General features: G+C 38.9%; 1 protein-coding gene across 2 annotated transcripts; it reads left to right on the plus strand.

Annotated features, from left to right (window-relative positions):
- The first annotated feature begins 17,734 nt into the window (after positions 1-17,734).
- Positions 17,735-58,153, plus strand: LOC113536516 (ephrin type-B receptor 3). 2 transcript variants are annotated; one of them, XM_026930494.3, is made up of 16 exons: positions 17,735-18,547; positions 39,610-39,674; positions 39,945-40,617; positions 43,955-44,110; positions 45,050-45,385; positions 47,042-47,166; positions 47,323-47,485; positions 47,632-47,740; positions 48,495-48,547; positions 48,951-49,085; positions 49,956-50,203; positions 50,604-50,819; positions 50,907-51,056; positions 51,202-51,395; positions 53,500-53,655; positions 56,032-58,153. In XM_026930494.3, exons 1-16 carry the CDS (start codon positions 18,490-18,492, stop codon positions 56,138-56,140), a joined length of 2,946 nt encoding a protein of 981 aa, XP_026786295.1. In that variant the 5' UTR covers positions 17,735-18,489; the 3' UTR covers positions 56,141-58,153. The 2 variants fall into 2 exon arrangements, with proteins under 2 accessions (XP_026786295.1, XP_026786296.1); XM_026930495.3 differs by having other exon boundaries at positions 48,963-49,085.
- Positions 58,154-72,089: the final 13,936 nt, after the last annotated feature.

The raw sequence follows: 72,089 nt of genomic DNA on the forward strand, positions 1-72,089 counted from the left end.
ATTTGGTCCTGCCCACACACACACACACACACACACACACACACACACACACACACAGCTGGATCAGCAGACATTGTGTTTTCTCAGTAAAATTGTGTTCATGTGTAAGTGGATTATGATGATGAATTCTAACACACAAATAAAGAGCTGGAAACCACACACACACAGACACACACACACAGAGTTTACATTCCCACTCATACACTCACTCTTTTCCCGTAACTCCTCTTTGAAAAAAAAAAAAAAGAGAAAAAATGCAAGGTTTGAGAAATGAGTTCCACTGTAAACGCAGATTGTGAAATGAAACAGAACTGGAGAACCGGAGAACCGGAGAGCTCTCTGCAGAACACAAATAAACTCTACACATTCACATTCTGCTCACACGCTCAGAAAAATGGGAAATGTGTTTCATGCAAATCAAAACAATTTCCATTCTTTAGAACTGATTTAAAGTCCTTATTTTAAGGATAGATTATAGATAGATAGATAGATAGATCAAAATGCTTAAATCTGTGAAATAAAATTATTTCTCTGAATTTCACTCTACACCTTCGTCTACTTCCCATCATGATATTATAGTGCACTTAAAGCACAGAGGGAGGATTACTGTTTTTCTCCACACTATAAATCACATACACACACACACATACACACTGTGTGCGTGTGTGTGTGAATAAATCAGCGTGAACACTGAGTGAAATACGTTTAAAAATGTTTCACTCAACATTTCTCAAACGCAGTTATTCATTTCATGCAACATTTAATATTTTTGGATAATTTGCTTTTTCGTTCAGATAAACAAAGGAGAAAAACACACACACAGACACACACACAAGCTTCTAATGTTACAGATGGCAGAGTCTGTGCTGAGTGAAGAAACTCTTTGAGAAATTTCCAGAAACAGCAAAAGCATAATTAATAATGTAAACTGGAAAATATTTTAAAGATAAAAACAGTATAGACTCCTCACTGAGGAATTATTATTATTATTATTATTATTATTATTATTATTATTATTATTATTATTATGATGATGACTGCACCAATGCTGTCTTACACACACTGATTATTTTATTTTTATTCTCTGTCTTTTCAGTAGTGTATACCTGTATTAAGTACACTGCCCTTGGTTATTTGCATAAACTCCGCCCATTGTTAATCAGAAGCTTTGATGATTGCTTGTAGCCTGTGACATCAACAGACTCATGAAAAAGAGAAGGCGGAGCTTGTAATAATCATTCATTATTTGAATTAACTGAACAGTTTACAGTGAGCATCCCTGTTTATACAAAACACAATTTCAGCACTTCAGAAAAAATTTAAGTGTTTTCTTTTAATAATAAAAACATTTTTAAAATAATTGAGATTTGTTGTACCTGTCTGTGCTGTTATCATGTGCATTACTGTTTGATGCTACTAGAACAAAAGAACAAAAATGACATTTTATATTTAAACATTTGTTCTGAATCATTTCATTCTGCATATACTGAATGACAGTTTTACACGTTAGAACTTTAGAATTACTGTTAATACATATTTCTTCGGCAGACACTTATTAAAAATTGATGTAAAAGGGAATTATATTAATTTTTTGTAAAATATGCAGAATGAGTGAAGGAGTGAATGACACGTGACATGTCGCACATGTGACAGGAAGTGAAATGGTGGGAAAACTGTTCTCACCTCCACGCTCACACTCCTGAGGTGTTGTTGCGATGTGAGACAGTTTAAATGGACATCGTCTCACTCAGCGTTCAATATGTCCTGCGATGAGGTGAGCATGATTACACCCTGCTTTCAGAACAATAAACATGACCGTGTGTATGTGATATGTGTTGGAATTTACCAGACGTGTATTATGTTACGTTGTGTCTGATCAGAACATAATGTAACACACATCTGTTATTATGTTATGTTCTGATCAGACACAACATAACATAATACATGTCTGTTATGTTATGTTGTGTATTATGTTAAGTTGTGTCTGATCAGAACTGAATTCCACCTGTGTGTATTCATAAACTCACCACCATTTTTAATTTCAGAATAAAAACCCTGCAGAGCGACAGGTCCATCATTCACTCCTTCTGTAAATGTGCTTAAATGGAGAAATCATCACTTCTGTTAGGAACAACACTGCAGGTGGTTGCCGTGCTACATGCTTTCAAACAGGAAGTGCTGTGTCCTTCATTTACAGAATCCATGTTAATCAGATAACTTAAGAAAAACAGATTTTGGTAATAAATCAGCAGCGTGGTGAGACCCACATCAGTTAAAAAAAAAAAAAAAAAAAAAAAAGCAGTCACTTTTGTTCTGACAATAATCCACTAATGATGAAGGATGAAGGCAAGATGAAGTGTATGCTTGGCATGGTCTTTCATTTCTATGCAGTCATTGTTGTGCTATATGTTGCATTGTGTATCCATAATGTAAACAGCACATGGGTGATATTTCAGTCTGTAGGTCTACTGCAGCAGCGCTACTCTGTTGTTGGTTAAAATCTAAACTTTTTAATGGCCACAGAGCATAGAAGTGAAAATCTCACTGGATTAACTGACTTTATTTTATCATACTATGTACAGCACTAATGCATGTTTATAATATTTACACATATTTACACGTTATTTTAACTAAACCAGTGCACAGAAATGAACGCTCCAAGTCCTGACATGCAACAGCTGCCATGCTTTTTGTGTTAAATGGACTTGAAATTCTCATGAAAATATTAAACAATACATGAACCCAACTAAACCAAATTTATGTGATGCAGGATTGTGATTTTGATATGCTGTTGTTGATTTTGATACGCAGTGTGATGCACAAGCGCAGTCCTCTCATTAGAGTGCAGAGCGCCTGCGTATACACACTCTTACACACAGTTAGGCCTGTAATTTCTACTAATTACTGGGGGTGGTGTGAGAATTCTGGACCTTTAAAATGGGGTCACTGGCTAAAAAAATTTTGAGAAGCCCTGTTGTAGTCTCTTAAGTCTGTTCTTCACAAAGAAGCTGTAAGTGAATTTGTCGTCATTTCAGATGGAGATTAACTTCTCAAATAAGTGAAAGCACTGAGATGAAACGCAGAAAATGAAGTCATTTGGAAATTAAATGAATTAAGAGGAAAGTAAACACACTGACTAATTCCATTTCCCTCTATAGTGTCCTTAAGGAGCCAATTGCTTCCTTTAATTAACAACTGGAATGAAAGGAGAGCTCTCTGTGTGTGTGTGTCTGTGTCTGTGTGTGTGTGTGTGTGTGTGTGTGTGTATGTATGAGCTGTCACATTTGGCCCGTTTTCTCCTCATTCTTGTGTAATGTGTCTTCGTCGTCCCTCACAGGGACAAACATAGACGGTGTTTAATGCAGGAAGTGCAACTGAGAGGTGTTACATGTCACTTCCTGTGTGTAAAGGTTCAAAGAGAAGCCGTAGTGTGTCGTCACGCATCAATGCCCCGTCAGTCCACACACACACACACACACACAGTTATATTCATCTTATGCTTCTCAGTTTAAACTGTATTGGAAACACAGCCGGCCATCTCCGAGGCAACTGAATGGACAGGATGTGTTCAAAAAACATCACTATGATGAATCACTCCATCAGTCACAACCCTGCAACACACACACACAGACAAGACACACACACTCCAGACTTTTTAACCCTCCTGTAGTGTGTACTTCTTAGTGTTGGTTTAGATTTTACAGAAATACTGATAATAATGGAGCCCCGAAAACCACTATGTAGGGCACAGGGAATATGAAATAGGGAATTTCTTTCTTAACTCATTATTTTTGGATCTCTCTCTCTGACCTGAGCAGGAGCTGAAGGGTTAATTGTCAGACACTGAGCCCTAAGGAGAGAGAGACACAAAGAGAAAGGCAGAGAGAGAGAGAGAGAGTGAAGCAGACAGAGAGTGAGACAGAGACAAAGGAAGAGACAAGATAGACAAGAGAGAGAGAGAGAGAGAGAGAAGATGAGCTGAGAGAGGAAGCAGCTGAGATGTTGCCAATAGGGTGTGAAATTCCAGCAGAGACCTCAATCTGGCCGGAGATGCGTCAGTGTGTCTGCGTGCGTATACACACACGCACGTGCACACACACACACACACATGCACACACACACACACACACACTGTGTGTGTTCCTGCTGTGCATCTGAGAAAGTCAGACGCCTGTGATCTGTGAGATACACTCTGTATTAGTTTGATGCTGTAGAGAATCTCTTTCAATTCTTTCTGTGTAAAGACCCAATACCACACACACACTCCACACTGCACACACATGACACCACACACACCCCGGCCCACACACACATGACACCATACACACCCACACTGCATACACACGGCACCGCACACACACCACACTCCACAAACATGAAACCGTGCACACACATGACACCACACACATCACCTGCCACACACACACAACACGCCCCACTCTGCACACCCATGACACTGCGCACAGATATTTTCCTGTTCCAGAGCTGGTATTTTTTGTAGCTCAGGAACTATTAGAGGTGGAGCTTGTTGTAAAGAACACCTCTGATTGGTCAAACACAGTCTTCACAGAATGATTGACAGTCTGCCAGCCATACTGCTAGTATTAAAGATCTGTGTTTAACTAACAAGTGTGTTTTATACCAAAAGCACACACACACACACACACTCGCACACAGGCAGGTTATTATTGGATCAGTGTGTGTAATAAACTCAGTGTATTATGTTTAAAAATGAAATGAATCACATTGAGTTTTTATTAAAGTCCATCTCTGGTGGATTAACACACCATTACAGAGAGGAAGTGTGTGTGCGGTGTGGGTGTGTTATAAACCTCTGCTCATGCTCAAAATAGCTTTCTTTCTTTCTTTCTTTCTTTCTGTTTCTAACCACAGTGTCTTTTATTTTTTCCATTTTTTCCCTTATTTTTGTTTTAAATTTCCTTGTCTTCGTAATTCTGTCCTTCTCGTTTTCTTTTACTGTTCTTTTTTATTTTTATATTACGTTATTATTTCCTTCTTTCTCTCTGTGTCTTTATCTCTGTATCTCTTTATCTCTCTCTCTCTCTTAGACAGTGATAATAAACATTAATAATAATTCAGGGTTATTGTGTGATGTATTTGCTGTAGAGATTACACTCCTGGAGGGTGAAGAGCTTGAGCATCTCTCATTCATTTAAAGTCAAATAAATATCGATTAATTAGTTTTATTATCAGAGTTTAGCCTCGAGCTGGACACACACACACACACACACACACACACACACACACATACACAGAGAGAGAGAGAGACACATGTTGGATGAAAGAAGCGATTTGTTTCAACGAGTGTGAATTTAATTTGCAGATGATTATTGTGTAAGAGAGAAACACCTCTCTGCCCCAAGCACAAAGCCCCTCCCACTTTCATTTATCAGAGAGAGTGAGACAGGGAGTGAGACAGATGGGAGAGAGAGAGAGAGGAAGTGACCTTGATAACTCCGTTTTTAACCCTCAGCTCTCTTCGCTTGCACACAGGAGACAGAAACGTGCACTCCAGAGAGAGGAATTTAAAGTAGATCACTTGTTCTACTTCAGATGTGATGATGTAGATAAGGTGGGAAAGGGGGCGGGGTCATAATCCTCACTGTAGCTGATCAGGATGTACTTTTATTTTATATAACCCTAACCCTGCCCCTCAACTATAACCCCGCCCCATATATTAACCAACACTGGTGTCATTAAGACTTGGAATTAATGATTATATATACAAAAAAAAAATCTTTATTATCATCTGAATCCCTGCTAATACACAAGTTAACATTTTTCCTTTCCAGTAAAATGTAAAAAAAAAATAAAAACCTATATATACATATATATACATACAGTATCATACATATGTTTCATATCACTAACACACACCAGGATGAACCATGAGTCTCTATCTCTCTCTCTCTCTCACACACATACATACACACAACTGAGCTAAAACAAGCACAATTCAAAGGGTTATTGTTCCAATAAAACTGTACATCTGTAAATGTGTAAATCTGTGTGTGGTGTGTGTGTGTGTGAGTGTGTGTGTGTGTGTGTGTGTGTGTGTGTGTGTGTGTGCGTGCGCGTGTGTGTGTTCAGCACCTGTGTGTTACAGTAAACACAGCCGGCCATGTTAGCAACTGCACCATGATATCATTTGTTGATGTTTTCTGTTGGTGCCTTGGGACATATGGTATGTTTTAGTGTGTGTGCATGTGTGTGTGTGTGTGTGTGTGTGTTTGTGTGTGTGTAAGACAGTTACCTCCTCTGGATGGAATCTTGCTCTCCCTGTGGCTCCGTGTTAAAACTTGCATGAGTGAGAGTTACAAGGGACATACACACACACACACACACACACACACACATATTCATACATATACATATTCTTCCACTGAGATGAACTGCATTACAGTAAGGGCCAACAGTCAAGAGTGCACTGTGAAGAAGTGTGTTTATTTCCACAACTATTAAAAACTGGCCTATATGTAACTTCCTGTCTATCTCTCTGTCTGTCTCTATTACTTTTTCTCTCTGTCTGTCTGTCTCTTTTTCTGTCTATCTGTATAAGACTGATTAAAATATAAACACTTGCTTAGTCCAAATTCTCTGCAATGCTGAGCGTTCATTAACTCAATCATTTTAGAATTTTTCAGAATATTAATTCATTTGGCTGCTACATTTTATAAACTTTGGCATTTTAATGATTTGGTGTTTGGCCTGCACTGTTCCCTAGTTCTCTTGTGGAATCTGTTTTGTTCCATCAGAATGATTCTCTAATGAACATGAAACTACAGTGTGTTCATTTCCTGGGCTGTGTTCAAATCTCTCCCTATTCCCTACACCAAAGAATCATGTACACTATGTAGTGCACTAATACAGAGTAAACTAGATCAGAGAGATGTTCAATCTGACCTGTTTAGAATTTAGAGCTGTAACACTGTAGTGAGCAATATTAAATAAAGGCAATATTAAATACATAAAAATGACACTATTGGTTAATTAATAATATCATCCCTTTAAGTCCATGAAAAGTTTTTTTTTTTTTTTTTTCACGTGGAGGACATCAGAGGAGACTCAGCTAATGTCCGTTACATAGCTTATCTCAAGGAGTGAATTTTTTATGGATAAAATTATGAATGTATTTACAGTGAGTTTTAAGATGATCATTTGCTACCTTTTGCCCTTCAAAGCGCAGGCACATTTTCTTTACAGGAGTTAACAGCAACATGGAAATTATTTTATGATTTCAACAACTCAAAATAGAGAACTAAAAGTATGATAAAATCTCCTACACCTCACACACACACATTAGGATTTATTTCATGGCTTCATTAAGTTGTGATCACATGTAACTGTTGGAGCATGATATAAAAGTACACTATCAAATAACAGGATGTGCTGCATCAAGTGCTGAATAATGAGTGTGGAAGCCATACTGTTCATTTAAAGCAGTGATTAATGTGATAATTACAACTAGGACTATACATGCAGCAATATATTGGCAATACACCAGACTCCTATTAGATTTATTTCAATGCTTGCCATCTTCTCATTCATATATCATCATATCAATCTTTTTATTTTTCATTTTTAAATTGTTTCTTTGTTTTATGTTACATCGTATTACATTTGACAGGTTGAGTTGTCTCTGTCAGAATCATTTATATTGATCAGCGCTGATGATGAAGTGATGATACATCAGGGATTTATGTCAGAGCTGTTCTGGCATAGCATGTGACGGACAAAACACCGCTACACAGGAAATAGGAGACACATTCGGGATGACCAGATATCACTGGAGATTCTGGTTCCTATTACACGCTCCTGCATGGTCTGGGAATTGTGGGTGGTTTGATCACACACACACACACACACACACACACACTTAGGAGTTTGTGTTAGAAGTAGCTCAAACAAATTTAAACCAGGTGCATTTGTGGTTAGCGGTAAAAAAGGAGCCAAGGTGATTGAACATTAAACAGAGCCAATCGGGGTTTGGAGTCATCAGAGGGACGAAGCCATTAGAGGAACAGAGCCATCAGAGGGGCTGAGTCATTGGAGTGTTGGAGCCATAAGATGGGAGGAATCATCAGAGTTCAAGGGGTGGTGCCATCAGAGGAGTGGACCCCTAAGATAGGCGGAGCTACCAGAGATCAGAGAGGCGGTGCCATGAGAGGGGTGGTGGCATCAGAGAGGTGGAACCATTAGATGGATGGAGCCATCAGAGGTGTGGTGCCAGTAGAAGGGTGGAGTGATCAGAGGTGCAGAGATATCAGATTGGAGGAGTCAGCAGATGGGCATTGTTATCAGAGATGCATTGCCATTGTTCAGCACAGATGAAAAAGAAAAAGAAAGGAAATTGGTATTGAGGCTCCATGGCATTTGTTTCCATGTGCTGATCTGTCATTTCTAATTAGTGCACAAAAAAAATCACATGGAGGAAAAAGTGTAAGAGTATAGGTAGTATGTAGTGTAAGAGTACAGATAGTATATAGTGTCAGTACAGATAGTGTGTAGTGTGTGAGTATAAATAGTATATAGTGTCAGTACAGGTAGTGTATAGATTAAGAGTATAGACAGTGTAAGAATACAGATAGTGCATAGTGTAAGAGTATAGACAGTGTAAGAATACAGACATGTGTGGTGTAAGAGTATAGATAGTATGTAGTGTAAGAATACAGATAGTTTATAGTGCAAGAGTATAGATAGTATGTAGTGTATAGTTTAAGAGTGTAGACAGTTAAGAATACAGATAGTGTATAGTGGAAGAGTACAGATAGTGTGTAGTGTAAGAGTACAGATAGTGTATAGTGTAAGAGTATAGATAGTATGTAGTGTAAGAGTACAGATAGCGTATAGTGTAAGAATACAGATAGTGTATAGTGTAAGAGTACAGGTAGTGTATAGATTAAGAGTATAGACAGTGTAAGAATACAGATAGTGTATAGTGTAAGAGTACAGATAGCGTATAGTGTAAGAGTACAGATAGTGTGTAGTGTGTGAGTATAAATAGTGTATAGTGTCAGTACAGGTAGTGTATAGATTAAGAGTATAGACAGTGTAAGAATACAGATAGTGTGTAGTGTAAGAATACAGATAGTGTGTAGTGTAAGAGTATAGATAGTATGTAGTGTAAGAATACAGATAGTGTATAGTGTAAGAGTACAGGTAGTGTATAGATTAAGAGTATAGACAGTGTAAGAATACAGATAGTGTATAGTGTAAGAGTACAGATAGCGTATAGTGTAAGAGTACAGATAGTGTGTAGTGTGTGAGTATAAATAGTGTATAGTGTCAGTACAGGTAGTGTATAGATTAAGAGTATAGACAGTGTAAGAATACAGATAGTGTGTAGTGTAAGAGTATAGATAGTATGTAGTGTAAGAATACAAATAGTGTGCAGTGTAAAAATACAGATAGTGTGCAGTGTAAGAGTACAGATAGTGTGTAGTGTAAGAATACAGATAGTGTATAGTGTAAGAGTACAGATAGTGTGTAGTGTGTGAGTATAAATAGTGTATAGTGTCAGTACAGGTAGTGTATAGATTAAGAGTATAAACAGTGTAAGAGTACAGATAGTGTGTAGTGTAAGAATACAGATAGTGTATAGTGTAAGAGTACAGATAGCGTGTAGTGTATGAGTATAAATAGTGTATAGTGTCAGCAGAGGGAGTGTATAGATTACGAGTATAGACAGTGTAAGAATACAGACAGTGTAGAGTGTAAGAGTATAGATAGTGTGTAGTGTAAGCGTATAGATAGTAGGTAGAGTAAGAATACAGATCATGTATAATGTAAGAGTATGGATAATGTATAGTGTAAGAGTGTAGATAGTATGTAGTGTAAGAATACAGATCGTGTATTATGTAAGAGTATAGTTTGTGTACAGTGTAAGAGTAGAGTTTGTGTGTAGTTTAAGAGTACACACAGTGTGTAGTTTAGGAGTATAGTTAGTGTATAATGTAAGAATATATTTAAGAGTGTGTGACTGAGCCCTGGTATTAACACTGTACATGTGGTAGTGATTGAAACAGCTGGCTAAAATGAAGCGAGCAGGAAGTTCAGTTTTATTCTGATTTTATTTCTGACACACTCAGTTAAATCCTTTCTCAGTAATGCAGATCGACTGAGAGAGATGTTGGATCAGATCAGTGTTCGATAGTAGATGAAATGAAATGTAAAGTAATATCCTGTTTCTGTGAGGCACATGAACGCAGTGTGTGTTTGCAGCTGGACGCTCAGGAGGAGCACAAGGTCGAGATGAAACACAGAAGACGACACGTTCATGTTTATTTTGTGTTTAGTCTCTTATCCAAATATTGATTCATACCAGGAACTATTAATCATCCTGACGGCGGCCATTCATCATTACATACACTGTGTGTGTGTGTGTGTGTGTGTGTGCGTGTGTGTAAGAGATTAAACCCATGTCTTCTTGTTTTTAATTTCTTTATAATGTCCTAACACCAGAGTTTGTATCTTAGGGTTCTTTGTAGAACGGCAAATGTTTTTTGGAGAGAATTTAAAAGTTTTGGGCTGTAAAAGTTAAAAGTCGCCCCAGTGGTTATAGTTCTGTTTGTGCAGCTGATTCATTATTCAGACATTTAGACATGTGAGCAGTTGCTTTAACCTGGATTAACACTGTGTGATTTTCAGCCTGATTTTGCTGTTGTAGACAAAAATCCCACATCATAAAGGAATTCTGTGAGATGAGATCAGTGGGGTTTTTAAAATGCGTAATATGATGCTCACTCAGTGGCTGATTTAGTGCCACTGCAACCAAAAACAGCCAACGGCACAGTTCTGAATAAAGTGTGAGATCTGATAAAAATCTAGTCTAAAAGCCACCAATAAGAGGACATATAGGTAAAGCTGTAACTTTTTTCTGACATCTTCAGGACAGAGGGGTTTAGGCTTTGTGGTCTGTAAGTAACATATCAAGCTGTGTTTTTTGTCTTATTAACTTCATGAGAGGCTGATGAGGGAACTGTTTATAGCTGCTATAACATAAGAGAGAACAGGAACTAACTTGTTTCACTGACGTTCCACAACATTAAATGTAACTGTAATCGGATAAAAAGTGTGATGTGTTGTTCTTTAATAAATGTAAAAATTGTAACCATTGGTATATTGCTGTGGTATACGAGGAATAAAACACTAGGGGTCATGCTGTTATAGGAACAGACAGACAGACAGACAGACAGAGAGACTCAGCTCCTCCGTCCCTGTGAAATTTAAAAACACACAAAATACTTTCATATCCGTACTCTGATCTGAAACCTCAGAGACACACCACATCCAAGCAGCACACTGAAGGTCTCTACACACACACACACACACACACACACACACGTGCACACAGGGTTTATTACGTTAACAAATACTTACTAAATATCTCAGAGCCGTCAGTTAATATATACAGATTAGAAAATTTTTCTTAAAGTTCATAAAGTTCCTTTCCTTTTTTTTTTGCCTCTAATGAATAAAACTGCCATAAAACAGAGAAAAAACGTCCAAGTATTTAAATACTTTTGGCTGCCAGTGTTAAAAAGAAAACATTTTTATTCATTACAGGAATGTATAAAACAATAAACACACCTATTATACAAATCTGACACATTTTAGACAGGAGATACAGGAGAGGAGTGAGAGAAGGAATGTCTTGTGAAGGACAGGAACTCTCAGATGGAAAAAAATGCACAGTGTATGAAAGAAAAAGACAGAAAAGCAGACAGACAGACTCAGCTCCTCCGTCCTTGTGAAATATAAACACACACAAGACACTTTCATATCCATACTCTGATCTGAAACCTCAGAGGCACAACGCTTCCAAACAGTACACGTCTACCTTGGTGAAGGTCCGTACACACACACAGACACACACACATACACAATTGCTGTGTTTACACTGTACTGTCTGTGGTTCACAGTAGAGACGTCTCTGATGTCTCCAGGTTTGTCGTTTGTGGGCGTGTCTGCTCCCTCGGTTTTAAAGAAGCAGTTGGCTGGATATGGTTTAATTTTATTTGGTGTGTAGATTTACTTTTCATTGCATCTTACTGAAGATGATTATAATGCAAACAAAATAACAAACTTTCTTTTTACTGCTAAACTGTGAAGCTAAGAGAGAGTTTGCAGTATAATCCAGCACCATGCAAAGGTTTTGTGTTTTTATTTATTTGCTGTTTGATTCTCAATATGTTAGTTAGTTGTACTTTAAACAACAGCCCACAACTTACTAATTTACTAACTTACTAACAAGACAATTTCACCAAGCCTCATTTTGTTATTCAGTCCTTACATCAATCTGAAGCTTTTGGCAACATGACAGAACTAGAATGTTATTTTCCCCTGTGTGAAAGTCAACAAAACTATTCTTAATTTTTTTTTATTGACGACGATACAGTCACCTAATACAACAGAATACAATAAAATTACAACACATTGCTCTGTGCTGAAACACTAACAATATAAAACATCACATATATCTACTGATAATATTCAGATTTTTATTGCCTCTTAAATCTAGGTAGCAAAAAATGGGCAAAAAAGGAATAGAGCTCTGAGGGTTCAAATGCAGTTTAATTCTTTAATAAACTCAGGAGGTAAAGCGGTGATTATCAGTCTGTCCTCCATGTTTAAGCAAATCACAGAGAGGAACTGTGATTCTTTCTTTGTCTTAACTTTATTCTTTAAAGTAAAGCACTTTGAAATTTTGAGACAAAAGAAAGATTTGATTTGTCACTTTACTGCATTGTAAGTATAACTCTATTATAATTACATAAAATTATGCCGTCATTGTTGTTATTTATAAAATCTCCTAAGTGCTCGACTGCAGGGGGAATTCTGGAGGATCTGACTCTCACCACGTCTCCATCCATCTCACATTCTACACATCCTTCCCACAATTCCTGCATCTCTACATTTCTACCCACAGTCCCCTGTGTCTCCACATCATTCCCACAATCCCCTGCATTTGCAAATCATTCCCACAATCCCCCACGTTGGTACATCTTTCCCACAATCCCCTGCATCCGCAAGTCATTCCCACAATCCCCTGCGTCTGCACGTCATTCCCACAATCCCCTGCATCTGCATGTCATGCCCACAATCCCCTGCGTCTGCATACCATTCCCACAATCCCCTGCATCTCCACATCCTTCTGACAATACCCTGTGTCTGCACATCATTCCCACAATTCCCTGCATCTGCACACCATTCCCACAATCCCTTGCATCTCCACATCATTCCCACAATCCCTTGCATCTCCACATCATTCCCACAATCCACTGTATCTTATATTTTCCCCACAATCCATTTCGTTTCTACTTGCCACATCCACATGATTGAGATAAAAGTCATTTTTAACTACATGTTTAGCCCCGCCCCTTCACACCAATAATTGATTGTTAAATATTTTAAATAAATCTATAAATCTTCAGAAACATTAAACATTAATCACTTCATAATGAACCCCTTTATTTTATTGTTTGGTTCAGTCTGCAGATATTTCCCATAATCCTCTGTCTCGTTGAATGATATTAAAAGAATTCATTGCTTACAAAAGAAAACAATTTTATAAACTATATCAGAAATATTTTACAAATTAATATATTATAATAATAGAAAAAGAAATTTGCACAATAATAATAATAATAATAATAATTATTATTATTATTATTATTATTATTATTATTATTATTATTATTATACACTTGCACCACTGCTATTTATTTATTTGTTTGTTTGTTTGGTGGTTTTTATTTTTTGTCTGTGATAAACTGCTGTCTCATCCAGAGTGTATTCCCTCCTCATGCTCAGTGTTCCCAGGATAGACTCCGGATCCACCTCTACCCTGGATAAAACACTTACTAAAAAATGGGCCAAAAAGGCAAAATATTAAGCTTTTAATGATCTTAACAGCAGCTCAGTGATTAGGAAATTAGCAAGAATTAAACCAATAGATAAAGGAAGTTAGTATGGGAAGCTTTTCCGTGTCTTTTCTTTAAATATTTAAGCCTCGTGGCCCTTGATGGCTGCATCTGGTGTGGAAGATCACCAAATAATGACTAATCTTGAACAAAAAAAATAAAAATCCCAGAAGATATTTTTGGAAAATTTTGTACACCCAGACATGTGTTAGTTTGAATTTTACATCAAATATTTTTGAATTTATATCTAGCTTTCCCCAAACAAACAGTTCACTGCAGCGAAAGTAAACGAGCAAATGGAGACACAGGAGCTCTCAGGAGTGCATTCGTTTAATTCTTGCTCATTTTCTGACCAATGATTCATTGTTAAGACCATTAAAACTTAATATTTCCTTTTTTTTGCCCAGGAGTGTTATATATTTTTGGATAATTGTGCAGTTGTTCAGTTATTTTTTTTATTAATATATTTATTATTAATAATATTTGGCAACTCCATCACTGAACAAACATTCCAATAAAGCACAAGTTGAACTTGAAATTGGGGGGCAAGTAGCATGTGTGTGTGTGTGTGTGTGTGTAAGTTTGTGAAATTTCCATATGGCAATAAAACGTCTGCCACTTTAGTTATTGAGTTTCTAATGCATGCCAGGTGTGTGTGTGTGTGTGTGTGTGTGTGTGTGTGCTTCTATAAAACTCTCCGTAGCCTGATTTTTTTTCTTCAGTGGGCGTTTTAGTGAAACAATCTGACCACGTTACAGAAACCAGAACCACAACGACACAACAGCCGTCTCAGTTTCCGTTTCATAAAATCCAATAATAATCACATAAATTCACTCAAATCTAATCTCAATAACTAAATAAATCCCCTGGAAAGGAGAATAAAAGGTTTTGTTGAGTATTACACTTCACTGGATCATTTCTGAAGTGTACTTTGTTATTTATTTGAATTATGTGAGCGGTGATGGTGTGTGTGAAGCTGTTTCAGAATGTTAACATCATTTCTGTCCAAATAAAACCAAAATACAGAATTTCAATCAAAATTAATAAACACTATCAATGCAGCTGGTGACATCTTTATGTCCACATCTTTCCACTAATCCTCTGGGACGTGTATTTATTCATTTATTTATTCATTTAAATTATCTTTGACGAAATATCTGTATCATTTTATTTATTAAAATCTCAAGAAATCATGTTGAATGAAATCAGTCAACAACTCACAAGATGGAAATCATGAAAAATGAAGAAGAAGAAGAAGAATACATTATTAAATTGTCATTTTTTTTTTAAATTATCATATCATTAAAATTATCATATCACATCATATCATTATTTAACCCTAAAAAATGTTGCTGTCTGTCGAGCAGAAATGGTTAGAATTAATTTGACCCTAATTTACAATAAAATAAATACATAATATACATACTGTACAGTATATACACTATAACATATATTAATATATATATTAATTTTTAATAACTGTAACATATAACGTCATTTTATTTAGTATTTTGTTCTATGTAATATATCAATAGTCGCCACTAATGGTGTGTGTGTGTGTGTGAAAGGAAGTGAAATAGACATGAGAAAAACTGAATTTCACCCTGGAGTGTCAACCAAAACACAAAGGGATGTAAAGTTGGAGGCTGTTACGCTTCCGTCCTCACCTCAGGAGAAGCACGAGAGAGCGAACTCACACTTATCTAAAAGTTTTGGCACCCCTCTGTCATTGGGGAAAAAGACCACAACGGCGCAGATCTGATGTGGATGGATGGAGGTTTATTCTAATTCTATGTATTAACAGCAGGTACAAATTAAACATTAAACTCCAGCTGATTGTTAACTTCACACATTATTACAAGTTAAAAGTCATTTTAAATATAAAATTCACAGTATGATTAAAATTCTACGTTTGCATCATGATGGTTTGTTTTATGATTTTAAAATCCAGGAGAAATTCACTTAAAATCACCTTTTAATAACTTACAGCCTGTTGCATCTGCACGTCTTTCCCACAATCCTCTGCTGCAGTGGCAGTTGTTAACAATATTTTATTTATTATGGGGTTCATGATTTTATTTAGTCACAGAAGTGGAAATCACAACACACTATTATCAAAATTATTGTGTTTATGATTGTGTTCCTGTTACTATGTTGGATTTTTCATTGTATTTACATTTACAGTGTTTAGCAGATGTTCTTATCCAGAGTGATTTACAGGAGTTCTGTATAATCTCTATCAGAAACATCCTCATTCTAGTACACATAGTTCAGGGGCTTAGAGTACTATTGAGCTACATCCCTATTAGAGATGAGTTAGTGGCGTTTGTCTTGTCACTTGATTGTGGTTTAATTCAAACCACAGGTAGATCTGTTGGTAGAAATTTCAGGAATAAACCTCTTCCTCGCTCTAATAAATAATCAAAATATTACAGTACACATTTAAATAATGAGTCCAATATTTGATTAATTGAATTATGTTCATAAAATAAATTTCTTTTAAGGTCTGTGAAATTTAGTTTACAGTTAAAGGTGTCCTGGATTGCAAACTGTTTGAGAACCTCTGATATAAATTATATATTGATTTGATTTTAAATCATATTGAAGACAAGAGCTAACTGGGAAAAAATGAATAATTAAACATTCAACAAATAAAACAAAAGATGTACATGATACAATAAAAAAACCTACATAATACAGAAATCAATAAACAGAAATATTTTAAACATGTTTATATAAAACATTACATTCTGCCCCCTGAAATGTTCACATTTATCCAAAAGGGTGACATTATGAATACATGAATACATAAATCATCTAAATTAATAACACAATAATACTAAATAATAATAACATACTTTTACATGTGTAAAATCTATTTACATTTCTTCATCCAGTTTCTTCATACAGTTTATATTTACTTACATGCTATTGATGAGTTCAGTTTAAATCCATTTTGTTTTCTCTGTCTCTCTAAAATGGAGTTTATTTCTCCTCCAGCTGTGTCTCTGTCTCTGTATGAACACATCTGTCCTCAGTGTGAGGGGAAAAAGTTCACTTTAATCCACAAACACGAAAACAAAGAGGCACTTCACAGAATCGCGAGTCTCCGGGTTGCCAAAGTGGATATTTTTACACAGAAAAAATTAAATACATTTATTTAAATAAACTATATTGAATTAAAAATAAGAATGCAAAAGTGTTAGATATATAAATGGATTTTAGTATAATGTGTATATATAGTGGGAGGTTTTGTTGTAATTTTTTTATTTGATAATGGCAACGAAGTAAAAATAAACAGTTAAATTGAAGTCTGTGTTGTGTATAGCCCAATCTGGCAACCCGCCGGTGTTGTTTCCGCTAGGAGGCGCTGTGACACTACAGACAGGAAAAGCTGTAGGGTTGCCAGATTGCGTCAAGTTTAAAATAACTCTAGATTTGGGGAAAATGAGAAGGTTCTAATTCTCTGAAGTGTTATTAGATTGCTCCTCCAGGAGAACCTTTAAAGATTTGAGTAGAACCCGGGAACAGATGGGGTCTCTTTCAGCAAAGATTACAAACAGAGCTGGTTTATAACGATAGAACTGTTGACCATACGAACAACCCTTGAGGATCCATTTTCCCTAAATATATTTTTCCAAGAAAAAAGTGCAGTGCACGGTCAGTGCACTTTTTAAAATAAAAATCAAGATAGAGGTTAAAAAGATCAATCTGGCAACTCAGAGGGGGGCAGTATTAGCACCTCTCTCTGTCTCTCTCTCTCTCTCTCTCTCTCTCTCAGTATTCTCAGTCTGGCTCGCGCAAGGTTCAGTTCAGTCAGATGAGCGCGCGCAGTGGAGAGAGAGCACCGCACCACACCGCACCGCTCACGCGCTTCAGGGGATTTTTAACACAGTGTGTGTGTGACTGCGGGTGTATGTGTGAGACTTGTGCCATGATGTGTGTGCATGCGCGTGCGTGCTTCTGTACCGAGAGAGAGCGTGTGTGTGAAGAGCGCGAGCACTTATTCCGATCCTGACCCAGCCGCGCACACACTCACTCACGCACGCACGCATACACGCACCGGACCGGAGACACGGAGATAACTCACACACACTTACACACACACAGAGGCTCCCAGATTTTTCCCTGACCCACGGACACGGGGCAGAGAGCGCGCGACAGGAAGAGTGGAGGAATCATTCCCGGGATGAGTTCCTCGCGCTAGAGCGCTCCGGGAATTCTACTGGATTGAATGAGGAGTGAATGAGGAAGATCCCAGAGCGCGCGCACAGGAGTCCAAACTGGTGTTCTGGCATTTTCACACGGTTAAATTTTGGGAATTAATAGCAGAGCGCTCGCGCTGCTTCCTGTATGAACTATAACAGATAATAACTATTTATAACTCCTTATAACTCATCTGCGCGAGACTTTTGGATTACAGGATCATTTCAGATTTGCCTTATTTCATTTTTTTTGTCCCGGTTTATGGAGGTTTTGTCCCGGGCTAAAGCTGCAGGACTGTAGGTTCGCCTGTTCCCCCGCTGCTCTTCTCCACCAGTCATAAATGGATTATTGGCTGATTTTGTGCGGCTTTTTGCTGCGCGTGACTTCCGCTGTGGAAGGTAAAAACTCTCACTGTATTTCTGCTTTAGATTTCATTTCTGAATCCAGTGAATTATTCCACTGTTATTTCTATTTGTGTGTTTGTGTGTGTGTGTGTGAGTGTGTGTGTGTGTGTGTGAGAGATATGAGCTGTGAGGATTTCATGCGAGCACACCTCTGAGTACTAGTTATTATTATTACTATTATTATTATTATTATTATTATTTAAATGTTTATAATTTAACATGTATACATTGCATGTGTTATATAGATGATGATTTATTTAAATAATGCAAAACAAACAAACACACACACACACACACACAACACACACACAAACAGGTCTGTGTATTACTCCTCTTTTTTGCATACATCATCTTATCTTATCTTTTAATTCTAATGAAGGGGAAATGAGTGTCTCCTTTCCAAACACACACACACACACACACACACACACAATCACTCACACACACACACACACACACACACACACACAAACACACACAGATGGGGGGTGGGGGGCTGCATTTACCATTAATTTCTGTGAAACTTATTTACTCTTGATAATACATTTTGTAGTTTGACCCTGTAACGCAGTGTTATGTCGCTCTTATGCGGTGTGTGTGTGTGTGTGTGTGTGTGTGTGTGTGTGTGATTAGTGTAAAGACCTACAGTAACACACTCTGTACACGAAAAATCACTAGGATCCACTAAAACCCTTTTGAAGAGATTTCTATAGAGATCAGAGGCTTTATATTTGATCAGATTTTTCATTCAGGTTTTAGTGACGCTCTCGTTCAAGTTTCTCAGTGAGAATTCTTACAAACTGAAAGATTTTACAGAAAGATTTTCTTTTCTTCTCTACGTCACACTTTCTCCTCCAGTGCCACCTCGCTCAGGCCTTTTCCCCTGTAATTTATTCCAGTTTAATCTGCGATGATTGTTGTATTTCAGATAAATACGTCATCTCTAAGTGTGTGTGTGTATTAACTCTAACATCATCACACTTTCTCCACTTTCACACGAACACACACACACACACACACGTCTTTATTTATCATTTATTCCTGTTCAAATCATTTCTTTTGGAAAAATACTTGCTGTGAGCGTGAGTATAATATGATAACACTGTAGCACATGTCTCCCTGTCATACATTTTTCATTTCCAGTCCTGTGTGAGTCTCTTAAAATCGGCTCCTCTTTAATTCAGGCTTGTATTTTTTATGTAAAAATATATTTTAATATATTTTACATACAACCAATTCTTGTTTTATTATTGATTGATTGATTGATTTTTAAAATATATTTTTACATTTATTTTTTTAAATTGAAAATAGGGTCATAATAGATCAGCACAGTAACACACTCCATAGGTCGCACTTTCTCTGCTTTAATCCCGAGCTCAGTGTTTATAGATTTATTTTCGACAGGTAAATCCATAAAAGGCAGGATTATTATAGTTCCTGTATGAATGATGTGAGATTAGTTATCTTTTGATAAATACATCCTGTATAATTCAGTAGTACATGGTGATGTGTTTTATTCCACTTTTTACTCTTTATCTTATCTTTTCATGCTGATTAAGGGGAAATGGGTTCAGTCCCAAATCACTCACACACTTTTTTTGTTCGTTCAGACTGGCCCAAGCTGATATAGACCTCTTTTTATGACTTATTCCTGTGTGATCGACTTATTTTAGATAAAAAATTCCTGTGTGAGGAGTATAATAGTCTACAATAATGCAGCGATTAACTCTGTGCCGTACTCTCTCCACGTTTTGACCTTTACATTCTCATTCTTGCCCAATTCTATTTTGAATTTTAATAACTACGTTGTGTATAACATGGTAACATTCTACATGATCATGTTTAACTATCTTTTTTTTTTTTGCTTTTTTTGCTCCGTATCTGCATTTTAATCTATGTTAAGATGAAATCAAGGCCTCTCCCAAATACCCAGCTCACGAAACACTCACACACACACATAGACGTGCACACGCACGCACACACACACACTTTCACATTCTGATGTTCAGACCAGAGTGTGCTCCTGTGCTCCTGTGCCTGCTTTATTATCATTTATTATCCTGTGTAATTGATGTTAATTGATTAATTTTGTTAAAGATGCCCTGTATGACACAATGACACACACTTTCTGCTTATTTAATTCTGTTTATTGCTGACTGATACACTCTGCTCTGAGTGATACACTCCACTCTGTCGCCATATTCATTAATATGTTAATTTATTTATCACGCGTTTATATTTTCCCATAAGAGCATTTTCATCAGATTAAACACTGGAGTGCTCAGTCTTAAGTCAGCTATTTATTTATTTATTTATTTATTTATTTACTCGCTCTGGACCTTGGTTGCATTATGAATATTAAAATTCTTCCGTATGTGTATAAAGAGTAGATTGTAATCCACTTTTAGTGCCGTGTTCTTGGTGACCGTCACTACGAGGCCGTACCTGACACACACACACACACACATGCATACACACACACACACACACACACACACACACACACACACACACACACACACACACATGGACTCATTTACACACATCGTATTTCACATTTCACACTCACATCACACTTTAATGCACTTTCAATGATTCTTTTCTACAGAATAATGCTATGGAAGTTTATTTAGAATGATTTTTTGCTGAATTAAAGTTTAATTTATGTAGCTAGTGCATTTCTCAAACTCAAGGTCACTTTATAATTTTGGAAAAAGAAACACAGAGACGAGAAATCGTGATCTTACACAGATAATGAAATCTCCATGAAGCCTCTGGAAAGGATCCAGAGCAGGCAGTTTAGATGAATTCTTTTTTAAGAATTATATTTACATCATTGTTAATAATGAATTCAGACTTTTTTTACTCGTTTATAAGGCTATACAGATCTGAAAGTTGATGATACGCACTAAAATGAGATTTGACTACAGATAAGTCGTCTCACACGCCGTGTGTTTTTATGATACTGATTTTTATTTCCTTATCAGTTATATTTGACTGTAGATCCACTCACACAGAGGTTTATAATGCGGATATCAGATATCAGTTTATTATCATAAATGTGTTAGGGTCAGGAAATTAGAACAGCTAATGTATATGTGTGTGTGGTGTGTTTGTGTGTGTTTCCACAGTAAAATCATATATACTCGTTGATGCTGTTATGGTGTTCATGTAGTGTGTCATTAACACTATTACATTCAGTACAGTCTTGCAGTAAAAGTGAACACAATGCAGGAGATATTTAGACTCTAAATCATCTGATACTTATGAAATGATTGAATGACTATTCCCTGAATATTCCTTATTAGATATAATTTTGTGATTTCATATATATATATATATATATATATATATATATATATATATATATATATATATATATATATATATATATATATATAATAAAATGAAAAGAAGTGAAGTGGGTGTGATTAATTATGTTAATTACACAACAACAGTATGAAGTTTATAAATAGATAGTTTATAGATTATAGTTTATAAATAGTAAATCCAAATTCAGTTTTTTTGTCTCTGTCAAATAAATTTAAACACTAAATCATCAATTTCAGATTTATACCCATATATACCCTCGTGTGTGTGTGTGTGTGTGTGTGTACTACTGCCACGTTACACACAGTAAAAACATATACAGTATACATGGGTATACAAGAGTTGAAACTCTTTCTCTGCGTATATAATCTGAGGTGCGCATATATATATATATATATATATATACATATATATATATATATATATATATATATATATATATATATATATACACACCAAACATGTTCCTTTTATTAAATGTAATTTTGTGATCTAAAAGAGAAATTGTGGATTGTCTCTATCAGGAGAAAGTATGTTAGTTCTGGATTTTTTATACATATCAGTAAATTTAGACTCCAGATTGCTATCAATTTCACATCATATGTGTTTTTTTTTTTTTCACGCGTCTGTGCTGAAGTTAAAAGAGCAGACATTTTTAACGTTCTCTCTGAACTCGTGCTGTACAAAACTCAGAAACTACAAACTTTCACATCACACGGCTCATTTATAAAAGCATGTGTGCAACATTAGAGCTCTTTTACACCAGTCCAGACGTATTTTGTGTCTTTATCAGTAAAGCTGGAGACGAAATTATTATCTGCTCCATTTACTTATCACATTTCACATGGAGCCATCTGCTGCATTTTATTACTGAATTTCTTATTACATGTCATTTCCTGATTTTGGGCATCTGATCCAGTTTAGATGATTAGATAGATTGATTATTAAATTTAAAGGTGGTTTATCCTTTAAATGAAATTTTGAAGTAAATTGAAATGTTTTCTCGTGGGTATTATGTGCCCTTTAAATATTTTAAGTGTTCTGTCTTTAATCCGGCGCTCTATTTATCTGTTCAATTGCACGATTAATAGACAGTCAGAGAGAGAGATAGTTTAGCTAGTGACACAGTTTGGACTTTTAACTTCACGTGTTGTATGTCTCGTTTCTGAACGATGGTCTCTGATGAATCTAATTGCAATATAGATATTTATTTATTAATTATAAGCAGCACTGTATTAAACAATGCCCACAGTAATACATACATTAAGTAGTACATAAACATTGTTTATTATTATTATTATTATTATTATTATTATCATCATCAGATCTTTTATAATTGCGCATATGCACTAGAATTAATTAGAATGCATTTTGTATTGAACGTGTATTTAATTCTAATGTAAATGAGTTAGAGGAGAGTTATTTATCATTCTTTAGCTGAGCTGGTAGAGGAATATTAAGAACTATTACAGTTTATTTATTAAACTACGTTACATCTGCTGTAGTGTGTACGTTACAGAATTTTGAGAGGAGCCGTCAGCAGAGGCCGTACGCTCGAGCAGTGAGATGAAGCCTGTCGTGTTTAGACGGCAGTGTGAAGAAAGCTGTCTGATAAAAGTCCTTATATTGGACACATTATTAAAAATGTTAAAATATTTCCATAATATGATAATTATTTTAGATTTGATCATGGGAATAAGTACTACTGTGATTAAATTATTAAATGATAGAATAATAGGACTGCCTTTATGCATATGAAAGAAGCCGCAGTGCTGCTTTCAGCTGGCTGTGTCCTTATCCCTTATCTAGGAAGGTTTTATTACTTACTCCATGACAGCTTTATTCCTTATCCCGGGACAGAGTTTTATCTCTTATTTGCGAAGGTTTTATCCCTTATTTGGGACAATTTTATCCCTTTGTGCTGGGAAAGTTTTAATCCTTTATCTGGGATAATTTTTTTTTTTTTTTCCAGGACAGTTTTATCTTTTTTCTTGGGAAAATTTTACCCTTATCCTGGGACATATTGTATCTCTTATCCCAGAAAAGGTTTTATATCCCAGGAGAGTTTTATCCCTTATTCTGGGAAAGTTTTATCCCTTATTTGGGGAATTACTATCAAGTATCCAGGACAGTTTTATCCCTATCCTGGGACAGATGTTATCCCTTATCTTGGGACAGTTTTATCCTTGTCCTGGGACAGATGTTATCCCTTATCTTGGGACAGTTTTATCCCTATCCTGGGACAGATGTTATCCCTTATTTTGGGACAGTTTTATCCCTATCCTGGGACAGATGTTATCCCTTATTTTGGGACAGATTTATCCCTATCCTGGGACAGATGTTATTCCTATCCTGGGACAGATGTTATCGCTTATTCCAGGTCAGTTTTATTTCTATCCTGGGACAGATGTTATCCTTTATCCTGGGACAGATGTTATCCTTTATCCCGGGACAGTTTTATCCCTATGTTGGGACAGATGTTATCCCTTATCTCGGGACAGTTTAATCCCTATCCTGGGACAGATGTTATCCCTTATTTTGGGACAGATTTATCCCTATGCTGGGACGGATGTTATCCTTTATCCTGGGGCAGTTTTATCCCTATCCTGGGACAGATGTTATCTCTTATTCCGGGATAGTTTTATCCCTATCCTGGGACAGTTTTATCCCTATCCTTGGACAGTTTTATCCCTATCCTGGGGCAGGTGTTATTCCTTATCCTGGAACAGTTTTATCCCTGATCCTGGGATAGTTCTGATAAAAAAATTAGACTCATTATAATCATGAGAACTCTCTAATATCCACAAATGCCCAGTGAAAATAAGTGATGTGTGTAAAACTTCTAAAAAGAAAGTTTTGTTTAGAAACTTGAGTAAACACACACATGAATTAAAGACAGAAAATAAATATTATCATGATAGTCATTAAAACATTCATTTCACTTATTCAATTATTAAACAGCATAATATGATATGTTTATTATTGTACGTTCTTAAACTCGCTCTCTCTCTCTTTCTCTCTCTCTCTCTCTCTCACACACACACACACACACACACACACACACACACACTTTCTCTATAAACGCAGTCTTTATAAACAGATGATTTGACCTCTTCACTTTTACTGCTGGATAATAAACGAGTGCAGAGACATCACTCACAGTTTACTGCTCTAATTAAACATCACCACTGAGAGACAGGGAGAGAGACAGGGTGAGAGACAGGGAGAGAGAGAAAGACACACGTTTACTCTTCATTTTAATACAGACCCACAGTGTAAATAAAACTGATAACATCACACAATTACATGGACTCTGTGCGTAGGTGTGTGTGTGTGAGTGTGTGAGTGCATGTGAGAGTGAGTGCATGTTGAACAGATGTCCGCTGAGTGCAGTCGGCCATATAGGGGCTACGAGACCCAGTCATGTGACCTCTGACCACACACACACACACACAGACACACACACACACACACACACACACTCCATTTCAGGCTGCTAGCTCAGTACTAACAGGAGCACCAGTGAGTGGTTAGAATGGTGAGTCACTGTACTAGTGCACTAGATAGTATTGTAGCCTACAGTGGTGAAGTACTGCTCTGAGACATTGTTTAGTACATTAGTAGGTATTTGAGACACAGCCACAGGCAGTGAAGCGAATAGAGTTCTAAACGCTGAGAGAGCTAGGTAACATTGCTTGCTAAAGCTGCTACTAGTGTGATACACACTACTGAGTACACTCGTATGGCGGTTTAGAACACAGACGTGACATTCTGTGATTGGCTGGCCTTGTTTTAATGACATCATTTTGATGCTCCAAACAAAATTCACCATTTTATGTGTGAGCACTGTGTGTTAGAAATAAGCAACTCAGCTAATCGTGTGTGTGTGTGTGTGTGTGTGTGTGTGTGTGATCTGAATGCACAACTTGCCTTTTTCAGCTTTTTAACACTCTGAACTGGCAAAAATCCCTGTGCTGTGTGTATGTATGTGTGTGTGTGTGTGTGTGTGAGAGAGAGAGAGAGAGACCACCCGAGCAGAACGACAGAGATGGATAGGGAATAAAGACAGAGAAAGAGAGAAGGAGAGACAGAGAGAGGTGGGTGTCAGAGTGAGACGGATGTTTTTGGCTTTTTTTGGGGGGTGTGAGACGGGAAGTTTAGAGAGTGAGACGGGTAGTTTTGGGTGTGATTAGGATGGTTTGAGGAGTGAGACGGGTGTTTTGGTGTGTGAGACGGGAAGTTTAGAGAGTGAGACGGGTAGTTTTGGGTGTGATTAGGATGGTTTGAGGAGTGAGACGGGTGTTTTGGTGTGTGAGACGGGAAGTTTAGAGAGTGAGACGGGTAGTTTTGGGTGTGATTAGGATGGTTTGAGGAGTGAGACGGGTGTTTTGGTGTGTGAGACGGGAAGTTTAGAGAGTGAGACGGGTAGTTTTGGGTGTGATTAGGATGGTTTGAGGAGTGAGACGGGTGTTTTGGTGTGTGAGACGGGAGGTTTAGGGGTGAGACGGGTAGTTTTGGGTGTGATTAGGATGGTTTGAGGAGTGAGACGGGTGTTTTGGTGTGTGAGACGGGAGTTTTAGGGAGTGAGACAGGTAGTGTCACATGACCACACAGTCTCACTCTGGGGATGTCTCATGCTTTTTCAGGTTTTGACGTGGATTTTCAGAGTGGTGTGTGTTAGTAACAGCAGGCATGTGCTTATATACTGTCTGTCTGAGTTTGATGCATTATAATACACACTATATTTTATTTTACTCACCTGCTCAGTGTAAGTGCAGTGATCAGTGTTAATTTCAGTTGGAAATATCGCAATGTAGTGATTTATCGATAAATCGTCCCAGACTTTAACTCTGACTCAGTTACAGCTAAGCCGATACAGTGAAGTCTGAAAGAAAACAGAGCTCAAACAGGAACATGTGGTTTTCTCCCTGTGGACCTGCACACACACACACACACACACACAGAGGGCTGTAACAGGACTCAGGCCGATATGTGAAGTCCTGCCATGTTTCTGCCAGATGACCAGCACACACTTAACAGATTCAACACCACAGTGGAGTTTCAGAGACCAAACAAAGACCCCCCATGAACACACACACACACACACACACCCCCCCCTCCCCTCCAAATGTTTATCTCATTATTGATCAAACACTTTCATCTGTCTTTATGTATACACTCATTTACATAGCCTTAAATTCATATCGATGTCTGAAATCATTCAAGTCCTGAGCTGACCCAAATACTGATAAAAATTCTCTCTCTCTCTCTCTCTCTCGCTCTCTCTCTCTCACACACACACACACACACACACACACACACACCTCTAGGCTGTAGTAAATGATTGAGTGTTGTGGCTGAGAGAAGGTGAGTGTCGGTTTGTGATTAGTGACCTGATCACGTGTGAAAAGTGCTTAGAACGGCTACTGGACTTCCACTGGACCATAAAACATCTTCTGCAGTTCTCACACACACACACACACACACACACACACACTTTTTAACCCTTTCTTTGACCTTTTTTTCCCAGCATGAAGTTTCTAACACTCAGCTCAGTTTCTCCTATGTCCCAAGTCAGTCTTAGCTCCCTCTTCCCTACGGTGGAGAACCATGTACACTACGTAGTGCACTAATTCAGAGTACATTAGATCGTTCTGATCTGTCTCTGAGTGTTAGTGAGCATCCTGTTCCCTCCGTAGTGTCTCTGAGTGTTAGTGAGCTTCTCCTTCCCTCCGTGTCCCTCCTGAGTGTTGATTGTGTTGGTATAAATGTGAGGAGACACCCAGGGCAGTGAGGTAGAGTTTTACTAAGTAGTGCACTCTATAGGAGGGGTAATTACAGAAGGACAGGAGGTGTGAAACAGTGGGGTGTGTATTAACCTCAGCAAATGTGCTAGTGCTTCCTCCCACACAGACACACTCACACACACACACACACACACACACACACACACACACAGACAATCATACACACCTGTAATACAGTATCACAAAGTAATTTATAATTTTACAGATAGATAGACTCTATATGGAGTTATATTAGTGAAGAGTGATGGAGGCTTGTTGGAGAAATATAAGTACTGCTCTGCCTCACACACACACTCACACACACACGCACACACACACAGTCTGAGTGTGTGTTATTAAGGGGCAGTGGAGCTGAACAGCTCAGATGAGAGACAGACAGCCCGAGCGTGACGTGCTGAGAGCAGGACAATAGGACAGACGGGTGATTTGGGACGAAGCCGACATGCTGCAATGAATTTAGTGAAGTCTCAGAAAGAAGGGCACATTCTCCATCTCCGTATTGGAACTCAGCCACACAGACATCGGCATCAGTCAGACAAGTTTCATCAATCTCAGTCTCACCTCCAACACTTTCTGTCTCCCTCTCTCTCACTGTCTCTTTCACGTTTGTGTCCCAACAGCGTTGTCTATGCTTACTGATAAGATTTGACAGCGTGTGTGTGTGTGTGTGTGTGTGTGTGTGTGTGTGTAAGAGAGAGAAATGGAGATATGTCTTTAGGCATTGCTTTCACAGCAACTCAATCACTGTGTATGTATGCAAATTGCCTTCTTATTGACACCTACATGATAGGTGGAGTGTGTATGTAAGAGCGTGTGACTGTGTGGCAGTGTGTGTGTGTGTGTGTGTGTGTGGTTGACTCAGACAAGACATGTCACCACGTCTTAGCAGAACAATGCTGATGTTCCAGTTCCAGCAGCAGTACACAGTTTTCTTTCTCCCACGCTGGCTGTGTCCCAAACGCAGTATGTGCTATCAGCTCACTCTGATAACTAACGTGTGGTTGGAGTGTGTGAAGAAGCAGAGTTACTGTTACCACCCCGAAGTAGATTATTTTCCTATAACAACACGTATTTAATTCCTCTTATACCATAGCAATTTACCAATTACAATTTTTATTTAGTAAGAAACTGTCATACTTTTTATCAGTTTATAGTTACATTTTATTTTCACAAAACAATGAAGTTCCTGTTCTCACTTGTGTTGTAGCAGCTGTAAACAGTTGTTCCCTCGCCAGCCTCTCTTTTTTTCTTTCTCTTGAAGTTAATAAGACAAAAAGACACAGTTTTTTTTTTACCTCTGACTGTTACAAAGCAGTGACACTGGAGACTCCTTCCAAACACCTTACAGAAAACTTCTCCGCATCACCTATTAGCAGCACTCGGCACATCAAAAATGAAAAATTATCTGAAATGTTTGACTTCCTGTTTTTGATGGACCTCACTCCATGAATTGTGAACTTCATTGATTAACTCAAAGAGTCTCATATTAATCCATCACACACACACACACACACACACTTTAATTTTTTAAATGGCGATTAAATCTCTAGCATTCTCCTTCGGCCCCGTCCGGAATCGAGCTGTATAGATCGACCAGCAGCTCCAGACTAATTAGCCGACCAAGTGGCGTCCGATCGAAGCGAGGTCTCATGAATAAGTAAGGGGAGCGGGAGGCTGCCTGCTTAATTAACCACGGAAGTGAAACCTGCTCCCTCATGGCCTTCGTTTCCCCCTACAGAGTGTGTTTATGTGGATAGAAACACCACCCAGCCGTCCACCATTGATTGATGGGTCGCTAAATTGAATCAGGTATCATCGCCATGCGCTTAGCCGCTAATCCCACAGGGAGAGAGGGGAAGAGAGGAGAGAGGGATCTGCTGTCTATCTGACACTCCTCATGTAAAATAATGCAGAATATCACACACACACTCACACACACACACACACACTCACACACACACACCATCTGGTGCTGCGTTATCCGACTCTTCTGTTTGTCTGCTCAGTCTTTTCATGTCAATATGGCAACTTTCACACCCTTCTGTGGTTTTTTCTCACTTCAGAGTCTCTGAAGATTTTCCTGCTCCCTGTTAGATGCCTGCACTGCTCTTGGCTCCGTCCCAAATCCACAAAGTCACGTCTTATTCGCCGTTTTAATGCTTTGTCCCAACAATAGAACTCAGGAAATATTTTATGGTGGTTAATCGATTTTGGAGTGTTCATACAGTGTGCGTATGTGTGTGTGTTGGTATTACGCAGAATGCACTGTGAGTGTTTTGTGTGTGTGTGTGTGTGTGGACTGTCAGGGTGTGGAGGACCAAAGCTCTGTAATTACATCAGTAGCCGCCAGAGCAGCTTCATGGCTGATGGGTGTGTGTGTGTGTGTGTGTTTGTGTTTGTGTGTCTGTGTGTGAGACCTGTCATTATCTCTCTACCTGCTGATTCTATTCTTCACACACACACACACACACACACACACACACGCCGACTTTCTGTCCTGTGAGAATCTGAAAATCTCTTTGTCCTTTGACTTGTGCTGTTCTAGTGTTATATGTTGCCGCTGTCAACACACACACACACACACACACACACACACACACTGTTTATCAGTAAATGATTTACTGGATTACTTTGACCTTCAGCTTATCACATAGTAACACCAGTCACACTTCCTTACCTGTCTGTCTCTCTCGCTCGCTCTCTCTCTCTCTCTGTCTGTCTGTCTCTTTCTCTCTTTCTCTCTCTCTATGTATATATCTGCCTCTGAGTATAAAAGAAATAAAAAATAAAATTAAATTAAAGTAACGAATAAGCATATTCGTTATTACGTAAATAAAAAGGATCAAATTAAACAAAGAAGGGACTAAAAAGAAAGAAAGAAACAAAGAAAGAAATATAGAAAGAAAGAGAACAAATATGTAAGATAGCAGAATGAACGATGAGAAAATGAAAAGAAGAAAAGAAAAGGAAACAGAAAAGAAATAGAATGAAAGAATGTGAGATTATAATGAGTGTATGTGTTGAATCGATCATGCTGATTGGTCCCACTATGACATCATCAGCAGTTAGCTAAATTTAAATTTCCTTTCTGCAAACTTTTATGTCCATAAAATCATCTTTTTTAAATAACACTAAGTGTGTGAACCGGGTCGAGAGCTGAGAGCTAAAAAAGGTGACTCAACCGAGGGGAAATGAACAAGGGGAAGTCAACTAGGCCACATCAAAAGTGCACTTCACACAAAAGTATTCCTCAACTCTGTCATTGGCACTTTTTTGCTAAAGCATTGGAAGTCATTTAGCATGAGGTCTAACAAGTCGTTGTGTTAGCGCAGCATGAGGTTAATGAAGTGTGTGTTGATTAAATAACACTGATTTATCAGCGTCAGCCATTTGGGACATGAGCGAAAATACGCTCACAGACATGAATAATAATAATAATTATCCTCGCTCTGAGTTAATGACACTAAAGAGAACGTAAACACACAACACAGCGAACGCAAAGCGTGAGACAGAAACATATCAACATATAAATAAATACAGATCATTAACACACAGCTGTTTATCATTATACTCAGGGGCTCTGTCTCAAATCACACAACACACACACCCACACACACACACACACACACACAATGTTTTAACACTGTGTAGTACTGGGTAACGTCTGTAATCAAACATTCCTATTATGCATTAATTAGAAATCGAAAACACATATACTACTCTACAGACTACTCTGACACACTAATACTAGTGCACTAGTATGTGCTTTGGGACACATCCCTTGAAAAGTGAAGATGTGATGAAGTGTGTGTTTGTCTCTCTGTTCTTGATGATGTCATATTGTTGGCCTTCTTTGTTTATTAGAACACAGCCTGTCTCGTTCATCCATTCTCAAACCCTCTGTGTGTGTGTGTGTGTGTTTTTCCCTTAACAAGCTGTCATGAGAGTCAGCAGTAGAGCTAACCAATCACCTGGAGATCATTAACAAGGGAAGTAAGGATGGGATAGTGACTCTCAAACACTTTATTCGCTGCGAAGCTCAGTGATCATGGTGATTACGGCTGTGTCCCAAATCCAACTGTTTGATTGAAGTCGTCTTATTAGGCAACAGGAACATGTGGTTTGAGACAGGAAACAGACGGTGTGTGACAAAAAGTCACTAGCACTGAGAGCTAATTAACTAATTAGTGTGACTGAGACAGCGCTGTGCAGAAATCAGCACTCAGATAAAACCTGACAGAGACAGGAAGTGCTTCTAGTCCTGATTCTTTGTGTTCTAACATTAGGGACGGAGCCGTAGAATGGACAACTTTCTAATAAGAATGCTAATTAGATGCTAAATGTAGCATTTGGGATGGAGCAGAGAAAATTCAAGCCTAGATAATTAAATATGTGGCAGCTGTGCTTTATTGTGCGTAGCAGTGTGTGTGTGTGTGTGCGTGTTTACACACGTTGTTGGGAAACATTGACAAATGTGCAACACTTCAATTTTCACACCCTCACCAAGGTGTCCTGTCTCTGTCTCTGTCTCTCTCTCTCTCACACACACACACACACACACACACACTCTTGAACAGCTGGCAGTGTGTGAAGAAGCTCGGCAGTGTTGTAGCACCGCAATATAGTCAGGCTGAGTGTAAGCTGGGTGTAATGTGTGTGTGTGTGTGTGTGAGACAGAGCCAACAGGCTGAATCTCACCCTTTTAATAATGCAGGAAGAGGAATCTGAATGCTAAAAAATGGACCATAAGGATGTTTCTATGATCACACACACACACACACACACACACACCTATTTTTATTTTTTATTATTGTGTTTGTTTCATGCACGAGGAATGTCGCTGAGGGTGGTGCCTTAAGCATTGTGTGTTTGTATGTGTGTGTGTGTGTGTGTGTGTAGTTCTGAAGACTTTATTCAGAGGTGTGTGTTGAACAGACAGACAGGCAGGTACGTACAGGTATACAGAGAGACAGAGATACAGACAGGTAAACGTCGTCCTCTTTCCAGATCAGCATGTGTTCTCACCTGAGCTCCTGATCATTTCCCAGAAAATTTACGTCTCATTCTCACTGAGTCAGTGTTCGTGGGATTTCCACTCCAGATTCTGTTCACACTCGACTCCTAATTACCATTACACCACCATCTGCGTGACCAGGGTGTTGTTTATAAAGTCTTACAGCAGTGACGCCTTCCTGTAGCACTTCCTGTCTGCTCAAGCAGACAGTGTCCCAGGTCACAGGAGTGTGAACATGGAGGTGAGAAGAGTTTCACCATTTGCTTCTGGAAGCCTTGTTCCCTTTCAGGTGTGTAAGTGTGAACTCTTCCTGTAAACACACACCACCTGTCTTCATCTCAAACACTCCCCCTTAGTTAACGCTGTATTTAGCTGACCTCAGAAGTGGGAGGTCGGAACTCGGAATTATGTCATTTAAGACCTTCGTGCATATGATCTACGCAGTGGTTGAAAAAAAAAAAACATCGACCTCCATCTTTTTTTTTGTTGTTGTTAGCAACAAGCTAGCCTGCTAACTGTGATGAGTGATGTATATTTACCTCCTTAAGACAGCGGACTGTATAGTCAGTGTTATACATAGTTTTAACAAGCGATTATGTCTATATGTTGATTGATATCACAAAAGCAAATACTTGTATATACAGTATAACTCGTTTAAAAGTAAGAAGTACAGCTTTGTTTACTGCTGATGCTGTGGGCAGCCATGTTGACTTGATGTCACTTTCTGAACTTGGGGTTGAGGAGACCATCCTGAGTTCCTGAGTAGCAATTCCAAGTTTTCTTTGGTTTTCCTAGTTGGAGATTGGAAATTACAAATTACAACCTTTATTTGATTGCAGCATTAGTGCTGATAACACTGTAGATTTCAAAAGCAGAACTTTACCCAGAATGCATTGCTGTTTGCTTGGGTTTTACTCCTCCTCCTCCTCCTCACACTGCTGGAGCTGCTGAACAATCCACTCTCGTATACACTCGTCCCCTTAGTCTACATGTGCTGTGAACCTGTGAACAGATGGAAACCTGGATGGATGGATGGGTGGGTGGATGGATGGATGGATGAATATAAACTTGTGACAGATCTACAGGATGTAATGATGTTGTAGGAAATGAATGAGTCCCGGAACGTTCTGAGGAAACTGAAGATACGGTAAATATTTCCTACGAAGTGAAGAACCGGATACACCAGTGTGTGGGTGGGTGTGTGTGTGTGTGTGGGTGTGGGTGTGTGTGTGCACGCGTGTGTGTGAATTAAACATTGGCATCGTGGTGAGATTCCCATCACCCTGACCTTTAATACCCCCAGCATACTTCATGTATTCTGTCTCTCTCTCTGTCTCTGTTTTTCTCCCTGTCTCTCTCTTTCTCCCTGTCTCCCTCTCTCTCTCTGTCTAGCTCACTGTTTCTCAGCTTTGGGGCATTTTGAGTTATTTATACATGTTGGCTTCTCTTTATCCTGCCAGACTGAGAAAGCTGGAGGGACCACAATAAATAGAGAGAGAGAGAGAGAAGAGGGCAGAAAGCAGAAGGAGAGATGAAGAAGAAGACAGAGCTCATAGAGAAGAACACAACAGAGAGGACAATAGACAGAGAGAGAGAGGGGGGACAAAAGAGGAGAGAGAAATGAGGACAGGCAGAGGAGTGTAGGAAAGATGGAGAAAGAAAGCAAAAAGAGACAGGAGTAAGATAAATAGAGAAAGTATAAAAGCTGATGAGAGACAGTAATTAGCATGAAGTCATTAATATTCATATTCAGGCCACGAGCTTGACAATACAGAGACAGATCAGTTTCAGGTCTGGGTTAAGATTGTGATCTCTAAATGACACACTACAGCTTGTAAAAGTGTGTGTGTGTGTGTGTGTGTGTGTGTGTGTGTGTTCACACAAATAAACCACCATCATGTCATTTAGTGAAAGCAATTCATAAACACGAGGCTGGAACTCTGTGACTCTGTAATCTGTAATTAAAGTCACGTGACAAAACCACGGTGAATCATAACAACTAACACACACACACACACACACACACACACATGTCTGTGCTTCTGAGATCATATAATTGCACATCTGAATGTTATTGTTACCTGTGATGTGACATATGGAAGTTGTGATGTTGTGATGAAGCAGAGTAACGTTTTCTATCAGAACGCCATCAGGTATTTTATATTTCTTATGACACATCCATTTGCAAACGATTACAATTTTCATTTTTTAAATAACTGCACTTCATACTTTTTATTTGTTTATAGTCACATTTAATGTTGTGAAACATCAGTCAAACAAGTTAGTTCCTGTTCTCACTTAATAAACCATTGTTCCCTCAGCAGCCTCTCCTTTTTCTCTCTCTTGAAGTTAATAAGACCAAAAAAAAAAAAAACATTGTGTTACCGAGAAACCACAAAGTTTAAACTCCTCTGTCCTGAAGATGTCGGAAAACTGGGATTTGCAGCTGCACTACTGTCAGAGCTGCTGACACCTGACAACCAGAATCACAATCCAGAACAATAGCTCGCTGGTGTAATTATTTTACACATGTATATGTGCTAGCCTTTTTTATGGAATTTCCAACAGGAAACAAAACATTTATTCCGAGTTTAATTTAGGATTTTACATCAGTAAGGAATTCCTTCATCTCATCATTAATAGTGCTAAAATATTAATGAGCACTTAAGCTAACACTAGCACACTGTGATAACACACACACATACACACACACACACACACACTTCATGCCGTGAGAGGACAGAACACACCGATACTGCGAAATCAAGAGCCGAGGTGCTAAACTATTAATGAGCACTTAAGCTAACACGTTTGAACACACACACACACACACAGATTGTATTGCCAGACAGTCTCACTGCAGGAGTCCAATTTCACTGACTGTTCAAAAAAAAAAAAAAACTCAAAAGGCAAAAGGAAACTTTAAAACTGTGTATCAGAAGTGCACTTGATGTCAGCCATTTTTATTTTTTTAAAGGTGATTGACTACTTAAATTAATAAATAAACAAATGTGCACACACACACACACACACACAGAGTCTGTAATGAGTGACTAATCAGTGATCAGGCAGTTTTTATGGGGTAATGTTTCCGACATCACATTCTTACTGTAAGCGTGTGTCACTGCTGTGTGTGTGTGTGTGTGTGTGTGTGTGTTAGCTTAAGTGCTCATTAATAGTTTAGCTTGCCAGATCTTGATTTCACAGTATCAGTGTGCCCTGTCCTCTTGGGATATAAATGTGTGCGTGTGTGTGTGTGTGTGTGTGTGTGTGTGTGTGTGCACGCATTCTGACCTAAACGGGTGATACACAGCCACCATAATGAGCTGGAACATGCACACACACACACTCACTCACTCACTCACAAATACACACTGATTCATATGCACACCTGGTGCACAGACATCTCCCCTCGAGGCTCCTGGTAGTCACATACACACACACTGTTCTGTAATTAGAGAGAGAAAAGGAAAAAGAGAGAAATAATGAGATACCGAGTAAAGAAGAGAGATGCAATAGTGAGACAGAGAGAGAGAGTGAGTGAGACAGAAAGAGAGAAACAGAGAATGAGACAGAGAGACTCCATTCTTATTCAGCACAGGAAATGAAACAAAAGTTCCCTAAGACCTCCATCACACACACACACGCACCACTGTTGTGTGTTTTTGTTTAAGGAATGTTACCAAACACACAAATAGCTTATTAGTAAAAAAATTACACACACACTAAATGAAGCATGGTGTGTGTGGTAGACAGTATTTTCCAGGCATTACCGCAGTTTTAGTTGTAACTACAGTCGCCATGGTGACAGTGATGTGTGTTCTGATTGCTGATCTCTTCTTTACCTTACCTTATTTTATCTTTTTTTTTTTTTAAATTCACAGGTCACATTGACTATGTATATGTAGCATGTACATGCCATTTAAAACACGGCCCATATTACATGTGTGATTTGTTGGCACTGTTTGATGATGTCATCATCGTGTTCTTTCAGAGGGAGAGACAGAGAGAGAGAGAGAGAGAGAGAGAGAGAAATTACACTTTACAATTAGTTAGAATTAAAATTAGTTTTTACACTACACTTCCTTTGTACCTGCTTCAGCAATACAAATATACAATTATTTGTCTTGCCAATAAAGCACATGAAAACTGAACACTGAGAGAGAGAGAGAGAGAGAGAGAGAGAGAGATGTGTTGATGGACAGCAGGTTGATGGAGGGATTTTGAGGGAGGTTTTGTTTCTGTCTTGAGTTTTCTCAAAGGAAATATTTCAAAAGCCCCAATCTCTGTCTAAATACCCCCTCAACCACCCCCACCCAAACACTCCCCCCCTTCCCCAGGGCCAATAAAAGCAGTAACAAAAGCTCTGAGCGTCCAATCAGGTTAATGGCTTTAATAGATTTAATGGAGTGTTTTCTTCTCTCACTGCTGTTGACACATCTCTGTGTAGTGTGGCCAAACACTGCTTGAGTGTGTGTGTGTGTGCGTGTGTGTGTGTGTGTGTGTGGCGTTGCTCTGTCTCTTTGCAATGTCACAACAAAGCGCCGGAGAAAGACGGAGGGAAAAAAAATCAATTAAGCTAAGAATAAAAAAGGCAAAGTCACAGTGAGTGCTGGAGTTATCAGCGTTTAATAAAGTGTGTGTGTGTGTGTGTGTGTGTGTGTGTGTCAGTAAGGATGATGAGCGCTAATTTAATTGTCATAAAGCTCAGTGAGGACATGGAGACAGACTCCAGAGTTTAGCTCTCAGTGTCAAGCTATATGTTTCCATAGAAACAGTGAAGTGCATTTTGGGTAATCTGTTCTTGCTACATACATTATCTAGACACTGATCTATCGCAGTGCATTATGGGATGTCATGGTTTAGTTGGATGTTAAACACTGTGCTGTCATTCAAGTTTACAAAATGGCAAATACTTAAAGTTCCGCACTGTGTAGTGAACAGAGTGAGAATAGATTTTTTAGCGTAAATATATTTACTGTTTGGTATTTCGTGTCTGATAGTTTGGTGTTTCTGATTGTTTTGAGTGTTTGATGTTGTTTTTTTGGAGTTTAAAGTTTAGTGTTTTATAGTTGATGTTTCATGTTTGGTTGAAGTATTGACTTTTATGTTTGGTGTTTGATGTGTTTTTTGTTGTTGACTGTTTAATGTTTGATTTGGTGTTTCATGTTTGGTGTTTGATGTTCAGTGTTTAACAATAACACAGCATAAAAGTATAAACTTCAACATGGAAGTATATCCATCTCTATCTACACTAATCATATCTACACTTAATATGAAACATATAGGTTTTTAGGGCTTGATGTTGATTTGAATTTAATGTTTGTGGTGTTGTATTACTGTTTGATGGTACATTTTAATTGGTATTTTATGTTTGGTTTTTAACATTTCATTTATAACATGTTTATAGTATTTTCAAGGTAGTTGTCTGACGTGGTACGTGTAGCTTTAAGCATTTGATGATTACCATTTGATGTTTTTTGGTTGGGGTTTGACATTTGGTGTGAGTATTTCATGTTTAGTGTTGGATTTTTAGTATTTTCTTTTTGTTAACTTTTTAATATTTACATTATTACCATTTGATTTTTGACATGTGAAAAGGTTGGTTTTGGCATCTGGCATTTTCATGTTTAGTGTTGGAGGTTTAAGCATGTTTAGCTTGTGACATTTGGTTTTGGTATTTGCTGTGTTTTTGTTTGTTGTTCGGCACGGAAACTAAAACCAAGCTCGTGAAACATTTGGATAAAAATCTTGAACTAATCTTACCTGCCTCAGAGGCAGCCATTAAAGCAGAGTCATTAAGTCCGTAAAAATTCTTCTAGTCTTAATAATGGTGTTTTTACATACACACACACACACACACAAACACACACACGCACACACTTTAAGAGGGTTGGTTGTTGGAACAAAGAAATATTTTAAGAGGTTTGTAACCTTAAGCAAAGTGTGTGTGTGTGTGTGTGAGTGTGTGTTGGACACTCTGACTCTCTTTGTTATTAGGTCTTCTCTGTCATTATCGGATTAGAGAGCATGTGTGTGTGTGTGTGTGTGTCAGCAGGTTTTCTGTTTTATGTCTGAAGCAGATTGATAATGAGTGTGTAATACGCTCGTTTAAGTTGCACACACAAGCACATACATATGGAATGCTAATCCGAGTCGGGAACTGTGGGAAGCGGAAGTTTAAACCTGTGTGCTGGTATTCAGTGTATGATGTTCTCACTTGCCAGCTAACAAACACTAAGTACAAGCTCACTTGGTTGCCGTTACCCTATATTAGCTAGCTGTACTTCCTGTTTGGAGATCATGATGTCACTCTCAACCCTTGATGACCTCATCGAGGTTACAGTGTTGAGATATCTAGCAATTTAGGCCAGTCTAATATTAACTAGCTATCTCTGAAGTTAGCTAAGTGTTTAGCTGCTCCAGTTACAAGTTCTCAGTTTGATTCTAGCAAGCTGTGTTTAATAGCATACAAACGGCTAGATTAGCTAGTAACAAACTAGCTAGCTTTATTAAATGATGTACAAGGCAAAAGAAAATCTGTGAATTTAATGTAAATATTTTTGGTATATTGTATAGTTAATCATGTGTGTGTGTGTGTGTGTGTGTTTTGCCTCCTTGTCTAAAATGCACTTTGGATGGCTTTGCTGTTTTTTAGCACCGCTAGCAAAGTATTCACAATAGAGAAAAATGTGGAACACACACACCGTTCTCTGTCCTGAACATTCTGCTGTTTTTCTACTGACTCAGAACTTACACACACACACACACACACACACACACACACACACACACTATTTCCCTCTCTCTCTTTTACATTATATATATATATATATATATATATATATATATATATATATATATACACAAAGTAATTAATTAGTGTGTTTGTTGTTTGTATACAGAAACGTTAATGGACACCAAATGGGCCACAACAGAGCTGGCATGGACCTCACATCCTGAGACAGGGGTAAGTGTCTATCTGTATGTCTGTCTGTCTGTCTCTCTGACTCTCTCTGTGTCTGTCTCTATCTGTCTCTCTATGTGTCTGTCTTTCTATCTCTCTGTGTGTCTATCTGCCTGTCTTTCTCTATCTTCTCAATCTGTCTACTTGTCTCTCTATAGTCTATCTGCCTCTCTCTCTCTCTCTCTCTCTATATATATATATCCCTCTCTCTCTATCCCTTTTATAATATTAGTGCTGTCTCTCTCCCTGTGTCTCTGCCTGTCTCTCTCTCAGTGGGAGGAAGTGAGCGGCTATGATGACGCCATGAACCCAATCAGGACGTACCAGGTGTGTAACGTCCGCGAGCTGAACCAGAACAACTGGCTGCGCAGTGACTTTATCCCGCGGAAGGACGTCCTGCGCGTGTACGTGGAGCTGAAGTTCACTGTGCGGGACTGTAATAGCATTCCTAACATTCCCGGCTCCTGCAAAGAGACTTTTAACCTCTTCTACTACGAGTCTGACTCCGACTCGGCCACCTCCACAAGCCCCTTCTGGATGGAGAACCCGTATGTGAAAGTGGACACCATCGCTCCGGACGAGAGCTTCTCCGCACTGGAGTCAGGACGCGTCAATACCAAGGTCCGCAGCTTCGGCCCGCTCTCCAAGAATGGATTCTATTTGGCGTTCCAGGACCTGGGAGCCTGCATGTCGCTCATATCAGTACGGGTGTTTTATAGAAAGTGTTCTACCACCATTGCCAACTTCGCTGTGTTCCCTGAGACGGCAACAGGAGCCGAGGCCACGTCTCTGGTGATTGCCCCGGGGACATGTGTCCCCAACGCTGTGGAGCTGTCCGTCCCCCTGAAGCTCTACTGTAATGGAGATGGGGAGTGGATGGTCCCTGTTGGTTCCTGCACTTGCATGGCTGGATTCGAACCTGCCACTAAAGAAACTCAGTGCCAAGGTAAGAGCTTTAAAAACAGACAGTTAATGACAAAAAAATATTCAACACACACAGTTTTTCAGAATGTTGTGTTTCCTTCAGAAGGGCGGTGCCTACACATAGAGTTAGGGTGACCATGGGATTCTGAAGAATTGTGTGTCATGCCTAGTGTTGCCTAGTTTCATGTTTAGTGTGTCATGTCTTACACACTAAACTGAATTCTAACGGTGTAGTTCTGTTTTTATCGGTCCATACCGCGTTATGTCACCTCAAGGTGTTGAGCTAGTTTTTCTGGCCTGCACAGGAGACTCAGATATTTAGCCTCAATCTGAGCGGAACGAGGGAATGAATAAGTAAACGACAGAGACTGAGAGAGAGAGAGAGCGGGTGAAAAAGGAGAAAGAAAAAGGTCTGATGGAAATCACATTGAGGTGAACGTAAGCGCAGTGAAGTGAAAAACCACGGGTACTCGAAAGGTCAAAGGGAGAGACGGAGTGGAAATGATCCAGTGAAACGTTAACCCTTAGTCCTCCATTCAGGTTAAAATGACCCACTTTATTAAGTGTTTATTGTAATGTTTTAAAAAAATTCTCAGGCCCTGCCCACACATACGGGTATTTGTTTGTTTGATTAGTTTTTAATGCTCTGTTTTCAAAAACATCTAAATCCACTTCCAAATGCAAAAACAATTTGAAATCACTCACAAGAGCACTCCAGTGGAGTGTTTCCTGGGCTGTGTCCTAAATATCTGCCTACTCCCTCTCTCTTAGCCATGGTATTTAGGGGAGGAGCTAGAAGCGCTGCTCAGTGCTGATTGGTTATGCAGATAAACACTGAGTATAAAAGGCAGACTAGTCAGGTTTGTGATGTTTTATTTTAAAATATTTCCTAAACTATGTAGCAGCACAAATCATAATCTTTAAACACAAACTTAGCACCAGCACTTTTTCTTTTATACTGAATACAACTTCATAGAGGTTTTTACCCTGTTGAAAACATTATTGCAGTGTTAGTTTAATTTCTGCTCTATTTTTTTGTCACCAGAGTTTATAAACCTTTTAATGTTGTCATGGTGTGGATTTTTTTTTTTTTGGTCTTGTTTCTCATCTTAACAATGTTGCATTTGCTTTTAATGTTGTCATGGAAACCGCTTCGGATGTCTTACAAGTTGGCCGGCAATAAACTTTTGGCTCTTTTGGTTCCTGTTTTTAAAAATGCAGTAGAAAAACCATACCAACACTGACATGAAGAGAAAATAAATTGCTAAACAGACTGAGTGAAGGTAATGCTAAGTAGTGCACACTACATTAGGGTTAATGCAGTGAGGGAACATTAGCGTGGACTGCAGCTCCATGTTAAAACCTCATTTATTCTTCTGGAGCAGCTGAAGGTGAAAGCGGCCGGAGACTGGAGCTGATAAACTCTCACTAATCAAACAACCGGAAAGGAAAAGAGGAATAAATCTGTCTCTCTCACTCCCTCTCCATCTCTCCTTATCTCACTGTTGCTCTCTCATTCACACGTTAATCTTTAGTCATGTTAACACTTGACTGAGCAACAACGAGAGCAATTCATGTGCCATGAATATTAAATCCATTCGATTCTTTATTCATCCTTCACTTTTTTCACTTCTAGTTTTGTCTGTTCTTAAAAGCAAACAGGAAAATGTCTCTGACTGTCTCTCTCTCTGTCTTTCTCTCTGCCTGTCTGTTTGTTTGTCTGTTTCTCTGTCTCTTTTTCTCACTGTCTCTAACTCTCTGTCTGTCTGATTGTCTGTCTTTCCATTTGTCTGTCTGTCCACCTGTCTGTATGTCCACCTGTCTGTCTCTCCATTCATCTGTCCATCTGTCTGTCTCACTGTCTGACTGTCTCTCTCTCTGTCTTTCTCTCTGCCTGTCTGTTTGTTTGTCTGTCTTTCTGTCTCTTTTTCTCACTGTCTCTGTGTTTATCTGTCTCTCTGTCTGTCTCTCCATTTGTCTGTCTGTCCGTCTGTCTCACTATCTGACTGTCTCTCTCTCTGTCTCTCTGTTTATTTGTCTCTCTCCCTGTCTCTTTTTCTCACTGTCTCTAACACTCTGTTTGTCTGTCTGTCTTTCTGTATGTCTCTCTGTTTGTCTCTCTATCTGTCTGTTTCTCTCTTCTTTCTGTCTTTGTCTTTCTCACTACCTTCACTGTGTGTGTTTTTTTTTTCTCTTTTTCTATCTGTTTGTATATCTATCTGTCTGTCTCTCTGCCTGTGTCTCTGTCTGTCTGTCTGTCTCTTTCTCTCTCTCTCTACGTGTGTGTGTGTGTGTGTCTGTGTCACTCTGTCTGTCTGTCTGAGATATGAGGTGTTATATCAGAGCAGCTAGAAGAAATGAAAAAGAACTTGTGGAAAACACCTAGCTTAGTTTCAGGGAGAAAAAAAAAACTCCATTTTTATCCTCTTCCGTGTTTTTTTATCGATTTTTCCATGCTGTAACTCTGGAGAAATAAAAGCAGGAGGAACTGAGAGTCAGTCAGTAGAAAGTCTGTTAACTCTTAGCCTTGATGCTGCTTGAACCTCTGATTAATGGATGAACAAACAGGAGCAGCGCTAACACTGTTAGCTTTAAGCGCTAATGGGGTTTAGGAGTTTGTGCTAATGTGTTATTCCGTCGGGTCCAAAAGTCCGAGATCACAGACGGGAGATGTTAAAAACTCACACCATTTTATAGACACCAGTAATGTTATTAGACTTCAGTGCTAATGGAACATTCTGCTAATATAACATACAGCTGGGTCTAAAAGCCCACTATTGAGAAGTGTTTAATCAGTTAGCAATTTTCCTCACACTGTCTAATACCACAGTACTATATTACATATTCCTGCCTTATAGTCTTTATTAGCACTGCATGCTCTGAATAATGCTAACACAGCTAATCATGCTAGCTTTTACTGTCAGTGGAGTTTTATGCCAATTTCACACACAATCAGGTTGATAAAGACTTTCTGTGTGTTGTGAGGTGTGTGTTATCATTCATACACACAGTTTTTGTGTTGTAGAGCAGACCTTTGGACTCTGTGTGTAGTGATGTTTCTTCAGAAGCAGACATAAAGATAGATAAAGATAAAAGCGGCTTCATCAAAAACTCATAAACGCTGCTGCTAATAAAAACACTGCTGTTATAAAGCAAAAAAAAATCATTAACGTTCAAGTTCAGATTACTTTCTCAACTGTTCTTCTGAGAAATTTCACACAACTGTCACACACACCTACACACACACACACACATAAAGACACACACAATGCCGTCTGTAGTGCAAAGATAATGCAGTTTTGTTATAGCTAAACCATGTGCATGTTGTATGTGTGTTTTCTCTGTGTGTGTGTGTGTAGCATGCAGTCCTGGTCTGTTTAAGTGGAAGCAGGGTGAAGGGCCGTGTATCCCGTGTCCTCCAAACAGTCGCTCCATTTCTGCCGCTTCATCCATCTGCAGCTGCAGGAACGGATTCTACCGAGCCGACAGTGACACACCTGACACGGCCTGCACCAGTGAGTACACACACACACACACACAAGCCATGTGGTGGATTCTCACTGTGGAAGATTTATAAGTCTCCTGTACTAAAACTTAATTATCCGAGTGCTTATTTGCACACACACACATACAGGCGCACTTAAGTAGTATGAATGCAGCCATAAAACTCAGTAACACAATAGAGGATCAGCACAACCCGCTGCAGCATCACACACACTGACACTCTGTATTCCCCGAACATATGTTCCTCTGTCTGTTTGCCTGTCTATCTCTCTGTCTGTCTGTTTATCTGTCTGTCTTTCTCTTGGTCTACCTGTCTATCTCTTTTTCTGTCTGTCTATCTCCATATGTTTCTCTCCCTGTCTGCCTGTCTCTATATGTCTGTTTTTCTATATGTCTGTCTCTGTCTTACTATCTGTCTACTTGTCTGTCTATCTACCTCTCTCTGTCTGCCTATCTTTATAAGTCTGTCTTTCTGTCTCTCTCTCTTTCACTCTCTCTCTCTCTCTCTTTCTCTCTCGCTGTGCGTGTCTGTCTCTCTTCTCTGTGGGAGAGTCAAACACAGCTGATAAACGAGTGCAGGATGGATGGACAGATTAATTCCCACTGTCTACAAAGAGAGACGCTCAGCACACACATTCAGTGTGTACATCACAGAGTGTGTGTGTTGTATTAGAGGAGTTTAAGAAAGGTCAAAGGTGAAAATTAGGCTTACTTTAATCTCTGCAATGAGAGAAAGTCACACAGTGGAATGTGTGTACAGTTCAATCACGCACACACATACACACACACACACACACACACACACACACACAGATTTAATCTGCTTCAAGCCAAATTTGTATATTGCATGCCATTATTTAATTATTTATATTTATATAATAATACTTAATTTCATTTTGAAGCTTTCATTTTACAACAGCATAATAATAATAATAATTTATCCCTCACAGCGGTGCCGTCTGCTCCCCGTAACGTGATCTCAAATGTGAACGAGACGTCTCTGGTGTTGGAGTGGAGCGAGCCGAAGGACCTGGGTGGCCGTGATGATCTCCTCTACAATGTCATCTGTAAGAAGTGTGTGACAGAGCGCGGAGCGTGTACACGCTGTGACGATAATGTGGACGTGTCGCCCCGACACCTGGGACTGGTGGAGCGGCACGTGGCCATCAGGAACCTGCAGGCACACACACAGTACAGCTTTGAGATCCAGGCAGTCAACGGAGTGTCCAATAAGAGCCCACATCCACCACAGTACACCTCCGTCAACATCACCACCAACCAAGCTGGTGAGAGAGAGAGAGAGAGAGTGTGTCCTCTCTGTCTGGCTGGCTATCTAGCTCTCTAGCTGTCATTTGGTTTGTCTGTCTCTCTGTCTGTTTATCACTCTTTCTCTCTCTCTTTCTCTCTCTGTTTTTCAGTTTGTCTATCTGTCTGTCTATCTCTCTCTGTCATTTTCTCTTTCTATTTCTTTCTGTCTGTCTCTCTGTCTCTCTGTCTAACTATTCGACTTTCTCTCCCTGTATTTCTCTTTGTCTCTCTGTCTCTTTTTGTCTCTCTCTCGCTCTTGCTCTCTCTCTCTCTCTCTTTCTGCCTATGTCTCTCTGTATTTCTGTCTTTCTGTCTCTACGTGTCTCTCTCTTAATTGTTAATTGGATGATGTCATGAAAGCAGCTCCAGTAAATCACACACAGAGTTAGTGGCTGTGTCCCAAATGTGAGTTAATAAGAAACAGAATTGTTCTTATGAGGGTTAATGTGGTTTGGGATGGCGCAAACACAGAAACTGCATCACACCATACTGTGCATTGAAGGCAGTGGGTTAGGTTTTTATTTTTTAAGGTTGCTGAGACTTTAGTGCGTTTGTGTTTGAGATTATTTCTGATTGATATTCTCACACGGCCACCGCTGAATATTCACACAGCTGAGCTGAGCCTGTAAGAAGAACAGCAAACAGAGCAGCGCTAATCTGTGGCAGCCATCTTTACCCCCCAGGAGCATCCCGGGGTGAGGGAAGAGTCCCCACACAGAGCATTGTCCTCTAACCCGGGGGGGTTTAAAGGAGGCGGGTAACAAATAAAAAGACAGAAGAGACACATGATCAAAGATCTGAGGATTAGACAGAGAGAGAAAGAGAGACATTGAGAGAGAGAGACAGAAAGAGAGGGAGAGAGACAGAGAGAGAGCAGGAGAGAGAGACAGGCAGAGAGATGTGGGGATTAGGAAAAGGGTAATGACAAAAGACAAAGAAATGCAGGAGAGCAGAAAAGGGGAAATATGAGAGAGAAGAGGATGAAGCAAAGGAAAAGAGAGAAAGAGAAAAAAGAGAGCAAGTCATAAGAAAAGGAACAGAGAGAGAGAAATGAAAGAGGAGAAAAGACAGAACGAGCAGAGTGTATAGTAGAGGAATGACTGGATAAGAGCTCTGTGTGTGTGTGTGTGTGTGTGTGGGTGTGTGTGTGTGAGGGGTGTGAACTGAGCTTTCCAGTTTGTCATTTGTGTCTCTTCACACGAGGGATTTCAGAACCCATTTTCTTCAAGAAAATACACACACACACACACACACACACACACACACACACACACACACACTAAGCCTTTCTACTAATCCCAAATCTGAACTCTGTGTGTGTGTGTGGTTGTGTGTGTGTGCACGCTGTTTAAAGGGCATGTGTTTGTGTTTAAAAGGAATCGTTTTGTTCCAGTTGAATCGTGTTTGTTTGTATTTAAATGTGTTGTTTGTTCATAATGTTCATTTTGTTCATAATGAATTCATGCATTGTCCTGTTAAATTCTGTGGAATCATATTAGATTGACTCATTGAATCATTTGGAACTGTCCTGAGCATTTGAACTCAACAAATTGAACTGAATCATTTTTGCTCATGTTCAGTGTTGTTCAAGTTTGTACATGAATATTTTTTCATTCATCACTCTTTTCGTTCAGCTCCGTCAGCAGTTCCCACAGTGCACCTAATGGGGGCGTCAGCAAGCACCATGAGCCTCTCATGGCTTCCACCAGAAAAACCAAATGGAATCATTTTGGATTATGAAATTAAGTACCATGAGAAGGTGAGTGAATCACACAGTCATGGGCACATGTCGAATCATTGGGAATACAGTTGAATCATTTTGAATCAGTAATATCTCAACATGATTCAGTGTCAGATTGATTCATTTTTTGTTTGCAGTAGGTGATGATGATGTTGTTTGTGTATGTGTGTGTAGGATCAGGGAGAGGCGATCTCACACACTATGACGGCTCAGCGCAGCTCAGCACGGATCGAGGGGCTGAAGGGAGCAACTGCGTATGTGGTGCAGGTCCGAGCCAGGACGGTTGCTGGATACGGTCTCTATAGCAACCCAACACACTTCAGCACCAACCACCAAGGTGCACATACACTGACACATCAGCTATACGTCCACACGTCCTTCACACACACATACACACACACACACATACTAACAGACAAAACCTTTCTCTTTCTCTTTCTCTGTTTGTCCGTCTGTCTATCTCCTCACTTGTCTGTCTCTCAGTGGACCCAGAGAAGTCTCTGCAGGAACAGCTCCCCCTCATCGTGGGTTCTGCGACTGCCGGTCTGGTCTTCATCATTGCCGTGGTTGCCATCTCTATCGTCTGCCTCAAGTAAGAACTCCACCCTTCATTCTTAGAGCCCTTCATCTTCACGAGTGTGGATTTAGAACACACCCAAATTTTTGTGTGTGCATGTGTGTGTGTGTGTGTGGGTAGGCTGGTCATGTTTGTCATTCCAGGCCATGTTGCCATGTGTCTGTCAGAAGTGTTTTCTCTATCAAACATTCAATATTCCATAGATGTACACTACTGAGTGCACTATCAAGGACTTTTGGACTAAATAGCTGTTTGATTCTTAGATAAAAAGTTGTTCACTTGATCATGTGGATTGGGACAGAGCTGAACGTTTCCATGTCTAAATTGTATCTGAAAGTCTTTGCACGCTTGCCTGAAATCATTTTAATTGCAAATGATATGCAAATTAGCAGTGGGTATTCCTGCCCTGGTTTGACAACAAAGGAATCACATTAACATATAACTTCAACACACACACCCCTTAACCCACCCCAACCCCCCACTGGGTTCTGTCCCAAATGCTACAGCTTATGTCTAGTTTGTGTGGTGGAATGTCAGCTGGTTCAATGGATAAAAAGACAGATAGACAGAGAGGCAGACAGATAGACAGACAGGTTAATAACATTGACTGTCTCTCTGCTCTGTGACCCCGATGATGTTGGCAGCAGTGAAGTGCGTTGATCCAGTGCAGCGAATTTATATGATTAATAAAGAACCCATCATCACACTGTAATGTTTTATCGCACACACACCCACACACACACTCACAGATTCTCTGCTCTCCACACAGGAAACAGAGAAATGGCTCCGAGTCTGAGTACACCGAGAAACTGCAGCAATACAGTAAGCTTCTAATGATAATCTCCAATAATAATAATAATAATAATAATAACAATAATAATAATAATAATGTACGTTTTAATACCAACAAAGACTGAATCTGCTGGTAAAATAAAAAGTATTAGGAGGTAAACAAATTCCATAATAAATTAATAAAACATTTACAAATGAGAAAAAAATGTTTTAATACTAAAATATACTTTATTTTAAATGCTTTGAATATTATATTTATATATATGAATAGTGTAATATTTATCATACTAGCTTATGTAGTAGTTTATGATACATACAGTATCATATAGACATTTTATATGTTATATAATATTTTATAGTTTGTAATATTTGAATAATATTTTTCTTTTTTGAGTGATGGGCATGTAGTTTATGCGTTTATTTGTCACTGTTGAATCCCCGATAGTTACTGCCGGAGCGAAGGTGTACATTGACCCCTTCACCTACGAGGACCCGAACGAGGCTGTGCGTGAGTTTGCTAAAGAGATCGACGTCTCCTGTGTGAAGATCGAGGAGGTCATCGGCGCAGGTACATCCTAACACCCTATCTCCACATGCTAGGCTAATTCATACTCATTCAGCAGACCTTTAAGGTGTAGAATATTGTTTATACCTGCAGTGTTACAATTCAGCTTTTAGTGACCTTCCTCACTCGTATCAACGCTGATTAACACCGCTGTTATATTCAGTGTGACCTGCAGTGTCCCAATTCAGCTTTACTCCTTTCTCCCTCATTTCATCAACTAACTCTGACGTGTACTTGATGTTCATGACCTGGAGTTTCATTTCAGCCTGTAGTGACTTTCCTCCATGCTTTTCTTAACCCACCTGAATTTCACACTTTCTCACTAGACCATACACACAAACCATCCAGCCATCCCAAACTCCTGTCCCCTCCCTTCTGTCGGAATTCCCTTACTCCCGCCTTCAAAGTCTAGTGCACTACTTTCCCCAATTCCCCTTCCTTTTTACCTCTGTGTTCAGGATTTGTCTCCTCCACTCTTAATTTTAGCTGAATTACCCTTCACGTGTTTCCTACTAATGCATTTCATGCTCCCTACTTGTGCACTAATCTCTACTTGTGCACTGCCTGCTCCCTACTTGTGCACTGCCTGCTCCCTACTTATGCACTTGCTGCTCTCTCCTTGTGCACTGCCTGCTCCTTACTTGTGCACTAATCTCTACTTGTGCACTTCCTGCTCCCTACTTGTGCACTTGCTGCTCTCTACTTGTGCACTGCCTGCTTGCTTCTTGTGCACCGCCTGCTCCCTACTTGTGCACTTCCCGCACCCCACTTGTGCACTTCCTGCTCCCTCGTTCCTCATATCTAACTGGTGACTCTCCCTGTCCCATCTCTCCTCCACTTGTCCCCCCCCTCCCTCTCTTGCTCCCTCTCTAGGGGAGTTTGGTGAAGTGTGTAGGGGTCGTCTGAAGCTCCCTGGGCGGAGGGAGATCATTGTGGCCATTAAGACCCTGAAGGTGGGTTACACGGACCGGCAGAGGCGGGACTTCCTGAGTGAGGCGAGCATCATGGGACAGTTCGACCATCCAAACATTATCCGACTGGAGGGCGTGGTCACCAAGAGCCGGCCTGTCATGATCCTCACTGAGTTCATGGAGAACGGAGCACTCGACTCATTTCTACGGGTAACGCACACTATACAAACTACATATACACACACACTCACACACTATACACACAAACACACACACTATACACACGCTCAACATATATATGGTGTACACACTCTAAACACATGCAGTCTATCTGTCTGTGTGTCAATCCCTTTTTCTTTATCTCACTATATATCTGTTTACATGTCTGTCTGTCTCTCTCTCCCTTTATCTGTCTCTCTGTCTATCTCTCTTTCATTTTTAGATTCAATGTGTATATTTGTCTCCCAGCTCTTCCATTTTCACATCCATTTATCTTTCTCTCTGATTTTTTTCTCTTTAGTACACCTGTGTCCTTTTCATCATAAGTGAGATCTGTCTGTTTATTTATCTCTTTATTGATCTGTTCATCACCCTCTCCATCTGCCTATAGCTGAATGACGGTCAGTTTACGGTGATCCAGCTGGTCGGAATGCTGCGTGGAATAGCAAGTGGGATGAAGTACCTGTGTGATATGAATTACGTACACCGTGACCTTGCTGCCCGTAACATCCTCGTCAACAGCAACCTAGTGTGTAAAGTGTCCGACTTTGGCCTGTCCCGCTTCCTGGAGGATGACCCCAACGACCCTACGTACACCAGCTCTCTGGTATACACACACCCACACACACACACACTGTGATACACTGTCACAGCCGAGATCACTACGTAACACGATTCAACTGTTTGTCTATAGGGAGGGAAAATTCCTATTCGCTGGACGGCTCCAGAAGCGATCGCGTACAGGAAGTTCACTTCAGCAAGCGATGTGTGGAGCTACGGAATCGTAATGTGGGAAGTGATGTCATATGGCGAGCGGCCATATTGGGACATGAGCAACCAGGATGTAAGTTTGTCTCTCTTTCATTCAGATTCAAATTTGGCAGAACACATGCTGCATTCAAGCGCAGACATCAGGCGTCATTCAGGCGTCACAGTGTTTTAGAGGAGAGTATAGTGAGTGTTAATGTGATGACTCTTACCTGGTACAGGTAATTAATGCAGTGGAACAGGATTATCGCCTGCCCCCACCCATGGACTGTCCCACGGCTCTGCACCAGTTAATGCTGGACTGCTGGGTTAAAGAGAGGAATCTCCGACCCAAATTCTCCCAGATCGTCAACACACTCGACAAATTAATCCGTAACGCCGCCAGTCTCAAAGTGGTTGCCAACACGCCGTGCGGGTAAGAAACACAACATACACTCTGATTCTGATTGGCTAAATGTGATTAGCATAAAATGTTAGGGTATAATTTTAATCTCTGTGACAAAGTGTTATGAAATCATGAGGTCTCATAAAGCAAGTGTGTCTCAATGGCACTGCATTGACCTATTCCTTGTGACATGATGGAGGAAATCAATAGGAACAAATTGTTATACGATGTTCTGCTGTATCACTGTGCTGCTAATCGCTAACTCAGCATTAGCTGCTTTAGCTGCTGTTGTGTTTGTTTAAAAAAATACACTTGTTTTCTAAGGCTAGGTTGGGTATATTAGCTTGCTATTAATAAAGGTAGCTAGTGTTAAAAACAATATACTGTAGTGTGTTAGCTGAACATAAATAGCCAGGTAGCTAGCTTGGCAGTTAGCTACAGCATGTGCAAATCACTAGCTAGCATTAGTTTGTTAGCTAATCATTAACAAGAGTAAAATAATAGAATAATTGAGAATTAAAAAAGAATTGCCGCTCGGGCTTTTATGCTTCCTGGTCGCTACGTCACCCCGCCCGTTACGTCTCGCCCATCCATTGGACTGATTACACATGTTATTCAGAGCGCGGTCACGCTGAAGGCGTTCCCATAGCGTTTCGACGCAGCTCGAGTTCCTGAAGGGGAACATCAGTGTGAGGGTTGGAGGAGAACATCAGCGTGAGTGTTAGAGGAGAACATCAGTGTGAGGGTTGGAGGAGAACATCAGTGTGAGGGTTAGAGGAGAACATCAGTGTGAGGGTTGGAGGAGAACATTAGAGTTAGTGTTACAGGAGAACATTAGAGTTAGGGTTATAGGAGAACATTAGAGTGAGGGTTGGAGGAGAACATTAGAGTGAGGGTTGGAGGAGAGCATTAGAGTGAGGGTTACAGGAGAACATTAGAGTTAGGGTTACAGGAGAACATTAGAGTGAGGGATAGAGGAGAACTTTAGAGTGAGGGATGGAGGAGAACATTAGAGTTAGGGATAGAGGAGAACAATAGAGTGAGGGATAGAGGAGAACATTAGAGTGAGGATTGGAGGAGAACCTTAGAGTTAGGGATAGAGGAGAACATTAGAGTGAGGGTTGGAGGAGAACATTAGAGTGAGGGTTGGAGGAGAACATTAGAGTGAGGGTTGGAGGAGAACATTAGAGTTAGGGTTGGAGGAGAACCTTAGAGTTAGGGATAGAGGAGAACATTAGAGTGAGGGATAGAGGAGAATATTAGAGTGAGGGTTAGAGGAGAACATTAGCGTGAGAGTTACAGGAGAACATCAGAGTCTCAGGATAATAACCTCAGGGTTTTAACTGAGGAACATCGGGAGCTTATTAAAGTCATTCCTCCATCCATCTGCTGTTCTCCTGCTGAATGGAACCTCTGTGTCGCTGCTCGTAGCATTTTTCCTCCTCAGTTCTTAATTGTTAATTAATTGAATGCCATCAGGAGTAGACAGGCCTCAGCGGAGCGTAGAGACAGAACACAGGGAGCTCTTTGCTCTCAGCGCGACCTCACTGCCCTCGTCTTCATCACGCTGCGTTATTAAAAACCCCACCGAGGCCCTGAGCTCCACACACACCAGCCGAGAGCTGTTAGAACCTCAGAGTGCAGATATCAGAGCCGAGTTTAAACTCGCTTTCACCCAGCTCTGAGACAATCATAACAAATGTCTCAAATCACACAATAATGATCTGGCACTAAACACAACATCAGTACACAACACTTCAGACCAGAATAGAACCAGAACCAAAACCAGAACAGAATACAACCAGAAACACAACAGAATCAGAACCAAAATCAGAGCAAAACAGAAGAACAGAATCAGAACAGAATGGTGGAAAGAATACAGCCAGAAAAAGAATGTTACAGGACCAGAAACAAAATCAGAACAGAAGCAGTAAAAGAAAAGAACAAAACCTGAACCAAAATAAAAAAGAACAGAACCCGAAAAAAGTACATTTGAGTGACATCATCATCGCGTGAATATGAGGAGGTAACGCTCGCTGTCTCTCTGTGTGTCTTTCTATCTGTCCGCTTCTCTCCCTTCTCTCTCTCTCTCTCTCTCTCTCTCTCTTTCTCTCTCGGTCTGTCGGTGGTGTAGAGCGTCTCAGCCCCTGCTGGACCGCAGTGTTCCTGATTACTCCACCTTCACCACAGTGAGCGATTGGCTGGACGCCATCAAAATGAGCCGCTACAGAGAGAACTTCCTGAACGCCGGCTTCGCCTCCTTCGACCTTGTCGCCCAGATGACATCAGAGTGAGTGAACGATAAAAAATACACACACGATAAATGATTAAAAAAATTATATACACATCTGATAAACAATAAAAATATAGATGATAACGTGAGGGATAAAAAATAGAGTGAATTAATGAATGGAAGAATGAAAGATTGCATTTCAAGAGATTATCAGACAGACATATAGATAAACAGACAGACAGACATGCTGACAGACAGATACACTGATACACAGACAGACAGATATAGACAGGAAGACAGATAGAAGGATAAATATAGAGTGAGAGACAGGTGATTTATTAAAATGAAGTCAGAGTGTAGAGTAAAGTGCACTTACTGGAAGAATAACCAGGCGTAGTGAGGATAAAGAGGGAATGAGGGAACAATAGAACATTAAATACAACAGAAAAGAAAAATCCAATCAGCTACGGAGGGACAAAACCGAAGACAAGACAAACAGGACAGACTTGTGTCTATGACATAATTAAAAATCAGGAACAAACAGGCAGAGAGAGAAAATACACTAAACACCCACAAATGAGACACGGCTGAGAAACGAAATTCGGGATACACTGGATTGAAATAATAATCATCGTACAAGTCAAAAAATCTAAACGGCCCTATGGCTCCGTCCCAAATGCTACATATCCTGTCAGCCATTTTCATACGAGCTACTGTAAAGCCATTATAGTTTAAATACAGCGTCCCAAATCACACACTCTTAAACACTTATCTCATCTAACCTCAGCAACACGGGGAACAGATAAAGAGCGAATAAAGGTGACGCTCATAGCCTTCGGAAATGAACGAGGTCGTTTAAGATCAACAAATGATTACTGACGATAATAACACACATTAATCACAACTGAATTTATCTAAAACACTCATTTATATCAATCTGGCAACCGGACAGGTGGAGCTCTGCTGCTAATTCTGCTAATGATCGTCATTTATTATCCTTTTCTCCACTGCTGATGGCAGGACACACACGCGCACACACACACAAGTACACGCACACACACACACCCTTTCAGTCAGGGCAATTTAACATCATTATTTAATGATATAAGTAAAGATGTCATTTTAACCATTAACCTCCACATTAATAGTAATAATAATAATAATAATTATTATTATTATTATTATTATTATTAGTATTATTATTATTATTATAAAATACAACCCAAAGAGCTTAACAGATCACTATACAAATGAGAGTGCAGAATAAGATATCATTATATTTTATTTTACATACACACACACACACGTGTATAAGTGATGTTGATGTGAGTGTATGGTATCACCATCACCCTCTCAGCAGTGTGTACACTAAACACAAGACATAAAGCTTCCACTTCCTGTCAACCGGGTAAATAAACTAACCAAAGAGAAGGACAGAGTGTGTGTGTGGGTGTGTGTGTGTGGGTGTTTTTACCTGTTTGTGGTGTTAAACAAACACAGATTAGATTACACAGGAAGCAGGTGGAGTTTTTTCCTTTGGACAATTTAATAACCAATTCATCACCAACTACAAACTCACTACAACACACACACTACTCTCCCTGCTCAGTACTAGTGCAAACACACACACACACAGTCTCTCTTTTGTCTTTGTGTGAGGATATGTACGTTGAAAATCTGATTTCCAGCTAATTTAATACTAGGAATCTTTGTGTGTGCATGCTATAATAATGTCTAGTGATCAGTGCGTGTTTGTATGTGTGTGTGAGTGAGAGAGAGAGAGGGAGAAAGAGAGAAATAGCAGCTGGTCAACAGAGTTGAATGAAGTGAGTAATTATTAACCAGAACTGTCTGAACTTGGCCCCTATACCCAACCGCCCCTCCATACTCACCCCCCCACACACACACCTTTCTCACTGAGTTCTGTTTGCTTAACCTTAAAACTGTATTTCACCTGTCATTGTTCACACACAGACACACACACACACAACCTTTTAAACAAAACATATCCTTGAGGTTGTATTTAACTGTAAGAAATAACAGTTTGAGTTCAATACAAAGCAAGGAAGAAAGGAAAAAGAAAGAAAGCAACAATGAGTAAGAAATAAAGATGACGTAAAAAAAAACAATAAAGAAATAAAGACTGGTTGGTTCTTTGAATGCCTCAGAAAAGAAAAGACTTAAATAATGGACAGAATAAAGAGACAGAAAGTGAGAAAACCCAAGAAAGAAAGAAAGAGTCATTATAATGAGTGAGAATTGAAGCGAAGCTGCTGATTGGTCAGCTGTTGTAATGCCCACTATGACATCATCAGTTTCTCCAACATTCCATCAGTTTGTTAAATTGAAAAAGTTTCACACTTTACTGTGAACCCGTTTAAGCTAATAAGTGTTTGTGTGTGTGTGTGTGTGTGTGTGTGTGTGTGAGTACAGGGATCTGTTGAGGATAGGTGTGACACTCGCTGGACACCAGAAGAAGATCCTCAGCAGCATTCAGGACATGAGACTGCAGATGAACCAAACGCTACCTGTGCAGGTGTGAGACAGGAAAAAGGGGGCGGGGCTAAATCCAGAGCTTACCAATGAGAGCGCAGAAACCCCTGGCTGCCTGACCAATCAGAAAAAACTAGCTCGCGGTGCCTCATGACTGTCCCTGTGTCCGAAACCCTGCCCTACTCCTATTCCCTTGACATGCCACGGTGCATTATGGGTAATCTGCCTTCCTTCCTTTGGACACTCGCCTCTCGCAGTGCATTGTGGGATTTCCTTACTTGCACAAGACGATCTTCAGTACGCCCTGAGAACAGGACTGCAGAGTGGCTCACTCCCCAAATAGTGCCCTATGTAGTGAATAGGGTGTGATTTCGGACATACACTTTCTCTACTTTTACAATTATTTTATAGTTTGTTTGTTTTTATTTTTAACAAAACTCCAGTCTGCATGTGTGATTTTTAATTAGTTTTGCGATACGGTCAGGTGGGACACGCCCCCTTTTTTCTGAGCCGTGTCACTTCTTGTGTGTGATGGACACTTAAGATGGAGGAGATGAATAAAAAAAATGAACTCCATTCGCTCTGAACTCTGAACGGACGAAACTGACAAGGAGAAAAATCTTTCCATCCATCTAGCGCTAGGATATGTTTTATTATGTGTGTGTGTGTGTGTGTGTGTGAGTGTGCGTGTGTATGTGTGTGTGCGTGTATTCATCTTCATATTGAAGGTGCTTTATCGGGAGAGACGACACACGGCCCGGAGGCCACAGAACTTTTTTGGAATAAACCATTCTACTCTTTATTTTAATTTCACTTCCTCCTTCCACCTGCCTCCTTTTTAGGATCATACCAATCTATTCACTACATTACCCAGAATGCATTTCTGTATTTAGATGCTAATCTACAAACAGAATTGAAACACTGATTAGACTTCTTCTTTATTTTATTTTTCAAAATGGCCGCCATCACTGACTGGTACCCTTAGGATAATGAAAACACACTCTGAGGCGTGGCCTTGTCTGTAACCCGTGTGTGAGTGTGTGTGTGTGTGTGTGTGAGTATGAGTTAGTAACTGAATATGCACATGAATACTGTACATTACTGCTTTAGCTCCACAGTTGGCAAATAAAACCCGCATGTGATGAAAAGCAATTATATTTCAATCAGCTGTAACCCGTGGACAATTAATAACAATGTTTTTTAAAAAGGAATTGCAATTTTTTATTATAAATATGAATATATGCATATGTGTTATAAATATGATCCATGCATTATGGATATGATGATATATGCATATTAGATTATTATAATATTATACACATCATTTAGAGACTGATAGGAAAGTTGAATTTTGTTTCTGTTTGATCTTTCATGGACTTTCCACCTGTTTAATCTGTTTTGACCTCACGCTATTTATTTCCTTTATTTTCTGAATCATTGGACACGCAGACGGAAGAGAAGTCACCAAAAAAAGGAGAAATCCACCCTCATAACGATCTCATATTAATTTAGAAAAACCCTGTAATGTTGTTGTTCTAAACAGCCTGTTCATGTTTTGTAACAAAAAAAAATTAAGATAAAAAAGAACATGAAATGAAAAAAGTGTGTGCTTTGGTTTGGAGAAGACAGAAGTTATTATAATATTATATTATTATAACGATTTCTACATAATCAAATAATTGCTTTATTTAAATATATACAAATAATGACTATTTAAATTCAAGTATTTCATTTATTTAAATATGCAAATTTACATTTTGTGTCCGAAATTACATCCTCTGCAAAACCTGGAACACAAACACACACACACACAGATCAATAATCCATATTGAATGAGGTCAGTAAAATAAAAATTGATGTCTGTACTATATGTCTCTCTCTCTCTCTCTCTCTCTCTCTCTGTCATTCTGTCTCTCTGCATCTCTATCTGTCTGTCTCCATCTCTTTCAATCTCTCTCTCTCTCTCTCTCTCTGTCATTCTGTCTCTCTGCATCTCTATGTCTGTCTTTCTGTCTCTCTTATTGTATCTTATTCTGCTTCTCTGTCTTTCTCTCTGTCTTTTTTCTGTCTCCCATCTCTTTCATTCTCTCTCTCTCTCTCTCTCTCTCTCTCTCTCTTACACACACACACACACACACACACACACACATCCAATTAAAAAGGATTTCTCTGTGTGTGTGTGTGGTGTGTGTGTGTGTTTGTGTTTCCTCTCTGTGCTTGGTGAAGCTTCAGAAGAAGATTAGGTGTGTATGTGTGTGACAGATGAAAAGACAGAGAGATTAAGGAGAAGCTGAGTTTGCACTCATTTCTTGGGTGTATATAGTGAATAGTGTGTGGTTTGGGACATGCCCACAGTGGTGATGATGGTGTTTATGTGGTCTGTGTGTTTGATTTTTGGATTTTATAAACCTATAAAGTTCCATAAACTTTATTTACATTCTTTTTTTTTTTTTGATCTGCCCTTCTCTCATTGGCTGAGCCATTTTCGGGTGTGGCCTGGCCAACATGGAACATGACTGGTGGGAAAAGAAAAGGGGGCGGAGTCATGTTTTGGAGCGAAAAAGTAGACGGAGAAGGCAGAAAATAAATTAAACGTCTCCTGCTGCATAGTTTACATTTTACTCATTCTGTACTCACTGACCTTACGGATAAAAAACAGGAAATTGAATGACAGATGTAGAAACGCAGTGGATTTACTGCAAATTCTATCCAGGAAGAAGATTTTCACATTCACGTCATCTGATTACAAGGAGTGCCGAGATTCTTCCTTTCTGTTCCTTTTTTTCATTTTTCAGCTTGGTGAAGATTTTTTTCGAGGAGACTGAAATTCAAAATTGTGGTGGGACAGTTTTTTAGAGAGAGAGACAGACAGACAGAAAGAAATGAAGAGAGACAATGAGAGACAGAAAGAGACAAAGAAACAGAGTGAGAGAGACAGAGAGAGAGACAGGCTATTTGCTGTCTCTTTCCATTTGTTCCCTTGTCTTTCATTCTCTAAAGACCCTTATTCCCTTGCTCCCTCATTCCCTCCTCCCTCGTTCCCTCTCTCCCTCCTCTCTGTCCCCCTTGTCCTTAGCTGTAATCCTGTCCTGTCTCACCCCTGGTGGTTGGCTAATTGGCTGTGCATCTGTGCAGTGAGACAGGAGCTGACATCAGACAGTGTAGCGTTAGCATAGCCTCCAACCTGTCCAACACGCTAACGCTAATCACACACATACATACACACACAGAGCATCTAATTGGTCAGTGTGTGTGTGGGTGTGTGTGTGTGTGCATGTGTGTGCGGGTTACAGTTTTGTGCTTTAATCCAACAGGGAAATTAAACCGCCAAATCCGTGTCATAAAACTAATTACTTTTCCACTGTCTAACACTTTCTCTGTCTGTCTGTTGTTCTGTCTGTCTGTCTCTCTGTTTATCTAGTTATCTGTGACTCTGCCTGTCTCCCTGCCTGTCTCTCATCTGTCTTTCTGTCCATGCATGTCTAGTTATCTGTCTTTGTTTCTCTCTAGGTATTTATCTCTCTCTCTCTCTCTATCCTCCTCTCTCTGTCTCTGTCTCTGTCTCTGTCTCTCTCTCTCTGTCTCTGTCTCTCTCTCTCTGTCTCTGTCTCTCTCTCTATCCTTCTCTCTCTGTCTCTCTCTCTCTAGGTACATGTCTCTCTGTCTGCGTCTCTCTCTCTCTCTCTCTCTCTCTCTCTCTCTCTCTCTCTGGTTATCAGTTCTTATGTTTGTCTCTCTCTAGACATCTATCTTTCTCTCTCTCTCTCTCTCTCTCTCTAGGTACATGTCTCTCTGTCTGTGTTTCTCTCTCTCTCTCTCTCTCTCTCTCTCTCTGGTTATCAGTTCTTATGTTTGTCTCTCTCTAGACATCTATCTTTCTGTCTCTGTCTCTCTCTCTCTCTCTAATTCTCTCTCCCTTTATGTCTTTCTCTAGTTACCTGTCAGTGTATTTCTGTCTGGCTCTAGTTAGGTCTTCCTGTCTGTCTCTCTCTAGTTATCTGTTTATCTTTCTGTCTGTCTAAATCTTTGAGTCTTTTTTGTTGAACTGACAGATGTTTCTACAGAACTTGTTGTTTATGAAGATTTCAGTACTTTTGGCTTTTGGTTGTAAGTGTGAGTTTTGAAGCTGAAGAAGTGTATACACACACACACACAGACACACACACTGACACACACACTGACACACACACACACCATCCCCCAGGGGTAAAGTGCACCCCGCTTTGCCCCTACATAAAGACGGATTATCTCATTCCAAACCCCCTGAAATATTCTGCCTCACCGTCTCCGTCCCAAACGTCCTCTTCAGAACAAACCAGCCTTTGTTGGGATCTGGAGTGCAGCTGCATAACTGCTGCTGGATTAGTGCTTTTACACACACACACACACACACACACACACACACTGATCCAGTGAAGCGACTGAACACTGACTAGCGTGGATATTAATGCTAATGGCTGTACAGTAACACATGTATGTGATTTTCCTTTAAATCCCCCTTTAATCAAATGTTTAGCTGAATCTCTGCAAAATTAGCAATAAAAGCATGAAAATGTGCATTAAACATGCTAAAGAATCATACTGGATTGCAAATGCTATTCAAAAATAGTCTAAACATGCCACAGACCTTAGCTTAGAAAACATATTTGCTAGTATACACATAAAAATACCTTGCAAGACAACCTAAATCAGTGAAACATTCTATACATCAGCACAAGCTAAGACAATTAAATATGTTATAAACAAAAATCTGGTAAAGAAACACATTTGCACTAGCTTAAACACATTAATCAACATGATAGAGTTTTATTAGTTAACATACTGTAAACATGCTAGTCTACATAGTATAGAACCATGTTAGCCATGCTACACAATGTACTAAACAACTACACTAATTTAAACAAGCTAGCCAACTTACTATGTATAAATAAATTTGCTTTTTCACACAGGTTTATATGCTAATTGTCATGCTAAACAACATAAAATAAAAAATGCTAAACTTTACTCATTAGCCAAGATGGTTAAGAATAAATGAGGTCATTATTGTAACCACGTTATGTGACAAGCTAATCAACACATTGAGTTAGCATGCTAAGTGATCTAGATTAGCATGGAGTTTAGCACAGTGAGCATCAGCAAAGTGATCTCCTGATCTCCTGAGTGAAGCTGTGCTTTATTGCCTGCTCTGTGCAATAGCACTTAAAACATCAGCTCACTTTGTACGGCTTCATACACCAGCGACGGCGCTTTATTTACCTAATTTTCATAATTACGGTTTATAATAATGCAAACACACTTTATGTAAAATATATATTAAAGGTATGAGTGTAAATATGAGAAGCACTGGAAAGAAACCCACTGAGAGAGGACAGGCAGGTTCTAATCTCTCTTTTCAGAGACGACGGGAAAAAAGTTCACAGAAAAAGGTGTGACATTATTATTATTATTATTATTATTCATTTAATTGTTTATATATTTAAAATAATTATAATGAAGCAACAATTTGGCATTATTCTTTTTATATATTAAATTATAAGACCAGTTACCAGAAAGACAGAGACATAGCTAGATAGACAGACATACAGGCTAAGAAACAGACAGACAGACAGACAGTCAGACAGACAGACAGATAGATAGATAGATGGATGGATAGACAGGTTGATAGATTGATAGGTACAAAGATATGCTGAGAAATAGATAGATACGCAGATAGATAGATACACACACACACACCTTGTACACAATCAGCATCCTTTAAAGAATCCTTTAAGTAAGCTTCATTAGAACATTGTTAAGTCCCTCTCCTTGTGGTTGTAGTGATGATTCTAAAGCTGCTGTTTGTTTGAACACATTCGCTGGATTATATAATCTCATTGGATTATATAATGCTCATTCTGTTTCTTGTTTTGCATACGTTGCTCTGTTGCAGATCCTCTGACCTTTGCTCATTTTTATGACCTCGATTGTGGATTTGCCCTTCAGGAATATTTGCTCCGTAGATTTAAATAAAACCATATATTTGCATCCAGCTCTGTGCATGACTCGTGTCGTTTTGGGTCACATCAATTTGTTCATGTCCTGACTTCACCGTAAACGTTTTTGAAAGAAAAAAAATGTTATTAAAGGTAATCTCACATGAATAACACTGAACATTATAATGACATTTGGTGTATAACTTTGTTATAGTAATGTATATCAGAAAAGAAGCTGCCTGAAACTCCTCACCTGTATGTATTCAAGATATTTACTACAAAATACTTTATCATCCTAAAAAATAAATCCTGTCTGAGTAGGGCTGTAAAAGGGAATTTGTCCTGTAACAGCACCTGTACTTCACCTTCCACTGATCTCTCCAGAGTTTCTCCTGAGTGAGAGTCGTCGCTTGTCTCAATGGCGTCTGCTGTAGGCAGGTTTTTAATCTCCACCAAGGACAGTGAGGAGGACGCAGACGCCGTGATTTGCTTTCTCAGCCTGAAAATAATCAGCGTGTGCTGTCACAGCTCTGATTAAGACTGATAAATATCGACACACAGTTAATGAGATGTCAACGGTCCACTAGAGCATTCCTTCCTCAGCAAGAACGAGATTAAACACAGGACCAAAGGCGAGCTGCCATCTTTCACTCACTCACTCACTCACTCGCTCACTCTTTCAGGCATTTAAAAAGAAAAAAGTGAAATATCAAACACACAGGCTGTTTAAACTTTGTTACAACTCAACCGTTTAACTCCTTTAAACACTGGGCATTAGACATTTACTTCACTTTGTTCCTATCAGATCTAAATGACAGGAACATAATCTCTGTTACAGAAATGTGGTCATTCTTCATGTTTGTTTTAGAATCGTTCCACTATTAGAGAAAATGTAAAATTCCTCATGTGAGGAGAAGACCGTTAATGTCCGTTAAACAGGGTATCAGATTATTTCCTTCCCGAAAGTCATGTGTTTACTTGATTTCTGACTAGGCCCGCCCACAAAGACACTTCATTTTACAGCACACACTTCCTAAATGTAATAATAGCTGTAATAAAAAATAATATGCTGTAATTACCAGCATAACAGTTAATTATATCTTATATTAAGTAGACAATTTCAGTAAATATAGTGCATGTAATTACAGCAAAAATATTACAAAATGATGCTAAGGAGATAAACTGTCTATTTTAAAAGCTACATCTAAGAACAAGTAGTTACACAATACATTAAAATTTTTTAAAAGTGAAAAGCTTTGTGTGCTTTAAGTGCATGTTCTGTGCTGAGCAAATTTAAACTTTGTATATGTTCTCTACAAATATTTTATATTGAGATATGACTGCAGTATGGAGAAGCAGTACTGAAAATGCAGCAGTGCATCTCGAGAAGTTGATGTTCTAATCACTAGCATAGAACCTTCATGGCTAAACACAAATGTGAAGTTTTAGTCACACGGTTGTATTATTGTCATTCAGTCATTCAGCTTTTACTTTTCCACATCTAGTTCTATTTTTATCCTAACCCTTCGGTTAATTTTTATAATTTCGAATTGAAAGGTTTAAAAACATTTGCTGTGTGTGTGTGTGTGTGTGTGTGTGGAGGATGACTAAATGTTTTGTGTGTAAAGCTGTAATTTCACTAAAGGTTCTCCATCGACCGTGAGCTGACTTGTAGCTGTCCTCCTCGACTCTATCACTCAGCGGCATGTTAAACACTAGTGAGCTGAACAATTACTAAAAGGCAAAATGGCTTTTTTACAATCCTGACTTCAAAGGGTAAAATCTGCCTTTGAAGTGCACAGGCCAAATACCTGGACACGCCCCAGTGTCTGTGCACTGTGTGTGTGTGTGTGTGTTTCTGTCCACTGAGTTTTATGTGAATGTTGAATTTGCACATAATTAACCTGAGCGGAAACATAAAAACCTCAAGGACATGCCTCAATATCACAGTGAAGGGCCGAGGGGAGGGGACACTGTTGCTAGGCAACTGGGCAATATGGACGCTGAAATACTTTTTCTTTTTTTTTTTTTTAACTGGAAGTAATGTTAATAATTTAGCTAGCACATAGCTGTGTAACAACAGAGAGAGCGGAATGAGACAGAATCATCAGGAACATCACGATTTCCCTCAGAAATGTCAGGAAATTACTGAGATAAAGATACACTGATTCGAACATTGATTCACTGAACAAGAAAAAAAGAATCTCAGCCATCACCAAATGATTCATTGATTCAAACAGTGATTCACTGAAGAAGAGACAGAATCTTTGTCATGACCAAAAGATTGTCTGAATCAGTGAATCTTTTGGTCATGACCAAGAATCTTTCTCAAGAATCTTTCTCAAGAATCTTACTCATGACAAAACACTAAATCACTGAATGACAGACGAGCAAATCTAAGTCATGACTAAACAGTTCACTGAGTCACAGATTTGCTGAATGACAGTGGGAATCTCTGTCATGACCAAAAGATTCACAGATTCACTGTACGAGAGAAAGAATCTAGACCAAGACCAAATGATTCACTGATTCAAACACCGCATCACTGAATGAGAAAGGACTGATTCTTGGCCATGACCAGACAGTTCACTGACTTGAACACTGATTTGTTGAATGACGATAAGAATCTCGACAATGACCAACAGATTTACTGAATCAAACGCTGATACACTGAACAAGAGAGAGAATCCCAGCCATAAACAAATGATTCACTGATTCACTGTACAAGAGAAAATTCCCAGTCATGACTAAATAATTCACTCATTCAAACAGTGATTTGCAAATAAGAAAGAATCTTAGTCATAACCAAATTATTTACTTATTCACATGGTGATTGGCTGAGAAAGAGATTCATTCATATGCATGCTGATTCACTGGACATCCAAAAGAATTTTGGTCATGACCAAAAATTCACTCAAATTCACTGACGCAAGGGCACAAAATTAGCCTAATAGAAAATATGCCTAACACAATTTATTGATGTTTAAAAATAATGACTGATAAATACATAATGTAAATCCACATAAAATTTGCATCTAATAATCAGATGTCAAGGCTGAGTCTAAAATCAGTCAGTGACTGGTTCAGCAAATGAAATGGCAGCATTCATCATTCATGAATAAAACTTCACATTAGCATTTAGGTAGTTTAAGTAGTTTGGAACGCATCCGTCACTATTTACTACATAATATGTTTTTCAGACTCTATGGCTGTGTACTTGGCTGGTGCTTTTTGATGACATTCTATTGTTGCTGCTTTAACAGAAGCTTAGGTCACAATGTACTTTCAGCATTTTTGTACTTTTCCAGAAACAAAGCTGTTAAATGAAATAGTTTAAAAATCATAATCTTTTTTGCTGAACGAAACATGATCTGTGCTTTCATTGGCTGTGAGACTTTTCCTGAGACTGAAGGTTGTCGCTTTTGTTCCTGATCCGTTTATTCAGATCTGTAATAATGCCAGTGCAGGTCTCCAGTGTACTTCCAGAGAAAGAACGGCTTTAATATCGGAAACAAAAGGAAAAAAGGAACAAAAGCCCAAAACCATGAATCCATGAAGGACTAGTTTAACAGGATGTGAGTGCAAGGCGGAGCTATCAGCTCTGTCCCAAACCTAATACTCCACAACTACTTAGTGTTCTCATCACTGCTATCTATTTATTACAGCATTTGGGACACAGCCCATGTTTAAGACAGGCACAGTGGGATATTAGAGACACACAATAAAATGCACTTTAAAATCATATAATAGCAGAGAGACAGACAGACAGAGAGAGGGGGATATAGAGAGAATCTGAGACACAGAGGGACAGAAAGAGTGATTAGTTAAACAGGATTAGGAGTTTGAATGAAATAAACACTGTGTCTCTGAATGCTGAGGGGAAATGGGAGTGTGTGTGTGTGTGTGTTAGAGAGAAACAAAAGACAGATTAGCCATCTGTGTGTGTCTTTTGGCTGCTGCAATTAACATAAGCATACAGAGACAGACAGACAGACAGACAGTTAATATCAGAAAGTTCAAAGCTACACACACGGCTGTCAGTCATTTCAGATTCACATGTTGATTGTTTCATCTGCTGTTATACTGAGAGATAAAAGAACCCTTGGTGTATTATTGAGTGATAACTCATAGCAGCGTACTCCGAGTGTAGCAGAGCTCCTACACAAAATCCATGAAGGTTGCCAAGTTTGACATTTTAGCTTCAAGTTTGAGAACTAAATCTTGTTTACCAGCTTCATAAATGTAATGAATTTGCAAAAGATATCAAATCCAATTTATTTTGAGTGTTTTTTTATGTTCACTCCTGGGCAAAAAAATGGGCCAAGCCCCAAACAGCAAAAATATTAAGCTTTTAACGATCTTAATAACGATCATTGGTCAGGAAATTAGCAAGAATTAAACAAATAGATAAAGGAAGTTTGCATGGGAGGTCTTTTCCCTGTCTTTTCTTTTAATATTTAAGTCTCATGGTCCTTGATGGCTGCATCTGGTGTGGCAGATCACCAAATAATGACAAAAAAAAAAAAAAAATCCCAGAAGATATTTTTGGAAAATTTTGTACACCCAGATTTTAATCATTTTAACATTTTAATCATTGTCATGATTTTACCTTTGTGTGCAAGAAGACTATATAAGTGAATTTCCCTGTTTCTAGCTTTTCCCCAAACAAACAGTTCACTGCAGTGAAAGTAAATGAGCAAATGGAGGCACAGGAGCTCTCAGGAGTGCATTCGTTTAATTCTTGCTCATTTTCTGACCAATGATTTGTTGTTAAGACCATTAAAAACTTAATGTTTGCCATTTTGGGCTTGGTCCATTTTTTAAATTTTTTCCACAGGAGTGTAGTAACCTGCTCGCTATCTCTGCAAGCATAAATGGCACAAAAATATAAAAACTAGTGGGTAGAACATGAAATGATTTATTTTTCATTATTTGTTTATTTATTTATTTTTGGTTTGTTTATCAATTTTGAAAGTATTAAAAGCTCCTCCTAGAGGTCAGTTCTTCACTTGAATTATCAGAAGATGATTGGAATTATCATTAGACATTAGCAACAATTGGCTGATGATGAGTTTGTCAAAATAAAGCTGAAATCTGATTGGCTGATGGCAGCCATGTTTTTCAAGTCATGTTTATAAGAAACAGAGCTCTCTCTCTCTCTCTCTCTCTCTCTCTCTCTCTCACTCACTCTCTCAGACACACACACACACACATGTGGCTACACCGATAAGTTTCAGGTTTAAATAAGGGATTACTGAGGAGTGATTTTTAAGTGAGTCACTGAAGTGCACTTGATGTAAGTGTTCACTGTATGACTCATCTTTCACCACCACATTTTTTCTGTTGTTTTTCATATAATACATGCTAAGTGTGTTTCCTGTGAATGTTTAAGAGGTCATAATTATCTTATCATGTGTGTGTGTGTAATGTACAATGAAACACAATTCAGTAAATAAAGTGCGCCCCAGTGTATTGAACGTGAACCAGTTTAGCAGGAATTTTTAATAATTACTTCCGAAACAAGTAGAGCGGCTCAGTTTAACTCTGAAAGATGGGCTCAGTCCCAAATGCAGTTTAATGCTGAAAGAAAGGTTCCATCCCAAATGCGGTTTGACTCTGAAAGACGAGCTCAGTCCCAAATGCAATTTAACTCTGAAAGATGGTTTCTGTCCCAAACGCAGGTTAACTTTGTATGATGGGCTCCATCTCAAACACATTTTAACTCTGTGCGAAGGGCTCTGTCTCAAACACTGTTTAACTCTGAAAGACGGGCTCTGTCCCAAATGCAGTTTAACTCTGAACAGCATATACTCTACATGTTCACCCTTACGCTATACACATTTTCTCAGCCACAGTATCAAATTTTTGCAGATTTTGCTTAACGTAAAGTGAAAAACAGAGCCTCCTGGGCACTGAGTGCAAATGAAAATATAATACTATTATTTAAACAATAATAATAATAATAATAATAATAATAATAATAATAATAATAAAGTAAAACAGAAGAAATACAAATACAAAATATGAAAATATAAACTAACTGTAAAAAAAAAGTAAAAAATGTTTTTTATACAGAAGTCAACTGTAAATTATTGAATTTTTAGTTATTTTAGTTAAAAAGAAAGCTGCTTTGGTACATCTTATAATCCATAAAATATGGCACTAATCCATTCAGCACTTTAAAAACATTATTAGCAGTACCTTAAAGGTAATTTTTTTATAGTTAGTGTAAAATATTATTTTGTAAAAGTGTTTGTTCTGTTTATTTTATGCAATCAATTTTGTCTGGTCTTACAAAGGGTGCTGATAATTCTGGACTATAAACTGTACAGATTATAAATGCAATATGAGTGTTAAGAACTCTCTGTAAATTTACATGCAAAGAGAATGTGATTTATGAACGCGATAATCCAGACATATTTACACAAAAACTTTCCCAGCTATGATGACATCTCCAGAGTAAGCTTCTGTATGTCGTGAAAATTTCATAACATCTATAGAAAATAACTTTTAGCTAGTGTGTGTACAACAGAATAATACAAGCTGACAGAATAATACAAGGTCTCAGCTTCAGTGTTGTCTAGTCATGTCCTTGATTCTGTAGTGCTAGCTGATGTTAGCATGCTAACTTAGCTTACAGGACATGTGTGTTTTTTCTAATTGTAATGCACCTCTTGTATCAAAATTCTGTTTTCTACTACGTTTTCTACTACATGAAGCGCTCAGTCCAATTTGTCCTAATTGGACAAAAGCGACACAATGCAGTTCTTTTCAGTAGCCAGGTGAGTGGAAGTAAACGAGCTGGAAAGAGAAATGAGACAGGCCCAAACTAAAATGTCACAGAAATTTTTCACATTGTAAATCTTTCATTCTGGACATATCTGTATTATTGCTTGTTAACAATGCAAACAAAGCATGTGTGTGTGTGTGTGTGTGTGTGTGGGAGAGAGAGAGCGAGAGAGAGCTGTCATTAGCAGGTCTTGAATGCTTTGAGATGTGAGTTACAAAATAAAATCTGTCCTGTGCATTGAATGAAGATAAAAGGCTTCATGTGTGACATTATGTTTGTGTAGCTGTGCTAGAATAAACGAGACTCACCTGTTCCACCTGATTGCTAACGCACACAGAGAGAGAGAGAGAGAGAGAAGTAACATCTATTAAAATATGACATATGCTGAAATGATGACTGTGTGTTGTTTAGGTTAGCATGTGTATTTTGAATCTTATGCAAATTTCTGGGATTAATATCCATTTTTTATAAATAAAGCAGGAAGCATCACAAACTGGTTTTAGTTGAATTGTAAATTGGCTGGAAATTTACATGAAAACTTCTTTTATGAAGTTACATAATTCCAGAAATTGCCTAAAGTCATGATTGTATGACTGTCATATTACGGATATTAACATGAGAATGAGACTCAATAAACCAGTTAATGATAATAAGTAAACAGTAACACAAAATTTTCTTTATTTAATATTATTACTGAAGACTCCAGTGTTTAACAGTGTTTATGTGCGTAAAAACCCTCATATGAAGCTGAGTTTCAGATATAATGGTGTATATTTCAGTGTATTTTTTTGCGAGATGCAGGGATGAGCCATGTTTCTGATACTTTTATTAAAATACAGAAATATCGAAAAAACAGAAAATATTAATTAATATTTAAAATGCATTTCAAAACCAATCAGGTGCACATAAATCAGACGCGTCTTCATATATAGGTGTGGATGGATGGCAGGGCTCTATGGATGTGACAGGACAGGTACTGTATCTTCTCTTGCGACCCCCTGCAGTGTAAAACATCTGACTGAAGTACATCATAAACGTGTTCCAGTCAGTGAAGGGTTTGGAGAAGGCAGCTCCAATCAAGTTCTTGATGTGCGCCTTGCAGGTAATATGGATGGAATGAGGGAAAAGGGACTGCAGTGCTTCTCTGTGTGCTTTCACATGTATCAAAGACAATGACATCTTCATTGGCAAGGTCATACTCCTGGAGAGTTTTGACAACAGCCATCGAAACAGTGGAGTGATTGCAATTCTCTGTGAAAACTGTATTCACTAGATGGGCAAGGATTCTTCCAGACTCATTTTTCTTTAGCGGTGCTATCAATATGTTTAGCACACATCTTCTGTCCATGTCTGGAGTTTCATCAAAGATGACAGCAACTGGCTCCTCTGAAAGGTTTCCTTTAAGTCTTTCCTTCTCCTGTCTCCTGTCTGTACACTTCTCCCAAGTTTTTCTCCTGGAGCTGGTGGAACCGCTGGTGGGACGCTGCTACCATTTATGACCTTTTCACTCAGAAACTTTCTCACCAAAGGAAACTTAATAATAATAATAATTTTGCAACATTGTTAGGCTAATAGCTAGCTAGCTAGGCTTGTCTAATGGTGTACTATCTAGCTTTAGTAACATAACTATCCCTTACTTTATTTCATTCCTCTCCTGCAGCCATCATCCTAGCAGCTAGCTCAGACATCGTTGATTGCCTGTGTTTCCTTTCATTCCACAGGTCCAGTTGTCGCACGTGTTTGCTCCCACTGAGATGGTAGTCAACAGTAGACTTTCTTTTGTGATCCAACATTTTATTACAAGGACTGCAAAAAAAATTTACTCCCACTCTTGTGTAATACTTTGGGATATTGCTTCACCAGGTCCTTGGCACTTATGTGAGATGGCAGGTGAGAATGATTCGCTTTCACAATGTTTCACACAGTCCACTGACTGACGATATCAAGTGTGCGAAATCTGTAGCCTTATGAAAATCAAAGTGTAGTAGGTTAACTAATATTAGGAATAATTTGTAACCTATTTTTTGCAATAATTACCAATTATGTGTTAAAATGGCGAATTATGCAGGATCACAAAAAAATGTGGCAAATTGTTGTGTGCAGAATCGCAAAAAAATGGAGGGACTGATAAGGCTGGACTTTGGCCACATGGGCATGGACAGGAGGTGAGGCATGTTCGGTTGTTTACACTCGACGTTTCTTTGACGTTTGTATTTCTTTATAACATCATAGTGGAGTTCAGTTTCAAGAGCAGATCAATAAAACCAATTAGAATGAAAATGAACAGCAGCTTCTGTGTGTGTGTGTGTGTGTGTGTGTGTGTGTGTGCGCGCGTGTTCACACCCTTCTCTAACTGAACAGGTTTTTATAGTGCCGAGATGAAGTTACACTGCAGCGATATTTTCACATCATGATATCTCTCAAACATTTTATCACATCTGTACCTGTTCTCATTGGACAGCAGGATCGCTTCATTTTTAAACAGATTTAGCACTTATAGGGACTAACAGGGAGCTATGGTCAGCTCCCAAAGTATTGGCACCCTTTCAGAAAATAGTCTTATCAGCAAGAACAACATACTGGGAACAAGCTGTTATTTTCACTCACCTAGCATTGTCTGTAGACATTTTTTCTCGTCTAGCGATGAACCCCTTGTGCTGAGTTTTATGTTTAAGATGGTGTATCAGGTTATTTGTGTTGAAGGAAGATGCTGTAGTTCACTAGGATAGTATCACATAGTATCAGCTTGTATTGGATGTTGTATAATATATTTTATTGAGCACAATATCAGTAGTTAATCACCAGTATTGGTATCGATGCATCCCTAAATTTGTGTATGTTAGGTTTTTATATAGCATATACAGTAGTTTTTGGTTAGTGTTGTTTGATGCATGTCATATTCCTGTAATTTCCTGAAGGGTTCTTGTTGTCCTCATCACTCGGGTCACCATCTGTTTTTTATAAACGTTCTTCATGAAGCTGTTGATTAGGAAAGTGCACTGAGTTTGTCTTTTCATCCCGCATTTGTTATTCAATGCAATTATCTTCTCTCGTTACATGTCACCTCAGCAGAAAGCCGAGTGCTGGAGGAAAGTGGATAAAGCAGAATAAACACTTTTTCATCCTGTAGAAGGTAATCGAAAGTAATTTGGACTCGATGTCCACGCATTTACACCGTGTTAATGAATTACAGCAACGGGATAGTGAAGCACTTTGGCATGAATATAGAAACCTGA

Source organism: Pangasianodon hypophthalmus, chromosome 11, assembly GCF_027358585.1.
Source record: "Pangasianodon hypophthalmus isolate fPanHyp1 chromosome 11, fPanHyp1.pri, whole genome shotgun sequence".
Classification (NCBI taxonomy): Eukaryota; Metazoa; Chordata; class Actinopteri; order Siluriformes; family Pangasiidae; genus Pangasianodon; species Pangasianodon hypophthalmus.

Excerpts from the sequence above, each read along its gene's own strand:
- LOC113536516 (XM_026930494.3), top strand. The coding sequence starts at position 18,490 with ATGGATTATTGGCTGATTTTGTGCGGCTTTTTGCTGCGCGTGACTTCC. Across the intron at positions 39,675-39,944 it reads CCTCACATCCTGAGACAGGG|TGGGAGGAAGTGAGCGGCTA; the intron begins GTAAGTGTCTAT and ends TCTCTCTCTCAG. Across the intron at positions 49,086-49,955 it reads CGAGGAGGTCATCGGCGCAG|GGGAGTTTGGTGAAGTGTGT; the intron begins GTACATCCTAAC and ends CTCCCTCTCTAG.